This window comes from Canis lupus, chromosome 17 (assembly GCF_048164855.1).
Source record: "Canis lupus baileyi chromosome 17, mCanLup2.hap1, whole genome shotgun sequence".
Classification (NCBI taxonomy): Eukaryota; Metazoa; Chordata; class Mammalia; order Carnivora; family Canidae; genus Canis; species Canis lupus.
In genome coordinates this window covers 6,011,516-6,083,604 of record NC_132854.1, presented here as the reverse complement: position 1 = coordinate 6,083,604, position 72,089 = coordinate 6,011,516, and the positions used below count along the sequence as shown (strand labels likewise).

At 41.3% G+C, this 72,089-nt stretch overlaps 1 long non-coding RNA gene across 1 annotated transcript; it reads right to left on the bottom strand.

The window, feature by feature from the left end:
* Positions 1-32,955: 32,955 nt before the first annotated feature.
* On the bottom strand, positions 32,956-48,512 carry LOC140608283 (uncharacterized). Its single transcript, XR_012010306.1, has 3 exons — positions 48,292-48,512; positions 46,682-46,889; positions 32,956-33,610 (listed from the first exon to the last, which is right to left on the bottom strand). It is a non-coding gene; the product is annotated as an uncharacterized lncRNA (long non-coding RNA).
* Between the last annotated feature and the right edge of the window lie 23,577 nt (positions 48,513-72,089).

The following is a 72,089-nucleotide window of genomic DNA, read 5'->3' as shown; positions in this document are numbered from 1 at the left end:
AATAAGAATTTAAGAGTTTCCTAACCAGTTGTACAGACCTCCATAAAGAACTGCTTTTAGGATGACAACACGTCATTTCTATATAGATATAAACCATGAGAATAGGGTTCAGGTCACTTTCCCCACCTGCGGCCATGGCTAGAAAGTCAGCTAATGAAAAGACTCCTAACAAGAGAGGGCACAGATTCTAAAAAACACAGAAACGTAGATGAACACTGCGATGGGATATTGAATTTCCAAGTTTAATGTTAATCCTCAATTGCTCAGAAACATTGTTTGTCTTTAATTATTATAATATTCTCATTCAATTAAAAAATAGGTGCTGTAATTCAGACTTTTAATTAAGCGAATTAGCTTTTGACATTTTCTTGGAAAAAGATGTTCCCAATGTGGCTTTTTCCCTTTACTTGCAATTAAACATTCCTTAACACTCTTTGAATACTTTGGTAAGAAAGATGCAATTTATAGCAATGTGCCAACTTTTTCAGACACTGACGAGGCAGCTGTGAACCTCAGGCATCATGCCTTTTAGCGAGAGGTGGAGACTCGCGTTGAATTTGAATGACCTTTTTACAGTGATGGATTCAAATACCACGATGGTACCGATGGTACCGTAGCCAAATCATTTTTCGATCCTCCAGACAAACCCTGCTGGTACTTCTAGGATTGGGGTTTCGTTTACTGAAGCAGAGCAGATCTTTGCTGTCCTGACGATGTCTTAACTTTGCTTTCATGTCTCAACTATAAATTCTCTGCTGTCACATTCCTGTTGCTTCTGCTACTTGAAGTTGTCAGAGGGAAAAGTTAACTCTGTTGGGGAACAAAGCCCCCTTTATATTTGTGTGAAATGTAGCTGAAGAAGCCCTGTGAATGGATCATTGACTGCAGAAGTAGCACCTTTGCAGTAAGTATTCTAAGTCTCACCATATCACACTGTTCCTAATAATTGGTCTGGGACAAATGAAGCCTATCAACGGTGGAGGGATCATTAGCAACAGCTTCTCACTGCCTCTGTCATTCGAGTGTTTGTTTTCTGATGAGGCTAATGAGTCTCATCCTTGGAGCTCATCAAAGGTAAGTCTTGATGCTGTACCAAAAGAAATAACAATAACGATGACTTACTTCTCATGTAGTAAGCACCGACTCCGACATGCCTCTAATTAAGAAGTTACACTTTTTGAACATGTTCTGTCTGTTGCCCGGGTACAAACCCTTCCCCAGAACGAAGTTGGTCGGTGAGGGGAGGTCTCGAACAACACCTCTGCCTCCTTGCCTGAGCCTTTCATTGAAATACCCTTTCATGTGGACAACTTGGTGCAGTTTAGGAGCATGGAGAATTGATCGTTTATGACTCATAAAATGCTTGCTTCTTCAAAAAGAATGAAGGAAACAAAATGCAGGTGATTTTGTGTGTGTGTGTGTGTGTGTATTTGCGGCTATTTGAAATCAAGTTCTTTGATATGCAATACTGATCCTATCAACAGGGAAAAGAGAAAAACATTTTAAAGGACTCTTCTTAAAAACAAACAAAAAAAAGGTTCCACTTCATTGCATCAAACCTGAAAAACTCTAGAATTCTATCTGGTTATTCATCTTTGAAGTCACCTGCTCAGTCAAACAGTCTTAGCTGTGTATCTGTGGTTTCAAATGTTTGCTTTTGTAATAAAACAATTCCAACCTTACAAGACTGTCAACTCTACAGAAAAAGATCAGCTAACTAAAAGCTTTCGCTTTAGTTTTTTCAACAATGCAATAGAAAAAAAAAAAAATGAGAAGGAAGACAAGGACCAGAATGCCACAGTATTCAGACAACTTGAATGAATATGGGAGGAGAAAATTATACCACTGCAGCTCTTGAATAATGTCTGTGATCTTATCGATGTTCATAAGTTGAGCGGGTTGAAACTGGTCAGTGTTGAGCTGGCAAATTTGAGTGACTAAAAAGAAATTGATGAAAAGCAAATACAGTCAACCCAGTTTTCTCCCGGGGTAGATTTACCCACTCGTGGGCCCACAGTGCTATCCATGATCTCTTACCCACCAACAGATCTTTGTGTTGTTCCAGAACACAGGCCACCTGGACCAGCCAGGAAACAAAACCTCTCGGCAGCCCCACTGGGCCACCTTGATGACTTACAGCAACTGAAATGGCATCCCATGGCCAGTCTATTCAGTGAAGAAAATGAAGAGGGATCATTTCTCCCCACTCATCATCAAGGACGTGACTCCCCAGATTTGATGTATGACCCTTCCCTTTTTAAACATGTTATTATTTGCATGCTTTATGTCAGGTACTCTCCCAGAAACATATGTACGTATTATCTTATTTCATCCTTGCAACATTGTGAGGAAGGAACCATTATAATTTTCATTTGAGAGGTGAAGACAGGAATTTCAGATGATGAATTTCATATCAATAGCAAATAGGAGAGGTAGGATGGGACCCATATTTGTCTTACTCAAAGCACTTTTGACAAGGACATCTGTAACTTTGGTATCTCCAGAACATCTTTGTCTTTCCTTCTGGTGTCCCCCCTTTCCCTAGGGAAATTATCTCTTCTGCCTTCCATGTGGGAGAGCCAAGGGTCCCAGAGGTGGCTCATGACCCAAACTAGACTATTCAGATTCTTCTAGGCATTTGAATATTGATCAAAAACCCCAGGGCCAGAAGGGAGCTGGAGCCTAGTCATCAGGTGGCTAAAAACCAGAGTCAAAGAGCCTTTGCAAGGAAATCAACAAGTTGTTCTGTTTGCTGTCTTCCCATGGCTGGTTGTTCAGCTCTTCCTTCAATTCCAGGAGCTGCTCAAGATCTTACCATCAAGCCTTCTGTCCCATGTTAGCTAGAGTTGGTTTCTCGTGCTTGCAAGTAAAGGATATCTCCCAGAGGCTCCATCATAATGATGTTTCCTCTAGGTACTTAATACCAGAAATAAGGAAGACGTGCTCCAGCTCCTCAAGGAATTTGGAATTTACACCAAGAAATACATACCTGCTCTCTCAAGAGTATAAAAATATATTATATGAGCACATATGAATGACCAACTCATTTTGTTCAACTTCGGAGAAAGTTTGCAGAGAAACTCCAGTGGTTAACAGAGAGCAATAATTTTGTTCTTAATACCTGAGGATCCCCTGACTAAAATGACACAGCTCTTTGGAGCAGCAACCAAACTTGCTCATTGACTTATTTATATTTTCATTCTTTCAATACTCTCATATTGAGCAAGTCGTGTGTTCTCTTTTACTAAAGTACTATATGAACAGTGCATTTTAAAAATAAATAAATAATAAACAAATAAACCTGTTTGTTGGTTGAAAAAAAAAAACAAACCGCATATCAGATGCTTCCGGCAATATTTTTATGTAACTGGTAGACTAAGAAGCCATTGTAGCAGAGAAAAGGGGACAGATTTTACAAGTTAGACAGACCTGAGTTCAACTACGGCTCTGACTACCAGCCCTGGGTATCTAGAAAAGCAACTTAAATTTTCTGCATCTTGTGTTCTTCATTTGTAAAAGAAAAGAAAGATCGGTCCTTGCTTGATATACTTGCTGAAAGATTCAGTGAGGAAACCTCTAGGTTAGATGTCTGTCACAGGGCTCATGGGCTAATGTCAAGGCATCATTTAGCAGGACTGACCAAGTTCCTTTCTAGAAGGTCTGGGGAGAATTTATGATCTTGCCTTTCCAGTGTGCACAAGTGCCCACGTACCCTGGTTCAAGACCTTCTTCCATCTTCAAGCTAGCATGGCCAGTCAGATCTTCACATTGCATCATGCTGACTCTCTCTCACTCTCTCTCTCTCTTTTTCTCTCTCAATCTCTCCATCTCTCGATCTCCTATTCCACTTAGAGGAATCTGTGTGATAACATTGGACCCACCTGGATAACCCAGGATAATCTAAAATATCTTTCGGTCTCAAGGTCAGCTGATAGCAACCATATTTCCATCTGCAATCTTAATTCCCCTTTGCTATATAACCCAACAGATTCACATGTTCCAGGGACTGTAACGTAAACATCTTTAGGAGCTATTACTCTGCCTACCACAATACTGAAAAGCAAAAACCATGAGCAAGCCAGTATATCACAAGAATATCACAAGATATCACATATCACAAGAACTGTGTTCACCATTTGCCAGAGTTAAACTCTAAGAGTTCCAGTATCTGGAAAGTCTTCTCATTCCACACACGTGGGTGTGCTCGTTCATACAGGGTTTGGATGCTATACACTAAATAAATTTTAGATTGTGGAAAGATTCTAGCGCCTATTGTCTGACATTTTTCAGCTGGCATTATATTTCTGTTTTGAAAGTCTATTCTTTCCATGTGCACGTATTAAAATCAGTATTTTATGACTTGTCTTTTTTGTTTTTTCATTATTTTTCCTTTGTCATGTTGGCCTAATCCACTCCCCTGCCTTTAAGAAATTTAGCAGAACTAGAATTATCATACTCCACCATTCCCTGAAAGACACATGGAAATCAATGAAGTGTCTAATAAATACCAATAGCTGCACTAAAATATTTCCTTAAAATGAGCTTGACAGTTTGCCTGTGTACTGATAAGAAGCGCTTGGGAAATTAATTAACAGAGTATTTTCCTAATTAACTCCCAAATTGTAGGTTGTAATATGAAACACAGTCAGCCGCATGTGGCCTTCAGAACACTTTGTTGAGCGGGAGATGACGGATGAAGGGTGTAGACGGAAAGAGAATTCTTCTTTCATCTTGTTAAATTACACTTAAAAATCATAATGTTACCATGTATAATTAGTAACAGGCCTTACCAGAAAAATAAAGTCTGCTCCCCCCAAATTATATTAGGCCCATGATTAATTTGTCCTTGAAATGAAAATGACTGCTCCACATTCACAGGAGGGGTATGGCCCTAAACTTTGGTAAAATCCGCCAGCAGGTGCTCAGCCCCTCAGCAACGCTGTGCAAGGTATGAACGTGTTCATAGATGAACGGAAACCAAAGCCGTAGAAATAGGATCACCTCAATTCTGTTGCAAGGGTTTTCTCCAGCACTTTTTCAGTATGGCCTTCTTTACCTAGAGAGACTTTTTAGATCCCTTTTTTTTCTAACTGCCACTCACTATGAAATGGTCCTGCTACAGGTGCACTGTCCATGTGTTTGGGTGCCGTACCTATATCTAGGCTTTATATATGAAAAGTGTAAGGTATTTTTGCTTCACCCTCTGGAGCCAATACTGCCTTGTGGAGGAGAATGCATGCTTAGGGAACGCCTGCCTCCGTTCACTTGTGAATTCCCCCCACGAATGTTTAGGGGGTGCAGACTACATGCCAGGCACACAACATAAACAGCCCCCATTCGCGTTTTAGTGAGACAGCGCAAGAAGGCCAACCAACAGCCAGCGCATCCCGGTACCGACTTTAAGATGTCCCGAGCAAGTAAATGTTTCTGTGGGTGATTTCTTTCAGAATTAAGACAAAGCAGAGCAAAGCAAGCGTATTGCCTGCAGCGCTGCCTTGCTGGAAGGTCTGAGCAACCCGTGCATCCTTGGCAGCGGCAGGTGCGCAGCAGCGCTCCCGGGTGTCCCTGCGCTAGGGCTGTGCCCGCACCACCGGCCGCCTGGGCTGTCAGCTGCTCGGCCAGCCTGCCTCCGGGAGGCACGGCAACCTGGGGGACAAAACAATGAACTCCTGAGACAGGAGAGATGAGTAAGGTTTGACCGGGTGAAGCTGGCCAGATTCCTCTTTTTTTAGTTATAAGTGCATAAAAACAAAATCTATGATCCACTTTTTTAAGGATTTTATTTATTTATTCATGAGAGACACACAGAGAGGCAGAGACACAGGCAGAGGGAGAAGCAGGCTCCGTGCAGGCAGCCCGATGTGGGATTCGATCCCAGAACCACCAGATCAGGTCCTGAGCTGAAGGCAGACGCTCACCCGCTGAGCCACTCAGGTGCCCTATAATTCGTTTTCGAAGTATTTGAGGACTGTCATGTAGAGAGGGCCTGATGTTAAAAAAAAGAAAAACAAAAACAAAACGAGAGACCGTATATTACAATGAACAATCTCTAGCATGTTCCAATAGTTTAAGTATAACGCTTTATAATATATGCTTCCCTGATAAAATATAGACTATTGAAAGAAGTAGAAACAAACGAATGACTCAGAGTCCCATTCCACTAATAGAAGCAAATTTAGCATTTAGTTGGAAGCCTGGGGGAGTGGGAATTCATGAAAGCAGGAGGCAGAGAGAATGGAAGGCACCCAGGAGGCAGAGCAGGGCTGGCTGGTGACGCGGGGGCAGAGGCTGTGGTGGGAGGCTCGCTTTGGAGCCCAGCAGGACATCAGGGGCCACAAGAGCACTGCAGCCACAGCCAGTGGTCAGAGCAACGGCTGTGAATCATGTTTTGGTTTTCCACATGCTGCCCACAAGGCTACTGATACATCTTTTCTGTCTTTATTACAATAAACGCCTATTAACCGAGCTACCCAGGTGGTGCCTCTCTCCCTGGAACCTGCGAGTGACTCACCTCACCTCACTTATCAAGTGGCGGCACTTCGAAACGGATCCCATTTTATTCAAGGATTTGACTCAAGATACAAAAAGTGAATTCTGTTTGTTTCTCCCTCTCTTTCTTAAAAATAACTTTTTTTTTTTGACATCCTGAGTACTTTCAGGTGGCTGTCCTCCCTGTCTAGGACTGTGGTCAGCTAGTTACAGTGACCAGTGAGCCAGTAAGAGAAGCAAGATGAGGTCTAAATGGAAAACCTAAACGTGACATGACTTGGCTTGAGGATCCTGAGGCACTGAGCAGTCATGAAGTCCAGTTGGGGAAAGCCTGGAAGCACAATGTAATGCAACCAGGCCCAACAGGAGGCATAGAGCAAGATGGAGCGAAGAACCTGCAGCTTGGAGAGCCACTCAGACTTGATCCTGGGTCGTTGCCAAAGCATGAATCCTGCTCTTCCAGCTTATTGTTGCAGGTACCTGGACAAGCTACCTGACTTGTGTGTGCCTCAGTTTCCTCTTTTACAACATGTGGATAAGAGTAGTGCTTATCTTATGGTGTTACTATCATTTAATTATTAGTAAAGTAGTTGGAACAATGCCTTGTAAATAATAAATTCTATGTATAAGTGTTTATTAAACAAAGTGACTAAATCAGATTAAAAAGAATCTGAAAACATAATATCTAGGGTGTGGTGCCCCAGAAAACACACCTCTCTGGGGAAGCCCGTGGCTAAATCCTTGAATGGAAAATAGTGGTTAAGGGTATCTGAGTGAAAAGAGAAAATTGTTTATAAATTGAGAACATGTTTTTAGAGGCCACATGATCATTGTAATTCCCATCATGAAATAGAAGGCTAATTCAACATCCGTGTCGGTCCCTTTTATACCAGTCCCCGCGGGTAAACAGTTTGCGGAATACTGCCACTGTTGGCACCATCTCCTAACAGTGCTCCTGAGAATAGCAGACCTACAAAACCCATGTTCCTACTACAGTATCAGATTAATATTAATAACTTTCCGTAATAACAATGACTGGACAACAAAACCACCAGGGATTGGTGTGTGTAGTGCGAATTCCCAATTTAAGGGCCTGTTCCTCTCATTTATGATAGTTTGAGACATGGGAAGATTTTCACTCATGCTCTTTCACTGCTATGTTCCTGGCACTTATACTATATCCCTGAAAATGGCATTGTTGGCACTCTTATTCCACCAGGAACCCGTAGACCATTCAGAGACTTTCATTTGCCTCAGCAGAGAACTGTCTTGAGTTGCCCTGAGATGTTACTGCATCATTTTTTTTCTCTCCCATATGTTATCTTTCTATTGCATGTCTATGTGAGATAATATTCCCATTCTTTATTTTTATTACAAATATACTTACTATGTTCCCGGCACCATGCTAGCCTCTCATGCAATAATGATGAGCAAGATAAACATGCTTCCTACCTCCTATAGGAATATATGGAGAGGTGTATTAGTCAGTGTTCTCCAGAAAGGCAGAACCAATAGGATGTAGATGGACAAATGGATGGATGGAGATAGACATATTAAATACATTAACACATACATGCATACACACAGATTTTTAAAGCATTGGCTCATGTGGTTGCGGAGGCTGGCAAGTCCAAAATCTCAGGGTAGACAAGCAGCCTGGAGACCCAGAGAAGAGTTGTTTCATTTTGAGTCTGATGACAATCTGGAGAATTCCTTCTTCCTCAGGGGACCTCTGTCTTTTCTCATGAAGCCTTCAACTGGTTGAATGAGGCCCACCCACATTATGGAGGATAATGTGCTGTACTTAAAGTCTGTTGGTTTAAGTGTTAATCTCATCTAAATTATACCTTCACAGCATCATCTAGACTAGTGTTTGACCAAATATCTGAGTATGGTGGACTAGCCAAGTTGACACATAAACTTTAGCCATCACAGGGGCACCTGGTGGCTCAGTTGATTGAGCATCAGATTCTTGACTTTGGCTCAGATCATGATCTTAGAGTCATGGGAACGAGCCCTGCTTTGGGATAAGTAAGCTGAAGCCTGCTTGGGATTCTCTCTGCCCCTCCCCTCTTCTCTCTCACTCTCTTTCTCTCTCTCTCTCTAAAAAAAATTAAAATTAAAATTAACCATCACAAGTAGCAAGCAGACATCAGCCATTTTCCATTCAGAAACAAGGAGCCTACAGTAGAAACACACAGCACAAAGACACAAATGAGAAGCCCTATCTCAGATTTCAGTGGTAATGGGAGGTTTCCCTGAATTATAATATCTGATCCAGAGGCTACATTCAGACATAAGGAATAACATGTGGGTATTCCAGAGTAAGAAGTCACATGGCACACATGAAGACCTGAAAGCAGCCTGATGTATCTGGAGCAGTGAGAGTCACAACACAAGTTCTAAGGAGAGACACTAGGCTAGCTCATGGAAGAGTCCATTGATCATGTCAAGAAGTTGGATTTTTTTTTCTCCAAAGGCAAGGGAGGAGCCATTGAAGGGCTAACGAAAAGTGACATAATGAGAATAATATTCTATATAATGACTTCCATTGTATTATAGAGAACTGGATTTGGGGTAGCAAGCAGGGAGTCTCTCTAGGAGTAAGTTGAGATAATTAGGATGAGTTGCTATGGTGACCTGTGTGTGAGTATTCTCCATGACAGGGTTCAGCAAACATTTCTATAAAGGGCCACATAGGAAATATTTTAAGCTCTGTGGACCATATGCCCTCTGCCACCAAAACTCAGCTTGGCAGCAGTAGCATAAAAACAGCCATAGACAATATGTAACAAATGGACATGGCTGTGTTCCAATAAAACTTTATTCACAAAAACAGGCAGTGGGCCAGATTTGATCTGCAGGTCTTTGTTTACTGACAGCTGGTCTAGGGGAATGGAAAGCCATGGACTGATGCAAGAATTGTTTAAGAGAGAGAACCAACATGACATGGTGGCCAATGAAGAGTAAGGGTGGGGAAGGAAGGAAGTATCCAGAATGCTACATTTAAGAATGTATCCAACATTCGGTGAAGATGTTCAGTTAACACTTAAACATGAAAGCCTCGAACTCAGAAAAGATGCCTGGACTGAAGGGTTAGAGTTCAAAGTTGTTTGCATTAGCATGCTCATTGAAGGCAAAAAAAAAAAAAAAAAGTGTCACATGAGGTGGAAGGGGGTGCAGAGAAAAACAATGTTAATATCTAAGAAACAGAAGGGGAGAGAGGAAAACAGAGAGGATCAACACTGTCCAATGCTGCTGTGAATATAAGCCAGTTCAGACCCCAGAATATAAGGGGATTGAGTAAGAAAGGTGTGTGGGGAGCATGGGTTGATGGGGTTCCCAGTGGAACCAGGAGGAGTCAGCTCCAATCCCTCTGCATGAAATCTCCCTGAGATGTCTTCAGCAGACTACCACCATCCAGCTGGTTTGCTACTGGTCATCACATTCCATAAGTTATTGCATTTCGGTTTTTTGCTTCCAGTCCATGCAAATTCTTAACTGCAGGCAAATTCGAAGAGACAGTGTGGAGAAACCTTAACCAGACACAATTTTACTCCCCAGCATTATTTTTAGAATCTTCCATTGAGGCTCTATTCATATAATGCCAAACTGCCAAATGAAAAATGGAAGGAAAAAAAAAAAACATCTCACTGAGTTTTTCAGTCATTTTAATACTTGGCAGCAAATGTATTCACTATATATGGTTCGTGATAGCCCTTAGAAAAGACAAGTTTAATTGCAAAACAATATCTCATCGTTATTATGACTATTAAAATCAATTATTATATCTTTGGGTTCTTATGTGTTTTAGACACAGCATACATGTGTGCATGTGTGTGCACACTACACTTTGTTAGCATTAAATCAACACAAAGAAAAGCTCTTCTGTTTTAATTAATAGGTGTGGCATAAAAATCTGATGAGGAAATTTTATCTTTAAATATCTTTCATTAAGGGAAATCTGTCACAATTTTTTCCAGATACTATTTTCAGCTTCCTCTCCTTGCTCTGAAGTATCTGGTATAAACAATATCCTCTCTCTTCAAACCTTTCTTGACGCTTGTGGGGGTGGAGGTACAAACACAATCACGCGGAGAGAGCAAAGATGTGCAAACCTCTTTTCTTCCACTGCCCCAACTTAGGAAATTCATTTCACATGGGCTGCTCGAAGACAAGAGCCCATGTTGCAAACTAGTGACATTAATTGGCTCCTCGCTGAGTTTAAGAAGAAACGGAAAGAAAACACGAGGGTAATTTTAACTCTGGTGGATAAGTTATGTTTTTCATAAGTTCAAAACAACTTTTGAGGTTTTCAAACTTTGAAGTAATTTGAAAAGCATTCACTCTGTTTTCTCATCAGTTACCCTCGGAAAGAAATACATATTTCCCATTAAGCTAAAAGCAGTCCATGGATTATCATTTTAAGCAGCCGATCAAAATTCATATTTATGCAATGGAAAAGTCCAGAAAATATATTCCTATTGATTAAATAATATTTGCACTCAGACTTCTATGAATAAACATTAGATCCTTACGTCTAACTTCTCTAGAAAATAGAGTGGAGTTTGGTACCACGTTTCACATAATGACTTTTAAGGATGCCTCCTTTTAAAGTAGCTTGGCTATTGATTAACTCTAAAATAAATTACAATCCCAAAGTTTCGTCAACACTATCTGTAAGCTAGAAATTTTTTCTACTGGTCTCAAAATAAGAGTTTACAACCATTTTAATTTTAAAAATTTGGTAAGAAATGAAATGATGAGCTTGAATTCCATTATGCATGAATCAATTTCTTTCTTTATTAGAATTCCTTCACAAAAGGTATTAGGTAATTACCCTATTATATTGTAATTCATGCACATAAAATATCTCAGCAACGAAGGTTAATTGAAGCTCCCTCCTCATTGTAAATGTCTCTAAACTGCTTTGTCTTGAGCAAATTAAAACAAAAGATATTCTTTAATAAATGCTCAGAGAAAATTGATAACAGAGTAATGCTAACCTCATAAATGATGTTACCTGATATATTTAAGGTTTCCTTTTAAATATTCCTCATTTATTTTCCAGATTTGTTTTATATCAAGCATAATGCATACAGAGAGAGCAAATAAATTTATTAGCCATATCTTATTTTCTTAACATAAAAATCCAAGAGAGAAATAAAACTTACCGAGTACATTTCCAACAGTTTAATTTTGCCATGTATTACTTATTTATTTTTTACTTGCCTTATAATTTTATTCTAAAGTTGTGCAAATAACAATATAAAAATGGCTTTTCCTGGAATGCCTGGGTGGCTCAGCGGTTGAGCGTCTGCCTTTGGCCCAGGGTGTGATCCGGGGGTCCCGGGATCAAGTCTCACATCAGGCTCCCTGCATGGAGCCTACTTCCCCCTCTGCCTGTGTCTCTGCCTTTCTCTCTGTGTCTCTCATGAATAAGTAAATAAAATATTTTTTTAAATGGCTTTTCCTAACATATCAACAGTTTTATCATATTTTCCTAGCTTTTTTTTATTTAGCAGTAGAAACTTCTACTTAACTTGTGAGTTATTTCTTTAAATTCTTTTAATTTTTTTAAAGTAGCTCAAGTTAAAATGTGTAGTGATTTGTCATTTTATTTAGAAAAAACAAAATAGGGTTGTACGTATGCTGTATGTTAATGTTTCATAAGGGGATGTATATATTTTAGGGAACACGTCTAGGATCATATGTCTCTTGGGAGCAGGAAGGGGAGTTTGGCTAATATTATACCTTTGGAATTTTTTTCAAATAATATATCTCTCCTTTGCTTAGTACACAGACCACTAGATATGATTCTGGGAGCAAAAAGCAATCGTGGAAAGAAAATCACAAAGAAATAATCATAAGTTTTCACCTATAAGATTAATTTAAAACTGAACATCAGTGGAAATAGAAAAACAAAAAAGATCTTTAAAGGCTCCAACCCAAACATCAAGGGACTCACAGAAATAACCAGAAAACTAAGTGTAGAAGTTTGGGGAGCGCGGTGAGGACAGGCAGGAAACTTTGCCTAGATTGTCCCATGAATGGTTAAAATAAAATGAGACATTCTTACACATAGTTATAGACTAATATGTTCATATTACTAATAAAGTTACTATCCCCCTTCTTTCATTTGAAACCTAGTCTTATTTCAAATCCTAATGGGGTAAGAAACACCTGACATTAGCAGGACAATAAAATTAAGTTTTTATCAAGAACAAGAGAGCCAGCAGTCAATGGGACACCGCGATTCACACAGACACTTTACTCTTGATTTACGTCGCCTACATTTGAAGAGCATATGAAGATGTGACATGGTCCTCAATGGAACTTGGAGCAAATTTTTTTTTTTTAACTTTAATCCACCAGGGCCAGGAAGTGGAGTCTTGATTGCAAGGCCCTGTCAAAGCGGGCTTGAGTGATGGTTGCACTTTTCACCAGCATCATCCATAACCCCCCCCCCCCCCCCCTTTGGCTGCTGTAATTCAGGGCCGCAGCCGCACCACCGCCTGCCTTCTCCTGGGCGCGGGGAAGCAGCCCGTGTCGCAGAGAGAAGATGCGCCTGCATCCAATCCTGGAGCCGTTTGCGAGCTCTTGCGATTGATGGTACAGGCTGATGTTCACAAATTATCTGGTCAGAGCCTTCCTTAGCGGCACCTGTATCCTGTAATTCGCTGCCCAATTTACAGCTTGTCAGGAAAGCCATGCCCTGACTGCGCCCTGTCAATCACGGCCCGAAACCTTTTACTCAAAACCGTCTGGCTGTTCCTCACACCGCTCGAGGCAGTTTGACATCCCATAAAATTCAAAAATGCATTTGTGTCACCCAGAGAGGAGGAAAGCCCGGCAGGGTTCCTGATTCCACGAAGGTTAGAGCTGCCTGCAATCAGGTGCATTGCTTATTTGGATTGCTAACGTTGGATCCGAGCTCCTTTTCCTATGTTGCTGCTTTTATTTTAGTTTTACCCTATGAGAGCGGAAGGGGAGCTGTTATGAACTAGTGGGGTCACAAGTTGGAAGCCTCGTGGACTGCAGGAGCTCAAATTACCTCTAATGAGCAGGAAGCGGCTGTGCGCTTGCGCGCGTGCCTGAGCGCGGGTAGGGGACCGGCTGCTCTGCATCCGTGCTCTCTCCAAAGTGCGGCCCGGAAAGGGTTTTGTGTCTCTACGCAAAGCAGCGGCGCTGATGGGAGAGTGGCTGGCCTTACCCCCTTGGGCTCTTCTGCAGGGAACCCTGCGGGCAGGGCTGGAGGGTCACGAGGGCCCGCCTCCCCTGCAGCTCCTGGGGTGGCAGGTGAACCTTCCTCCCAGGGGCCTGACTCTCACCCTCTTGGTCTGGGCTTGAGCTCTGGATTTCAAGAACTGTCCACTGCCAAGAAAAAAAAGGACACTTTAAGCCTTAAAAAAGATAGAAACGTAAAATTAAAAGACTGTGTGCTAAAGCGAGTGCTGTAGTCACTGCCGAAAGGATGCTCCGCACGGGGCCCGGCCATCAGCAGATTCTGTTCCTTCCTCCTCTTTCACATCCTAATGAAAAACTTTCATTCCGTGCGCACTAAGGAATTCTGAAAGGTCGTATGGCCTAGCTTTCTGGTTTTCTTCCTGCGTTTGTGTGAATCTGTTTATAAATACATTCAAAAAGTAGTTTCACCACAAAGCAAATGGTTGAACACATGTTCTCTCTAAATATATTAATACAAAGAATATGGTTAGCTGTTGAAAAAGAGAGCAGTTTAGTAATTGTAGTTAGAAAATCTGAGCATTATTTAATAGCTACCTGTGAACACATCTTTCTCATTTCTTTAAAAAGAGGGGTCATTCTACATAATATTTGAGAAGGAGAATGTCTCATCATAATTGAAGGTAGTTAAATATTAGGTAGTGGAGGATTAGGGAGAGACAGATGAGGCCAGTTTAGTAGCTGAAGCTACAAAATCTAGAGCCAGACAGGCTCGGTCCTATCCCAGCTGCACCAATTACTGACAGTGCAACCTTGGGCCAGTGTGACTCTATGCCTCAGATTCCTCATCTACAAAATCATCAGAGCAGAAGACTCCTAGGTGCGTTTGAGGCTTCAATAATTTAATATGTTCCAACACAGAGAACAGTTCCTTACATCAATATTAAAATCGATCCATTCCGTGGACATCTTTCAGGGGATCTTTTCAGAGGACCCAGGTCAAAACTGTTTTCATAATGATAGCAAGATATCATTTGCCTTTTCCACTGTGTCGACATTTGCACTGATGGACAAAGGCAATGGTCGATAAACTCCTGTGCCCTTCACTTGATTCATGCCCATGGCACCCAGCTGTACCCACAGGTATGGCACTCTTCACCATTGCACACTGACAATTAAAGGAAATTACTAATCTTGTGTCCAATGTCCTTGACAGTTAACTTTAACTCAACCTTTGATTGCATGTCTTTTTTAACGTTCCCTGCAGCAAAGTGGGACATACACAGCACTTCTATTGTATACCCATGCACAATGGTTGTCTCAAGAAGAGCACTCACCTGATCAATATTTTTTCATGGAAGATGATTTTTACCATAAAAACAAGTAAAAGATCTACTCAAAATGCAAGATAGATCAACAGTTTTGGTATGACTTCTCAGGAATTATTTATACAATCTTGTATTCAACATTGTAACTAATCTCTAAGTAATGACCACTGGTTGAGTGTTGGGATAGTATCAGTAAACAAACCATAATACCTGTCCCCCCATCTATATGAGGCTGGATTCTCTTTATATATTCCAACCAAAACAACAGGTTGCAAGCAATGAGGGAGAAGCAGATAGGAGAATTCAGTAGCCTTTCATTAAATCTTGACATGAAAGCAATATACAGCAGTGTAAAAAAATGTCATTTTCCTACCAGTTTTTGTTTTAGAAAAGTTATTTTTCTTTTAAAATTGTATCATTATACCTTAAAAATCTCAATTTACTTGAATGATAGAGTAAAAACAATGGTGTGCACATGGATAATGTTGAAGGAATTTTTATATAAGTAATGCCAACAGAATACAAGTTTTCACTGATTATGAAAGTTTATTATTGTCACCCTAACAAAGGATAATCAATCTGCTGGCTTCATTTATTAACAATTTTTCTTTTCATGCTTTCTGATCTCCAAAGAGCAAAAGTCCTTCAAGAATGCATTGAATTGACCTGATTTGCTGGTTCCCAAATCTCAATGCAAGAAGATTTGAGAAGAGCAGGGACATGCCCTGATATTCCTAGTGCCTTGTGCTTCTTCTTGGAGCCTTGGGCTTTCATTTCAGAAGGCTCTTCTCTGCAGGTAAAATGTTGTAAGCCTATTCCCCCCACCCCCCGATATGGACTGAATCCTGTCCACCCACCCCCTTACCCCTGCCAAATTCCTGTGTTGAAGTCCTAAACCCCAGTATCTCAGAATGTGACTATATTTAAAGACAAGGCATAAACAGAGATAACTAAGGTAAAATGAAATTCTACGGTTGGACCATAATCCAATATGACTGGTGTCCATATAAGAAGAATTAGGACATACACATATAAGGAAGACCACATGAAGACATAAGGAAAAGGTGGCCATCTACAAGCCAAGGACAGCAGTCTTTAAAGAAACCAACCTAGCTGACAATTAGATTTCAGACTTCTTACCTATGGAACTGTGAAAATTGAATTTCTGCTGTTAAGGCCACTCAGTCTGTGGCATTATGTAGCGCTAGCAAACTAATCCTCTTGCTTTCTCTCCATAGCTGAGCTCCTTTGTTCCATCCAGCACCATGTCCTGAGTAGCTTTTGAAAAGTGGAATTTTTGCAATTAGAGATATATCTAATTGTATGCTATAGGTATTTTCCCCCTGATTTTGGAGTAGAATGTAACCATACAAAAATAGTAGTAAGTATATATAAAACCCCATGATCTCTGCTATTTACTTTATATATTAGACACAATGTTTCCAGTTCGATATAACCTACTTTTTCCAAAGCATGAGAAGTGGCCAGAAACCAAGATGCATAGAGTCTTCCAGATAGTATGGTGGAAGATTAGAAGTCATGGAGTAGGAGGAGAAGGAGGACAACAGAAGACAAGAAGAAAAAGGACAGGTATAAAAGCTGGGCAAAAAATCTGGACTCTGAGTTGTTGGAAACAGACATTTGTGTAGGCTTCAAAAAAAATCTACCAGCTATTATAGAACTCAGAAGATGTCTATGACCTCACAGGAATCATAAATTAATAGTGTTGAAATACTGAAACATAAATCTTCAGTTTCTGAATTATTAGGACCAAACAAATAACTTTCAATTCAATATGTTTTAGTACTTTCTTGGGATAAATAAATCCGAGAAGCATAAACATTCCTTCAACCTACCACACAGACCTCACTGTCACTCTTGTGTTTCAATCAGAGAACACCACATTAAAAAGATCCTGTACCACAATGACACATCAAAAGAGAGCCTATTATGGTAGACTATCCTAAATAAAGATGCATTTGCTTGTCCAAACAGGACAAGATTTTCCTTAATTTTAGTTCTCATGAGATGGTTTCCAAATGATTTCTCATATGTATGATTAAAAACAAAAACTAATTTGATATTGATATTGGCCTGCTAACCTGCTCCCTGCCTCTCCCTTCTCAGTTCATGGCAACTCCATCCCTCTGGCTACCTTGGAATCATCCTTGACTACACAATTCCTCTCATACCTTGTACCAAATCCAAAATGAAAATCTGTTGTCTTCACCTTCAAATCTACCCAAATGTGACCACTTCTCTTTACCTTCATTGCTACAATCCATAGGTACCAGAATCTTTCATTGGGATTATTGCAATGCTTAGCCCCTCCCCACCCCCCCGCCCCGCAACATGTCTTCTTGCTTCCAACCATTGCCTCCTCACAATCTCTTCCCAGTGCAGCAGCCAGAAGATCCCATTAAACCATGAATCAGGTCATGTGACTCCTGTGCTTAAAACCACCCAGTGGTTTCCCAATGGGTTCCTCCAATGAACTCTGAATCCTCTCTCATGACCTCGAAGCACTTCCTAATCAAGCTCCCTGTTACATTTCTGTCACATTTCTACAAGTCTTCCCTTATTCCCCCATTCTACCTCATCAGCCAACCTGTTATTCCTAAATGATCAGCCTTGCTTCTACCTCAAAACCTTCCTTTTGCCTGTTTGCTTTGCCTAGAATCATCTTCCCCCCCACAAAAAAAAATCTGCATAACCAGTTCCTCTACCTCCTACAAATCTTAGCTTAAATGACATTCCCTAGTGAGCCCCACCATCTCTCCTGTTTGATAATACAATCTCTACACATGTCCTTGTGACCTTTGCTCTTTCTCTCATAGCACTTGACAATTCCTAACACACTAGATAATGCCTAACATACTATTTAGAAACAGCATATTGTATAAAAATAACAATCTCTAATACACTATGTGCTTTACTTATTTATCATATTCATAGTCTGTCTTCACCCAGCATGGTGTGATTTCCACAAAGATAAGGATTCTGGTGTGTTTTATTTGCCAGCATATGCCCAGAATCTAAAACAGTGCCTATACACGAAAGAAGCTAAACCAAAAATTGTTGAGTTCATTAAATCTTCCTGCAAACCTCTTAAATTCAGCCTTTCAGCCTAACAGAAGCTCCTGCAGAGTAGAAATCAAATATATTGTTTATTTGCTCTCTTTCCATAGTACCTTTTCCACTGTGGTTTCTGAACAATAGGCAACTCCAAACAGTCAAACACATCAGTGGAAACTCCAACACTCATTCAATTATTTAGATGTTTGGTCTGTCTCAAACAAAAGTGACATAAAACGTGATTTTTCAGAAAGAGTAGGCTCCTGGGCAAAAATTTATCCTATCCTATTATGTAAGGTCTTTGCTTCTTTTCCAAATATTCAGAATCTTTGTATTTCTATCTGGCTACCAAAGGCCAACATATTGTAGTTCATAGATCTGTCTCTCTCCTAAGAGCCTCCAGGTAACTCAATTCTTGGCAAGACCCTCCGCTCAACCAATTGCATTTGTGCTCAGGGCAGTTGCTCTAAGTAAGGTATTTTGGAAGAAAGCAGTCTTTAAGAGCTATTTTAAGATGTAAATGATTAATAGGGTTAATCCTTTCTAGAGCTATTACATTTTAAAAGGAGAATTCATAAACGTTGCTGAAAGTCTACTTTGTAAGGCACAGGGAACAAACTTCTAATGTTCCTTTCCTAATCAGGGCCCTAGCTGGTATGCAGAAGAGCATGTCTCTTGCACAAAGCACCCATTCCCACAAGACCACAAACCTCTGAAAAACATGGTCAAACTGCTAGATACTTGGAAGTTTCCCTTCTCTTTGATACCATTGCTGAACATGATCACAACAAGGAGAAAAACATTTCATGTTGGTAGTTGAGTTTACTTTGAGGATGTTTACATTCATTGTCAAAATACCTTGAAGTCAATGAATAAGTTCTTTCAGCCTGATGTTTGGTTTACATATAAGTATCAGAGGGGAAAGACAATGGGAGCGAAAAATAGATCTGAAAAAAAATACAGTGTTTAGTGTTACATTAGCTACATGAGTTAGGGTGAATCGTTAATTTCTTCACCCTATTGCAATGACATAGCATCTAAACCAAACCAAAGCACATTTTGTGCCTCTTTTAAAAGTTGTATAAGCATTTCTCATTGGCCTGATTTTGCTGCAATCTAAATAGTTCTTTAACTTATATGTGCTTTTAAGGTCAAATGAAATGTTTTATGATACTAAATAATATTTTAGCCACATTATGTGTATATTAATTAAATAACTAGAATACAGAAAATGCAAATAAATCATTCATTTCCCTAACAACTTTTATGATTCCTTGTCTAGCTAATTAGTTGCTGTCTTTGGGATTCTTAAACATATTTTTCCATTGCTATTGTTAGGATATTGGTGATTTGATGTATTACAATTATTTATTTCTGTAATTAACAATTACGTATTTTCCCTTTTTTGTGACAAAAGCAAACAATAAATCCAAAGTTAAATTTTTAATCATTGGAATTTTTTTCAGGCTGGTAGTTTCTTTAAAATAAAGCACTATATAAAGTAGAGTTTTTTTTTACTACCAAGAAAGACTTCTGCAATATTTTGGTAAAATAGCATATAGTGTGGCCACAAAGACAGACACTGGAGATAAATTAACCCTAAGCTCACAAGATAGGGTTAGCAACAGGCTGGAGATGACAGAAGAAAAGGCTTGTAAACTTGAAGATAGATAAATAAAAATGATCTAATTGGAAAAAGGGAGAAAATAGGCTGAGAAAAAAGTAAACTGTCAAGGAGTTAACACACACATAATTGAATCCCGAACAATGAGGGAAGAGAGAATGGAGAAGAAAAAGTATCTGGAGAATTCATGGAAAAATTTCCTAAAGTTCGTGGAAAGCATCAACATTTATAGATGCAAGAATGTCAGGCAACTCTAAGCAGAAGAAACACAAAGAAATCCACACTGTATTAGTTTTCTAAGGCTTACATAACAAGATGCCACTACTGGGGAATTTAAGCAACATTTATTTTCTCATTGTTCTGGAGGCTAGAAGTCCACGATCAAGACGTCAGTTGGTTTGGTTGCTTCTGAGGCATGCCCCTTGGCTTGCAGAGGGCCACCTTCTCACTGTGTCTTCAGATGGTTTTCCCTCTGTGCATGTGCATGTCTGATGTCTCTCTGGTTCAAATTTCCTCTTCTTATATGGATACCAGTCAAACTGGGTTAGGCCCACCCTGATGGCCTCTTTTTAACTTAATAACCCTAGGTCCAAATATCATCATCTTCTGAGGTACCGGAGGTTAAATCTTTAATTGGGGAATCTGGGGAGAACACAACACAGCCCATAACACACTACGATCATATTATACTTAAACTGCTGCATACCAAAGACAAAAAGAAAATATTGAAAACACTCAGAGGAAAAAGACACAGACCTCATACAAGCACAATGATAGAAATAGCAGCTGACTTCTTAAAAGGAAAAAAAAAAAAAAGGAAGCTATGAATAATGAAATAACATCTTCAAAGAATTGGAGAGGAAATTATCAACTCAGAATTCTATATCCTCCAAAAATATTTTTTAAAATGAAGATAAAACCAATATATTTTCAGATAAACATCTGAAAAAATTTCTCACCAGTGCCTGGAATTGCTAAAGGAAGTTCTTTGGCAGGAGGAAGACACAGATGTACACAAAAGACTGAAGAGCACCAAAAATGGTAAGTATTGGGTCAATAGAAAAGACCACTTTTTTTCTCTTTAACACTTCCAAAGGCAACTGAGTGTTAAGAGCAAAAATATTAACATCGCATTGAGGGATTTTTAAAATGTATTTGAATGTAGATATATACCAATAAAAAGTCAAAGGACTAAGAAGTAAATGAAATTCTATAGTTGTAAGAATTTTCCTTTTTTTTTGTAAAATGTGACATTTTTAAAAGATTTTATTTATTTATTCCTGAGAGCCATGCTCACACACAGAGACAGAGACATAGGCAGAGGGAGAAGCAGGGTCCCTGTGGGGAGCCTGATGTGGGACTCGATCTCAGGATCCCAGAACCATGACCTGAGCCAAAGGCAGATGCTCAGCCACCCAGATGCCCTGTAAAATGTGACAATATTAACTCTAAATTAAGGGTGAATATTATAACTCCCAGAACAACCATTTAAAATTACATAAAGAGAGTCTAAAAGCCAAGAAAGGAATTAGCAATGCAGCTAAAAATGTTCCATTAACCCGTAAATTAACCCACAAATTTTTTTCTTCCTAAAAAGAAAGAAGAAAAAAAGAAGGCAAAAAATAGTTGGGAAAATTGGAAAATAAATCACAACATAGACATTAATTGAACTATAGCAATAATTACACTAAATGTAAATGGACTGAACAGTCCAACTGAATCAAAAATTCTGAGACTGGAGGGGGGCAGGATGAGCAAGAACCCATTATCTGCTTAGTGTGGATCTGCAAGAGACAGACCTTGATATAAAGACATAGCTAAAAAGTAAAATGATGGTAGAAGTACCCCATGCAAACACTAAGCCTAGAAAGTTTGTGTGAAGTACAAACTGAGGTCCTTTTTTTTCCCTATATATCTATGAAGTTTTTTTCATCACCTTATTTTTTGGGAGGAAGAACCTTTCCTTTCCTACTGTCTTCGTGGCTACCTATGAAGGACAGAGACTGATAAGGAAGTTTCAGGGGATAGGGGGAAAGGAATTTCTATATAATGATTGAGTATTGGTTAGGGTGGAATAGATTTGTCAAAACTTGGCAAATCATGCGCTGAAGATTTGTGCATTTTGCTGCATATAAGGTGATTCCTCAGTTAAGAATGAGAGTCTGAAAGACATATCCACTAATCACAATAGACAGACTTGATTTGGATCCTGATTTAAATTTTACAAACCTAAACATTAGCGTATATAAGAAAGATGGAAGAAAATCTTAGATATTGGAGGACAGTAGGAAATCTTTGCATTAGCTGAGTAACAGTGTTTTGGTTTGGGTTTTGGGTTTTGGAGTCCTTTTCTTTTTGAGAAGCCCTTTGAATATTAAATAGTGGCATGATGTCTGAGATTAGGTTCTAATAATACAAGACTTTGTTGTTCAATAGCTTATTGAAGAGACAATGATTGTAGGGTTAGAAGGTGGATGCACTCAGGTTAATACACTATTCTATTTTTTTTAAGAATTCTCTATAATAAAAACATTTAAAAAGAACAAACAAATAAAAACCCTTCTGCCTTTGTACAGCATTTTTTTCTGGCTAAAAGATCTTTTCATCTGTTCTCCCATTTAAACTTTGGCAAGCTGCTTCTCTTGCTTTAAACTCAATCTCAGATGTCACCTTTTTGTGAATCATTTCTTCTTTCGGATCCCCATTCTTTCTCAAGCATAAAAAAATGACTACTTCTTGGGGGTCTTCATTACTCTGCATTAATGGGACCATGTCTCCCTTTGAAGTGAGGGAGTGAAACATCCAAAAAGATTCTTAAGTCTAGAAAAAAAAAAAAAAAGCTGAGTGAATTTCAACACTAACAAGTCCTCATATGGATCATCAGGCAAAATCTTTTAATATCAAGTATCATTTATATGTTTGATTGCAACAGTGTTTAAGAACTAATACACAAGACTCAAAGTTATATTTACCTAGGATTCAAAAATTTCAACAATTTTCCATATATTATGGGACACACTGAAGCTCAACACGCATGCACACAGAGGCTAATCAATGCTAACTGTGGATGATGGTATTACATAGGACTTTTAATGTCTTCTTAATATCTTTTCTCTTTCTGAATGTTTGCAGGTATTACTAGCTACTTTATAATCTGAAGAATGAATAAAACTATTTTTTAATCATTTGGATGATTATCTTTTAAACAGATGATGAATGGAATAAGGGACCATTCATTAGACTTGAGATAGAGAAGAGATTGAAATAAAGTTAAGACAGTTAATTCCAAAGTAGTGATCAATCTTGGCATCACTAATGTTGGGACAACCATCATTATCTATCTTCTATATGACAGCATCACCTATGAACATGTCTTGCAGGAATGTTTAATCTGAATGCAATCAAACTTTTAAAACTAAATTCCAATCAAAATAGAATATATAATATAGAAAAGCAAGTTAAACATCACCTTGAAGAATCAGTCACACAAATCCAGAAGGCCAGGTATTCTACAGGAAAACAATCCAGGTCTCTTCAATATGTTAAAGTCAGGGAGAAAGACAAGAGTGGAGAGATTCACAGCAAATTGGGTGTGGAAATCTCAACTTTAAAACTGTAAAAAACATTTTGAGGACAAATTCAGGAAAAGTGTTTATGAAGTAGATGTTGGATGCTATTCAGAAATTAATCATTAATTTTGTTAGGTATCATTATGGAATTGTGGCTATATATGTTCTTGTTTCTCTGCAATGAAACCTGAAATATTTGGGGGCAAATGTCACACAGTCAATAACTTTCTGTTAAGTAGCCACTATGAATAAGGGAAGGGCAGAGAGAGAGAATCTCAGGCTGACTCTCAGCTAAATACAGAGCCTAACATGAGGCTCATCCCATGACCCTAGATCATGACCTGAGCTGAAACCAAGAGCTGGACACTCAACTGACTGGGCCACCCAGGTGCTACTTGTCAATAACTTAATCCATCCAGCAAAAACAGCAAGGCAAAAAATAAAGGTAGGCAATATATTGTGGTAGGCTGGAAAATGACTAGTCACCCAAAATATATATCCACATTTGAACCTCTGGAACCTGCAATTGTGACCTTATTTGCCCCCAAAAGGCAGGGTCATTGAAGATGTTACTATACTAAAGATTTTAGCCTGGGAAGATTATCCTGAATTATCTAAGTCAGCCTTAAATGGAACCACATGTACCCCTATGAGATGGGAGCAGCAGGAAGTTCAAATCTTACAGGGCCAAGACCAATGTAGAGATGGAGCACAGAGATATTGGAGTACAGAGAGATTTGAAGATGCTGACCTCGAAGACTGGCTGTGGCCACAAGCCAAGGAATACCAGCAGCCACCAAAAACCAAAAGAAGCTCTCCAGAGTCCCCTAGAAATGCTCAGCTGTCAAACAAGGGCTACTGATTTTAGATTTCTGACCTCCAGAACTGCAAGAGGATATGTTTCCATTGTTTTTAAGCTACCATGTTTGTGACTTTGTTCCCGCAGCCTTAGGAGACTAATACATACATCTTATGGGTGTTCACTACAATTTTGTCTCTCTCTGAATGCTTGAAATTCTTCACGATAAAAAATTTTAGGACTGTATATGTTTTGGCTTTAAGATCCAATTATAGTTATTTTAAGGAAAAATGATATTATTTAAAACTCATTCAAAGAGATAATGCATAGCCAAAACATACAAAAATTTAAAAGCCATTCTTTTTCTCCTTCCTTATTTTTAAAACATCTTTCTTATTTGACAATTACTAAATTGATTCATGTGCAAGCTGGTGAGCCATGTACTCTATCATGGGAATAAAATATGTAGGAGCTAATCTTTCAAGAACCAATTATACACAAGTGATATGAAAAATGGCATTTGTAGGCTTTCTGATCTTTTTTTAATATTGTGGATTCCAAGTCATTCTTAATTTGTAAACTGTATTTTTTGTGAATTTCCTCTCCTCCAAAAAATTATAACATAAGCTATCCAAATTTACTGCCATAATCAGAGTGTATTTTGGCAAAGAAAGATGTTGGCATGAAATAAAAATTGTGGTTCAGGAAAGTATGGAAACCCCTTCGAGTGATCTATCATATTTTGTATGAGCTTTCCCAACCCCCTCCATCACAAGATAGTTTGGCTTAGAATTTAATAACCTAACATAAGCAGATGAACTGTTATATCATCACACACTAAAGGAAGACAGAACAGAATATGTCTAATTTATAATGAATTTTCAAATTAATTTCTTTTTTTAATGGCACTGGATTTTGCAATGTCGATATGCTAGTAAATGGTTGGCACAGATGTACAAAAGTGATCCAATAGAAATTTAGCAGCAGCTTGAAAAGAAAAATTATCCACTCACCCTTTTTTAAGCCAACATTTTTTTCTAAGAAAGAGCACATATTTTAATCTGTTTGTATATGAAATAGAATTATAGGTAGGGAATTGGGAATGAAGGGAGCTGGAAGTGGAGTGAAGTTGTGGAAATATTTAAAGACAGTGGATAATCCAAAATGTAATTGAATTTGGAATGCAAATTCACTCTTGCATTTTAATGTACATGTGTCTGATGTTCTTGCAATTCACAACACTCAAACAGAATTATACATCAACATTTCAAGGACAACGAAGTCTTGAGGTACTTGGAACATGCCTATCTTTTTCCACTTCCCTGTATATTCACCTTTCCTTCACTTTGCAGTTTATGTAGAAAGGACTAGCACATCTGTCAGATGGACGAGACACATGAGCTGCCAAGGGAGCCATCTCTCCCTCAAAGATTACCATCTCAAATCCTCCCTCTCTAAGGGGGTAGCAAGGGTAAAGAGAAACTCCTGCTTCTGCGTATATATGGCTAACAGTTTGACTGAATCTATGCCAGAAGTTCTGCTTGATTTGGCATGCAGTATACTTAGGGACCAGTCATATGCAAATCAAAATATAAATATATGTCAAACCGTGGAATGGACCTGTGTGTGAGGATAGTCAACATTTCTATCTCATCTTGGAACTGTCTTGTACAAGAAGAGTATTACAAATTGGCAGAAGCAAAATCTTCAAGTTCAATTCGATTCTGCTGCCATGTCTGAACATTTTGTGGAGAGTCCCAGTCTGATATAATATGAAAGTTAAAGGAATTACACAATAAAATTCTACTAAGTAACACAAAAAGGTTAACGTGTTGATGAATGGGAGTACTCAATGTTGTAAAGACAACAATTCTCCATTAATTAGCATTTGGATTAAGTGTGGTTATAATCAAATTTTTAAAACAATCTCTTAAGAAGTTCGTGAAACCGGTCCAAAGTTTATTTGGAAGTAACTGTTTTCATATAATCAGAAAACTTCAGATTATGAGGATGAAAGAGAATAGCATAATGCTAAATAATAATTACAATGGAAGAGTAATGATGCAGAGCAATAGCAGTGGGAGCAGAATCTGGATGAGAGCACAGGATGTGTGGATGCAGCACACAGTGAAGATGCTCGTGAATGTGAGGACATGCAGTTTTCACCCACAAGGTTGGCAGAGCTCACCAGCCATTTGATAAATAAGTGAATACATCTGCATTAGTACTTCCCTGTCCAAGACTAAAGTAAAATCCAAATGGAACAAATACTTATAGGCGAAATACTAAAATAATGGAAGGAAAAAAAGTCTAAAGTATATAAATTTATTTAGATTTATATATATTTTAGACTACACATATATATTTTTAGAAAGGGGGCATGGACAGAGGGAGAGGGAGAAATAGAATCCCAAACAGGCTCCACACCCAGCACAGAGCTCAATGCAAGGCTTAATTTCATGCCCCTGAGATCATGACCTGAGCCAAAATCAAGAGGCTAATGTTTAACCAACTGAGCCACCCAGGTGCCCCAAAAGTCTGAATATTTTTATAATTTGGAGTAGTAAATGTTCTCTAAGCCCAATGCAAAGGCTATTAAGTAAAATCTATCTACCTAGATATAATTTCTATTAAAATGTATAGCTTTTATATAATCTATATAAATATACATCTAAAAACGAAAATTAATTCAGTATCAAAAAATAAGTAAATTTTAAAAAGTGAATGGGAAAACTGAGAAAAATATTTATAACACATCTGACAATAGCTAATTTTCTTGACATTATGAAACCTTACGAGTCAGTAGGGAAAGGGTACCTCATCTATTTTTAATTGGGCAAGGGATATAGAGTCATTTCACAGAGGACAAAACAGAAGTGGCCATTAATCATTTGAGAACTTAATCAAACTCACACATAATTAAGTTCAAATAACAATAAGATACCATTTTTCAACTCTCTAATTGGCAGTGGTTAAAAGATTAGTAATTCCCGGTGTTGGCACGAATATGGGAAAACAAGTTCTGTCACATGCTGCTAGTGGGAGTACAAAAATTCACTAATTTTTTGGAAGGAAAAATTGCAATACCTATTAAAATGTTTAATGTTCATATTCTTTAACAATTTAATTTCTAAGAACTTATCCAACTGAAAAATTCACACAAATACATGAACACATATGGACGTTCCTTGCGACATGGTTTATAGTAGTGAAAACATTAGGAGCGATTTGAATTTTGATCAGTAAAGGATAATTAAATATGCTCACACCAAATGCCATTCAAAACATATTGCTAAGGTTTAAAAAGGTAATTGCCAAACTAGATACAGTCTATGAAATCATCTAAGTTAAGAAATTATGTACCTCTTTGTGTATTTGTACACAACATACATATATACAAATCTGAAGTAATATGCCTCAAACTCTTAATGGTCCTTTCTGAATATTTAAAGTATGGAAGACATTTCAGGACAAACTTGGAGTGAGAAAGAAACAGGAGGAATAGAAGACCCAGCCTGGGGTGGTAAAGCAAACAGAGCAGGACAAAGGCACCACCCTAGTAAAGCTAAGTAAAACCAAGAAGACTCAAGCCCCCAGTGTTCCCCGCACTTTTTGTGCATTCCCAGCACCACCACCACCACCTTTCTCTGTGCCCTGTGTCTTGATGTTCTGAAAGGCTGAGCCTGTGGACTTCCTGTAAGCTTCGGGAAATGGGAGGCACTTGTGGGAAATTGGAGATCAAGACAAGAGAGGTCAGGGTGTCTCTTCCCTACTTCCTTCCTGTTTGATGCTGTGTCTCATCAAATAACAACAACAACAACAAAAAATTGGACTTGGTAAGGAGAGATTTTATTTGGAAGAATTACTGTGGAGGGCTGGGGGGCCAGGGACCATGGGAATGAGGAGAATGTCATGACCATAACATCTACAAGTATCTCCAGAGTGAGGCAAATAGGGGTATTCTTTGATAAAGAGAGACAAACAAGGCTAGAAAGAGCCTGGTGTGGGGAAGTGGGTGGAAGGGGAGCACAATCAGATTGTACATCAAAGAATATTTTACTCTGAGGCCAGCCTGTTCTCAGGAGGTATTGTCAACTGGCTCAGGCTGAGCATGGGCCAAAGTTCAGGCACCTGGAGGCAGAAAAGAAGCTTTACCAAAGTCTGAGTAGCAAGCATTTTGTTCCCACTGGTCAGTGGGGAGAAGCGGCTCAACTAATCATTTATGAAGCCAAGAATGGTGCTCGTGAGGACCGGCACCTGGTCTTGTCCTAGGCTGACAAAGTAGGCCTTCCTGAGTCCTATCTCTTCACATGAGAAAGGGCAGTTCCTTGCAGGAAACCATTTCCCGGAACACAAACACTGGGAAATTACCTTCTCTGTGGCCCAGGATCACAGGGCCTGGGTGAAGTTCAAGATGGCAGATGTCTGGCAGCGTCACTTAGTACCACCACATCTCTGCAACCAGAGCTGGGTCAGGGGGCCTCCACCACAGCTCTAGATCACCAAGGCTCAGCCAACATAATTCTTCACCTTGCCTCCGTGGACCTAGAGATTGGGAGGCCTTCCACGGGGGCTGGTTACTGGGTCCCTAACACCTCTGTCAGCTCCCTTAATTCACTCTGTAACTGTCTTTCATGAAGACCTCCTCATTTGCCGTGTGTTTCTTCCCGGGGCCTGCTGCAGCCCTGGTGCTTGGTAATAACCACTGACGTAATTGACTTCACTTTCCATCTCTTGACATAAAGTTTCTTTTGGGGAGGACAATAGGTTACTGGAGAAATGAGGTAGAAGTTGAGGTGTCAATATAGAGAAGGGGTCACACCTGAACTAACATTGTTTCATTTATTCTCAAAAACTCCCTAAAATCTCATAACCAGATCATGGTTCATCCATTGTGAAAGGGCCCTAATTAGCTTTCTGCATAAATACAATACTTAATCCTGAGTTAGTCGCATCAACAAGTGTGTATGAGGCGCCTGGAGGAGGCACTCATAGTTAAAAGCATAAAAATCAATGAACAAATCAGGTAAAGGCCTTAGGAGTCCCTCAGTCCAGGAATGGAAAGGTTTATGGTTGCTGTTCAGTGAAACACCCCACTCCTGGCCAATGCCAAGAAGGGAGAAATTGGAAGCTACACCTTTAGCTTCCCTGCCTCTTCCTTCCTCTCTGTCAAATAAGGTCTCCAAATTAGTTGTTAATAGGGAAAGTATGGAAATAAAGGAATTTGAAAATCCATCCTGACCTACAAGGTTATAGATTTCTGAAACACTTCAGTTTTGTTGGGGTTTTTTTTATTCTTTCTTTCTTTCTTTCTTTCTTTCTTTCTTTCTTTCTTTCTTTCTTTTTCTTTCTTTCTTTCTTTCTTTCTTTCTTTCTTTCTTTCTTTCTTTTTCTTTCTCTTTCTTTCTTTCTTTCTTTCTTTCTTTCTTTCTTTCTTTCAGAGAGAGAACAGAGACGGAGAAGGAGAAGCAGACTCCCCACTGAACAGGGAGCCTGATGCAGAGCTTGGTTCCAGGAACCCGGGATCATGACCTAAGCCAGAGGTGGATGCTTAACAGACTAAACCACCCAGGTGGGCCTGAAACACTTCAGTCTTGAACACCAAGAGCTGAATCTTTTCTTAGCTGTTTCCTCTGCACCCCCTTGAGAACAAACCTCCATCTAAGCAGAGGGTGACTTGGGTGATATAGATTTGGGTCTTCTTCCTCTATGGCAGAAGACAAGAGCTCATTGGAGGGTTTTTAAATATCACCATCCTTATATATCCATGCAAAGCACAGCATCTGAATGGGAAACATGAAGCACAGTATTCAGACATGCCTCAACCATAGAATAGAGGGCAGCGATGGGCAGGATGCAGGAAGCTCATCTTCACGTGTGATGCCGGGAACGTTTTGTTGCGATTAATTAAGACACAAGAAGGTGCAGCCCTAACACATAACAGAATTACAATCCCAGTTACCAGCCAGCAATTACATGTACAAAGCTATCTCAGCAAAGGCTTGTGTGGTGGTGGCCATAAACCAACAAGAATTACCCATACTGAGTAGATGCAAAACAGTTAGACAGCAAAGCACCATAAACCTAATGTCACATGGCAAGATGCTTCAAGAAGCTTGAAAATGAGACAGCTTCGTGGCCTTTGAACACACAGCCCCCTGCAATGAGATTCCCAATCAGTACTGGAAAGTGTTTGCATTCAAAGAGAGCATGAGATTCATGTCTCTCCACCTGGCGAGGTGGTCATCTGCCACAGGGAAAAAAGGAATAGAAGAACAGCAATAGAAACTCTGTTTATTAAGTCTCAGAGTTATGACAAAGAGTTTCTGTGTCTTAAGATTGGACTTAAATCCTTGAAAACAAGGCAGAAAATAACGTTTGCTGTGACACAGAGAAGAAACCAGTGTGAAGTCAGAAAAAAAAAAGAGAAACACAGAACTTTTTGTCCAAACTCTGAAAGGTCTGATAATCGTGAAACATGTATTTCAAGAAATGTGCTCCTGCCCAACGTGCCATCCATATGTGATCTTCCCCCATCCCCCTGACTTGCTAGAAACCAAGGACCTATTTTATCAGGTTGAACTGTCAATGGATTTTTGGCAGGTTCACTGTGAGACAGACTTCTGGTTCACAAATATACGAAAGCAGTCTGGAAGAATGGCTCATGCAGATCATCAGGGTCGGGGCGGTGTGCCTGTGAGGGACCTCCACATAGACACATCAGCTTCCAAGAGATCCTTCTTGGTGGAGGTAGGATGCAGAAAGGACACACAAGCCCCATCACCTCACCTGGGACACAGGCTGCTCCAGCCGTCTACGCGGATACCTCCAAAGTAGACAACGCAAGATCAACACAGAAGCACAAGGATGAAAATGGGGAAGTGAACATGGGACACAACCCCACTAGGGCCATCTAAGAGCTGCTTCCATACCCATGCAACAAGAGCGGGTTTTAGTTAACACAAGATTCACAAGGCAATTATGCCATAAATTATGTATAATTTTCTTCAAGTATTTGTACATGATTTAGCTCTTGAAAACCGCTCTGGAGCTCTCTGTGGCTCATGCCAGAACATAAATTCAGTTCTGCTCAACTAATCCTTTTGTTTTCCTTATAAACCTCAAGTTAGAAGAACCCGGTTGAATATTACAAAAAAAGAGTTGCCTCAACTTCTGGCACTGTCCTGGGGTCCAGATTAAAAAGACAAAGCAGAGAGAATGGGCTTTCTTTGGGACTGTCCCTGTTTATGACCAGCACCTCTTTCACCAGCACATAGACTTTCAGGAAAGGAGAAACAGAATCAAATTTACGTATACATTCTTTAAAAGGATATAATGAATATTCGAGCTACTAACTCTGCCACCAGTCATTAATTTCCTTTAGCTATTTAATTTCAGGTAGGACCTCCTAAAAAGTTCAGATCCATAAATAACCCCAAAGTGAAGAACACTAAATCAGAATGCATAGCTATAGTATCATCTGTGTATGATTAGAAATTGGGCAAAACAACTGCTCTTAGCAAATTTCTGAATAATACAATCTGAAGGATCTGATCACTGTATGCTCATTTCACGAGAGAATAGGATCGCGAATCAGAAGAACTGGTGCTGAAATGTAAAGGCCGAGGGAGTGTTGTTTTCCATTACAGAATTGTTTTCCTTGTATTTTAAACAATGAACATGTCCAATATTCCCATCACCCATGACTGTTTTATTTTATAAACTGCAGAAGGAAATTATTCATATGACCTGACGTCAACCTGGCCAGAGAATGTCACTCTTTTAAGGGTTATTGAAGTATTTTTGATTCGTGGTTGTGCATCAGGCCGTACCTTAATACAAATGCATGAGGGGTGTATCATTTGAAAACAGTTCTGAGGCATTGACTTAATGATCTAATCACACTTTCTGTCATTATTATGAAGAACTAACACTTGTCAAGTAATGGAATTAAGTTCACATAGAAATGCTCATATATTTAATGGCTAATTTGGAAGAATATGGTTTTAAAATGCAAAATTCATTTCACAAAGGACTGTGGAGTAATTATGTTCATGAATATAGCACTTTAATCAGAGAGACACATAGGAGAGTTTTAAACATTAAAAATTTTAGGAGCACACACTCAAAAAAAAGCCATCTGTTTTAATGCACCTGCCCACCGTTTGGCTGGTTTCGATCCCACATTTCCTGCTGTTTCAGGGTTTCTTCCCATCCACTTTTTTCCAAGAAGCAAATCCAAGCAGCTCCTGAATTCATCGAAGAACCTCAGTACCACCTACCTGGTGGCAGTTTCTCATGTGTTATGTCATCCACAGGTAAACTGATCCCCAGCCCAAGTCCTGCTTCCTCCTTCACATCCTTTCTCACCCAATATGTGAGGCTCACTCAGATGCTGAGTCTCTCTGTTTCATGTAAGGGGATGGGAGTAACATGTAAAGGGATACTCTTTTATGCTTCAAGGTCACAAAGGTCGGAGGTAAGGGACAAAGGGGAACCCTGGGAACAATGGTGTGCTGTAGCTGACTCACATCTGTGACTCACAGGAGCCAACTGGTGAATGCTCAGGAATTTTTGCAATCAGTCTGTTCAACCACTGTACCTTGAAGTTGGCCATGACGGGACTATTTAGAATATTTTCCCCATGGAAATCCGCAGGCACCACAATCAGCTACAATTGGAGGGGAGGGGGAACAGTTGTTAAACATTGACCAGCATACCACTACACCGAAGAAACAGCAATTATCGAATGTCTACTCTCTAGTATGTGCCACTTTCATTTAAAAAAAAAAAAAAAATTGTGCTGAATTCTCACATCGACACTGGCAGGCACTGTTACAGCCTTTTTTTTTTTTTTTTTTTTTTTTTTTTTTCCAGAGAAGCAAATTGAAGCTCAGAGACAGAACGTGCCAGAATTTAAACTACTGCCTAAAGGGTAACCTCCATTTCCTTCAAACTTTACTCCCAAAGGATTTTAGGATGGGGAGAAATCTTAAATGTTCTCTGGTCCTATCAGCCAGGCACATGGATCTGCATTATTATCAACCCAAGGATGGCTATGCTGCCTAAGCCTGAGCACGTCCAGCGATAGAAAATGCATGACCTCAGACCACTTGTGCTTTGAATGCTCCTATTCTTCGAAAGTACTTCCTTATTTTGAATAGAAAATTCACTTTTGCCTCCAACTGTCAGTTCTGGTTGTAGAGAACTTGAGAATGGTAGAAGCTCTCTTGGCTTTTATAAGCCTAGCTTCCTAGGAGACCCTGGGAACAGAACAAAACCAAAATACATTTGTCTCAGCTTTGCATTTCGCTTTTTACATGCATCTGCCATCCACCCTGCAAACACTTGCGGGTCGGCTGTCAGCGATATTCACCAGACTATGCCCTGGATATACAAAGAGGAATAAGATAGCTCCTGGTCTTATGATGCTCATGGCCCTAGATCCCTAGCACTTAGAGTGTGGGATGGAGGCCAGTAGTTGCTGCACCAGCAGGCTGGTAGAAATGCAGAGTCCTAGGTCCCTTGCAGATCTCCACACCTGCAAAAACAAAATTGACATTTTAATAGGATCTCCAAGTTGGGGGCACCTGGGTGGCCCAGTCGGTTAAGCATTGCTTTCAGCTCATGTCATGATCTCAGGGTCCTGAGATTGAGCCCCACAGCAGGCTCCCTGCTCAGCAGGAAGTCTGCTTATCCTTCTCCCTCTGCTTCTACCTCTCCCCTTTGTTCATGTTCTCTCTCTCTCTCTCAAGTAAATAAAATCTTTAAAAAAAAAGATCTCCAAGTGATTCTTTTGCCTCTTAAATGTTGAGAAGTCTCAGCTGGGCAGAACTGATGACTTACCTCTCTAAAACAATGTGGTTCATTATTTATATTTTAATGAGGTCTTTTTCTTAGGACCTAGGAAGCACCTACATCCTTCTGGAGCTGGTGGTCTTTATCTACATCATTCTCTTCCTGTTTTGAAGATGGTTTTTAAAAGGTAGCAAAGTTGTCCCACAAATGTTTCGTCTCAAGCTCACATCATTTGTCCGAGTTCATGGACACTTTTTAATGACTATCATAAAAAGCACCTAAAGTGCTATGATTCCAATATATTATGTGTGGATCGTGTTGTATTTTTATAGCTGGATTTGATTGCATGTGTATGTTTCTCTGCAGCCTGCACTCAGAGATCACACTTCACTTTTCCTTAGAGGATGTCCTGCAGGGAAGGACACTGCAAATGGGGAAATTCTATTCTTCATCACAGACACTGTCAGCATTTGCTTACGGGAACCACAGCAAGACCGCTTCCAGAGTCAAGAGAGAAACCGATTTTTTTTTTCTCCCCATGAGTTACTAGACATATTTATCTCGTTTTTGAAGAAACGGCCTTTGACCTAGGAGTCCACCCCCTAAGGGGTCAGAAGTCTTTTCCGTCTGTGATGGTTTACTTAATACAGAAACAAGGAAATAGCAAAATAACATCCACAATAAATACATACTGAAAGCAGGATGGGGTTAGAGGTGATATTTTAATGTGTGGCCTTTCAGGACATATTAAGTGTACAGATTTGCTTGCAAACTTAAGAGATCACAAAGGAACCACCCTTCGGGATACACACATTGCTGTACAAAACATATCTGCTTTCAAACTTCTTCAATGCACACACACACACAGGATAAAAACCAATATTCTCAATGCCAATCATACGCACATGCACTTTCCTCGGGGAAGCATTTTTGTTGCTAGGGTAACTTGATACATACTAATTAAATTATTCCCAAAAAGGAAGTACAACATGACAACATTTTTCATAAGAAATGTTCAGAAAATAAGTCATTCTAAATGACTAAATTTTCAGCCACCTATATATCCCACACTACTTCTTTTTGGATTGTTTTTATCCTAGGCACTTTCTTTCCTCCTCTGAATGCTTCAAGTAGACAAAACACAATTTACTAATAGTAACATCAAGTCTTTGCATTCGCTATGTGCGTTAGTCTGCAAGGGCTGCCATGAATACAATACAGCACAGATTGGTGGCTTCAAACAGCACAAGTGTATCTTCTCACAGTTCTGGAAGCTGGAAGTTCAAGATTGTGGTGCCGGCAGGGTGGATTTATCCTGTCTTCTCAGTTTGGCTTGTGGATGCTCACTCTCTTGCTGCCCCTTCACATGGCTGCCCCTCTGTGCATGTCATCCTCTTCCCATAAGGACACCAGGTCCACCCTAATGGCTTCATTTTAACTCTAATAACCTCTTCAAAGTCCCTGCTCCTAAAAATGGTGACATTTTGAGGTACTGGGGGTTAGGACTTCAGCATATGGATCTTGGGGGACACAGTTCAGTCTATCATGCTCTGTTGGGCACTTCTTCCATGCTCCACACGTGGTAACTCATTTCACTCTCAGCTATCACATGAGGCCAATGAAGCCAGCCTGCATCTTACAGAAAGGAAATGGGGGCCCTACAGTTATAAAACTGACCCCTCATGGATAGGCCAGAAGTCTGTCCTGGAGGTGACCCTCTCTGTCCGGAGGCTGAGCTGACTTTGCTCTTTATTCAGAGCATCAGCATGTTTGTAAATGATTGTGCTCTGTACTGAAGAGAACAGCTTACTTGCTCCCATACGAAAGAATTCCAGAAAACTGAGCTTTTGTGGCCTCTTGCCAAAATGTTTATTGTTTTTCTGTCTCCTCCCTCAATGTGATCTGTTCATGCTATTGTCTGCATAGGGCCCCCTCTAGGCTGTGTGGGAGCTGCCTCGTTGTCCCCTGAAGCCCACCGTAGCCTTGTCCTCCATCCTCCTTCCCCAGTGACATCACATGGGCAACCTGAACCCGCCACGGTGGGAATCTTTACACAATGAAAATTGGCAAATACTACAAATCGAGATTGTTTTTTGCTAGAATACAATTACATTTTTGGTGGGAGAGCCAGCATTTGAGCACACAATTGCCTATACTGTACCCTATACCATTTCTCCTTATAATTTGTTCATAAGAAATATGATGAATCTCTATCTTGAAAGTGTTATTTATTTTGTTAATTTATTTAGTCATTTAATGCATGAGCTTTGTGACTTTTAATGTTTCTTTTTAGAGATCGTTTTTCTTACCTCACTTGTTAGTAAAAATATACAAATATCCATGGTGCCGCTACTAAAATGTTATAATGTGTTTATTAAATGCTATTTAACTACATTTTATTAAATAAATGATCACCTGGATGTCATTGGTGTACAAAGTTTTTGTATAAAACTTTACATGGTGTATCCACATACAAGTACATATGTACAAAAACATGGGACATCTCAAATTCAATTGCTAATTTTTAGTTAGTGTAAAGCTGCATTGCTGAATATATATCTAAATCAATGATATCAGAATTACTGATGTAAATTTTTTATTGCACATAAGTGTCATGAATTTCTTCCTTTAGTCTTTGGTGATATACATTGATTGCTCTGTTAGTAAAGCAAGCACGTGCTGATCACTGACATTCTTTGGGGTAAATGTGCATTGCTAGAGGAAGAACACAAGGCCTCCTGTGGATGTGTTCCAGAAGGGCACTGGAGCCCTTCCCTTTGGCATCAGTAGGTTAAAGTTTTTAAATATATTTTTAGATGGAGAGTCCCTCCCATTCTCATTCTCATGCTAAGTCTCGGCTCCTTCCCCACCCTATGTTCTGTGGGACTTGGCAGCTCTCACCTTCCTCCAGGGATGAGACAGCTCAGAGTGACCTGGCTCAGTATGGTTCGCCACTACAGCCACTGATTCCATGCACATGGCCTTATGAGTTGCCAGTCACTGCTCTCAGCCCCACACAGAGGAGCCCAACTGCCCACCAGTCTGCCTGCCTGCATTTCATCAACACTCACTGGATTCAAAGTGCTCATATTTAATAAAGCCAGCCCTCAAATAAAAATGAAAAACTGAACTCAAACATCTAAGTCTGTAATAAGAAGGACAGAATGTCCAACTCTTTAGTTTGTATTACAAACCTACCAAATGTCCAGGTAGGCAGGAAAGAGGCCAGTTTCTCTCTCTGCCACCTTTCAGGATTCCACCGGCAGGCACGTTTGCCGAGGAACTGCTCTGTGCCAGGCTCTACGTCACTTCACTTGGTCCCCAGTACAAGTGCATGAGGCAGAGATTAAATTTTCAACTCAAGGATGTAGAAACTGAAGCACACACGAATTAAAGTACTAGTTCAGGTTCACCACCCTAATGAGCGGCAGGGCCAGGATCCAAGCCGAGGATTACCTCATTCCAGAACCTGACCTCCCTCCACCAGTCATGCAACCTGGGATTCTGGACTCAGCAGTAGAATTTGGGAACTGGAAGGTCATCAAGTCCAAGATCTTGGGTGTCCAGAGAAATAAGAAGTTTGGAAGGAAAAGTCCATGGGGACACGATGAAATGAATCTCTCTCCTTGCACCTTTGAAGAGACAACGGTTTCCTGCTCTGTCATTGCCCCACTGTGAACCTCAGTGGAGTCCTGCTCTATATTCTTTTTACTCATTTGTAAACAAGATTCATTCTTACCCCCAACCTGCTTCACGGGTGGTACAGATGAAGTATATAATGTCTGTAACAGTCTTTGAGAACATCAAAGACAGCTCTGTATAAATACTATATTATTATACACGTTCCCATAGGAAGCATCTCCAGGACCCTTTGATCCATAAATATTTCATTGACTCAGCGCAGCCAAAGCCATCTTAGACTCTGAGGCATCATAAGGTAATTGACCACAGAGAGAGTTCAAAAAGGAATGCATTCTGCATCTGCATCAGAGCTCTCTCTCTTAACTCTTTAATCTCAACTTGCTTGTTTTAAAAAATAATTTAATATCAGTTTTTATAGTTTCCGTTTTCGAGTAAGCATGTACTAGCACATGGTTCCAAGTCCCAGGAGAGCACAAGGAGGATGGGTGCTGACACATTCAAAAGAAAAAAAACAAACAAACTATTCCTACTTTTTAAGAGGGAATAAACTAAAGTATTCAGGTCTCTCCCCTCAGAGATAACATTGGATGCTTCTAGATCTATTTTTCCTGCATTTATAGCTTTTTGGATTTCATTTCATTCCTGAAAGAAAGGCAACAAATGGACTTTTCACTTTTAAATTTATTTCACTTTTAAATTTATTTCATGAAGAAATAAATTTAAATTATATCAAATTTGTTGTTCTTTTCTTTATGTCATCTCTTGGATGCCTTAATTTAAAAAAAATAATGAAATATGGTGTAAAATATGTTCTCTTTAATCAAATTCACCTTTATTTATTATGAACCTAGAAACACCCTTCATCCTCTAACTCAGAAGGAACCCCAAGACAAAGCAGTTGGTGATTTTTTTAAAGATGAATATTCTTCAGCAAAATCTATACATTTTAGTGAACATATTTAAATGCAAAGCATAGGCAAAATCACCAAATATTAAAGAAAATTTTCAGAATTTTAGAGTAATACTGTAATGAAAGGTCAGAAATACTCTGAACAAACATAAATGTCTGCAATCCCAGGAAAAAGAGCATAACTAAAAGCTATAATTAGTTGGCTTCATCATTTAAGTTCAACCATTTCTTTAGCTGCTACTCTTCTGACTCAAAAGGGAAAAAATCAACAACAAAAAAAATAAGGCACAAGACCTTAGAAGGGTGAGTTCATTCGCCTAAAGGTCACATCAGTGGGTGTTAGAGCTCTGCTTTGTAGCAAATATGGACTGATGCTTGTAAAGTAGTGTTAATCATCATGATCATCAAAAAGAAGAAAAAGGAGAAGAAAAAAAGAACAAAAAGAAAAAGAAGAAAAGGTTCATTTGACACACATCTTTCATACGGTATTCTATTAGACCAACACAGCCACTGGAGATACAGATTTGTTTTGATCTTCATTCTTCGGTAAGCGCCCCAACCCTTGTTGGGCTCCTGTTTTACTCCAGGAACAACTGCTCTTTGTTTCCCAAGCCAGGATGCCCGACTTACAACTGTTTGCTTCCATGTCTGCTCACAGATATACCACCAGTTTGTTACTACTGAAAGGATCATGCTCAAGTCCATGATAACACTTGATGACATGGGTGAAATTTCACATGTAATTCACAAGTCACTCAGATAGATTCGAATGCGTGTATTTAGTAACATCCAACAGTTTTGTGAAATAATGCCTCCTCCGGGATACAGAAATTCTTCTTCGTGTTCTCATAGCTCTCATCTTGGACCATCGCCAGTATAAAGAATAGTCATATGTTCATCAAAACTTACATATACCAGACACATCAAATCTTGTCATTTTTATTAGTCCCTAAAACACATTCATTCATTCATTCATTGCACAAATAACTAGTGAGCATCTGTGAAGAATCCGACAATGTTCTTGGTGATGGAGAAATAATGCAGAACATATACCTACCTTCCTGGAGAGGGCATGGATCATTAGCAAGTAAACAAGTACTCAGTAATACAAATTCAGAGAGTTGCATTGTTTATGAAAGAGTATGTTGACTATGCTATTTTTTATGTAAAAAAGGAGAAAATTAAGAATAAATATTTACATTTTCTTGTATAATTATGTAAAATTCTAGAAGTTTACCCAAATGAATGCATGGTTAGGTAAGGAGATGGCACAGGGGTGCCTAAAAGATAGGTACAAGGGAGGTCGTCAACTATTCACCTACACATATCCACTATTCACCACACAAAATTTTATATTTATATAGCTATAAAGAAAAGAGAGAGAGAGAAAGGACTCAGGGAGGAAAGCTGAGACTAACCATGGGTGAATGATGGTGATATGGTTAATGGAGATACAGTTTCCCAGGAAAAAGCAATTTGAAGTACAGGGTGGGGCAGAGAGAAAACGCAAGGATACTTTCTTGCATTTGCCCAGAGGGATGGTTAATTTTGTATGTCAATTTGACTGGGCTAAGGGACACCCAGATAGCTGGTAAAACATTTTTCTGGTTATGTCTGTGAGGATGTTTCCAAAAGAGATTAGAATTTGATTTAGTAGCCTAAATAAAGAAGATTGTTCTTACCAAAGTAGTTGGGCATCACCCAACCCCACTGAAGGCTTGATTCAAACAAAAAAAGCAGAAAAGGGCAAGTCTGGTCTTTGAGCTGGAACCTCCATGTCCTCTGCTCTTTAGGCAGGTGCCCTAGTTCTCAGATGTGCCCCGAGTCACACCACCTGTGTCCCCGGTCTGTGGCTTGCAGACAGTAGACAATGAGACTTCTCAGCCTCCATAATCGTGTGAGCCATTTCCTATGGTAAACCTCCTGTTAGAGTTCTCTCTCCATATCCTATTGGTTCTGTTTTTCTGGAGAACCCTAACAGTTTGAGATGCCTAGTGTACTTCCAGACAGCTGATGAACAGGCGGGGGGCTATACTAATCTCATGTTCAGGGCTGGGCTCCAGACTGGGGCTAAATGTCAGCAGTGCACAGTTGGGACTATGTAGAGAAGGAAGAGGGGTCTTGAAGCAATCTGTAGGAAGCAAGCATGAAAAGGAAAGGCAACCCCAAAGGGGACCTGGATATAGCTGGTGTCAGAGGACAGTGCGAGAAGAAAGGTGTCCCCAGGGTAAAGGGAAACACCATGTCTTAAGAAGGAAAGTCTGGTCTACCATGTCAGACATGTCTAAGATGTCAAACCAGAGGAGGAGCAAGAATTGATGGCTGGACTTCTCGTGATGCTCACTGGTGATTCTGGCAAGAGTTGCCTTAGAGAAGGTGGCGGGGAAAGCCCCCCGGCAGAATGAATTTATTAAGGGAAAGATGGGAAGTAAGGATCCGTGACAGTGAGCAGACACCACCGAACAAGCTCTCTAAAGGGATTTCAGGTTAAGAAAGAGTTGTTTTTTCATCTGATGGGTGTCACCACATGTCTGTGTACTGACAGGAATAACACGGAGGGGGAGGGATAAGAGTGTGCAAACAGCCTGAAATCCTCAATTTGAACAAAATCATTTTTAAGATGTTGCTTCATAAATTTCCAACTGAAAGTTATGTGTACCCAATATATTGCACTAGAGAAATACTCTGCTATGGGTTTAATTATCTATTTGTCATGGCCTAAAACAGCACAACCTCAAGCTCTTTCAAAATTAACGATTCTGTGCAGAAGCAGCTATTCATTTTCGAATTCTCAATTTAATTAAGGTCATTACAGCTATTTCAATAATATAATTTTCATTTGCTTTTAATACATCCCAACATTTTTCTTTCTTTGAAATTGGATGACCTTTCAAAGTATATCCTCTAACATACACCGTGGGCATGATGGATCAGCTATGGCTGTCAAAATCCTTTACCTAAAACCAAAGGTATTCATCTTAGTTTGGCTTTTATAATAGTCATTTAAAAAAATCATTCTTTCAGAGAAGGAACACAAGAAATGCAAAAACAAGAAAAACACAATATCTTTTCATAGGAAAATCATAACCTAAAAACGGGGGTTAAACTATATGCATAAATCACTCAAATATGTTATGTGTTGAGCCCTTTTTTTAAGATTTTATTTATTTCTCCATGAGAGGCACAGAGAAGGAGGAAGGACAGAGGGAGAAGCAGGCTCCCCATAGGGAGCCCAATGCAGGACTCGATTCCAGGACCCCGGACCTGGGATCATGACCTAAGCCAAAGGCAGACGCTCAACCATGAGCCACCCAGGTGCCCCATGTGCTAAGTTCTGTAAAGGAGGTGAAAAACACTCCTGGGACCTGGGGGTGCAGGAGCATCACTTTCCACCCAGTGTGCTAAAGAATAATGGGGCAGTGTGTGCCCCGGAAGGAAACAGAGGGTGCTTGCAAGGAAGGGAACTGGAGAAGACTGCTTACAGAGGGAGCTCTGTAAATAGAGGTGTCAGGTGGGAAACCACAACCAGCCAGAGCTAGTAGCAATAGGAGCCGTTACCATCCCAGCCCCAAGGGACAAGTGCTCACTCAAAGTGATGGAGCAGATGGACTCCTACAGAGAAACAGCATTAGTTAAAGGACACAACCAGGTAGAAATGACCTGACAGCAGGACCAAGGACAGAATTCCCTGGCTTCTTCCTCCTTCTCCCTCCAACATCCCACCAGCGTTCCCCACAGGCCTCCCCAACTAAAAGCAGCAGCCTAGGACCTGTGCATGCAGCACAGACAGCATCCTGAGACACAGAGAAAGAAAAGTGGAAGAGAGATGGAACACAAGAGGCTGTGCAGGAGGTGACCCGAGATCTGAGATCTGAAAGTGAACAGAGATGAGGTGTGCTCCTCCATGCCCGAGTCATGGGCAGACCAAATGTGGAAAAGTGTCGACAAGAAGCATGGTGCGCTGTCCGTGGTGACTACATGCCTGGATCGAGGAGGAAACGAGAATAGGAAATAGGATTCCGAGGATTTGGGCAGGGCAGTATACCGCGCTCAGGGCTTCAGTTTGATTTAGTAGAAAGTGAAAAATAGCTGAAAGTCACTAATGACCAGGGAAGCAAAGAGAAAAGGAGAAAAGCCAGGTAGAGAAAACAGGGAGAAGTATTTCTCTCTGTAGAATGTTCTCATTAAAATAATTTTTATCTGGGCAACACTTTAAGTGAATTTCCCAGAATAGCAGAGATTGAGCTACTGCCAGAATATTTCCATTACCATCAGCATGATAAGTAAGAAATATTTTGAGGAAATAAAATGACTGTATCCTTGGAAATGGCAAAATGTACTCTAGAACTTGACCAGACACAGAACCCACGTCATCACTTCACAGAAAAGGTGCGGCTGCTGTGGACAACAGGTTGGCAGTGACTCAAAAGGTTAAACAGAGAATGACCACAGGACCCAGGAGTTTTACTCCCAAGTATGTACCCCCAAAAACTGAAAGCAAAGACTCCAATAGGCTGGTGAGCTTGCGTGTTCGTGGCAGCATCATTCACAACAGCCAAAAGGTAGAAAGAGTCCAAGTGTCCATCATCAGAGGAATAAATAAAATGTGATAGGTCCATGCAATGGAATATTACTCAGCCATAAGGAGCATGAAATTTTGATATAAGCTACAACATGAATGCATCTTAAGAACACTATGCTTAGTGACTTAAATCAGACACAGAGGGACAAATATTTGATGATGTCACTTACATGCAGTACCCAAACAGGCAAATCCAGAAAGAAAGTAGAACAGAGGTTATGAGAAGCATGGGAGAAAATTTTAATTGTTTAATGGGTACAGAGTTTCTATTTGGGGCTATGATAAAGTTTGGGATATAAATGGTGGTGATGGTTATACAACATTATGCATGTATTTTATTCCATTGAATTGTACAAACAGTTAAAGTGATAAATATTATGCTATTTATACTTTTCCACAATTAAAAAAAATACTGATCCCCACACAACAGCAAATATTTGCAATATTTATTTTTGCAATATATATGAGCAACAAATACCTGGACGCTCTATTTGCATAATATTACACGAGTATTCCAAATTTTTCCTCTTGATGGGAGTCGCATCAAAGAGAATGAATCCCTCTGTCTGACGGTTTGTCCTCACTTTTATAGCACCCCTTAAGTTACCATCCCTGCTAATGAAGGATATGGCAGGTCCAGTCATCCAGAGTGAGGTCTGGAACTCCACTAATAATGCTACTGTGGAGCAGATGCACTGCTCTTATGCCACCATTAACAAAACACAAACACACACACACACACACACACACACACACACACACACGGAGCAGGGACAGGGGTGGGGGCGGGGGAACTCCTTTCTTATTCTGAGAAGCCATTCTGAGAGACCAATTCACATGGAAGTGAAGACCTAGTTGTACAAACTGTGGTAATTTTGCAAACCATACACTGCCTGGGCTTCCGTTAAGGAAATACCATGATTTTTAACGTTATAGAAGAAAACCACAGAAGAATCATTCAGATGCAAATGACTCATTCTGAGCCATTCACCAATGGAAGGCTTCTTGAAAAGTGCACAAGTTGAGTTGTTTGTTTAGTTGTTTTGAGTTGGTTTTGTGTGTGTGTTTTGTTTTTTGTTTTTTGTTTTTTTTTCTTTTTGGTCTATTTTACTTTAATCAGAGTAAAAGAAATAACAGAGAAAGAAAAAGGGAGTGTGTGGGGGGGAATTAGCGGTGCAGTTCCAAACTTTTACAAGTGTCTCTTTGGCATTACAAGCCCCCTGGAAGGCACAGTTCCGAGGAGGGAGCTGGGGGGGGGTGGGGAGGGCATGGGGGGGCACAGCAGCGCTCCTGAGTCAGGACAATGGGAAATCACTCACCAAAAAGCAGAAACCTAATTTAATAGAACCGCTATTACTTCTCTTGCACGTTTAAAATCTTTCCTTAATCTTTCAGCAAGATTCATTTCTCATCTACACGAATAATAAATGTACAACTTGCACATTCAAGACAAAACTTAAAAGACTGACGGTATGTTTATGTCCCAAAAAGTGCATTTTTTCTATTCATTAAGTTTCCTTGCAAAAAGTACCTCAAAAGCATCTGCTATTTTCTGTTGAGATAAATGAGAAGCAAAGGTAACTTTGCTTCAAACCTGCCTACACAATGACAAAGGTCGCTTCATCAAACAATGAGAGACAATTTCACAAAGGTATAAACTGATACATTTTTAGTTTTCTTTTGTAAATACTGAGGTTTTTAAGAGGTAAAAACTCCCCCAATATCTATAAACAGGAAACAGTCTTCCAAATACTACCTTGTCTCACTTTTAGTCATCATAAAGCAAATCTCAGCGTATTAACACTGATGCTGTAGAGGAGTATTTACAGCAATAAAATGTTGTCTCGTTGTAAAAATGACTAAAAGGAAGCCCTTGAGATTAAATGCTGGTGTTGTCTTCTTACCCAAACCCACACTGGATCCTGTAACATCACTGAACTTTGCCTGGGTTTGAAATAGTCACTGACAAGCAAGATTCTCAGGGTCCTGGTGAATTTCTTGCCCCAATGCTTTGGCTCCCCCATTGACTCCGCTACAGGCAGCCTCCTGCCGTGATCAAAAACCGTGAGCTCTTTGGAGACCGGGGCCCACATCAGCATGCTGGGGGCCTCAGGATAAAGAACCCCCAAGTCCCCAGAGGCCAGGCTGGGTGTGATTTAAACTCCACCTTCTGAGGCAGATCTGCAAGTCTGCAGAAATATCGGGCGAGTGCCCTTCTCACCCCCTTGTGCCAATACCCGGGTCCTGTGTGTTGGGACAGAAGTCGGAAGACAGGCCATCCTGTGTGCGGTTCAGATGTGTTCATCTAAGCAATAATTTTTTAGTGTCCAACTTTAAGATTCTACCCTGCGTTCCCTTCTTCTTTTTCCTTTTCGATTCCTAACTGATGAAATAGATCTCCTGAATGACTTATCATCGGTACAGAAAGGACTATCTTTGCCATCAAATGGGCAACAGAAGCAGGAAAGCTGACTCTGCGGGAAGTCCTGGGGGGACCCGAAATGCCATGGTCTTTCAGGTAGCAATACTCTGGCCTTTTGGATACAATGGATCTAAGAATATGCAGGAAAAGACTTTTTAAAGAAAAAAAAATAGGCTTCTTTTTTACATGGGCACTTTGTTTTTTGGGTGTCTTCTAATTTCTCAAACAAGATTAAATTTCAAAGACAGTTATTAAATGCATAAGCGACGGGCAGCCCGGGTGGCTCAGTGGTTTAGCGCTGCCTTCAGCCCAGGGCCTGATCCTAGAGACCTGAGATCGAGTCCTGCATCCGGCTCCCTGCAGGGAGCCTGCTTCTCCCTCTGCCTGTGTCTCTGCCTCTCTCTGTGTCTCTCATGAATAAACAAATATTTTTAAAAATAAATAAATAAATAAAATGCATAAGTGAGATTATGCCCCCACCTAACCTATCATTTATTAGTTCACATTCCTCTGACATCTCTTCCCACCACATCAGCACCTGTGATGACGCAACCACCACCTTCCAAAACGGAAATGATTATTGTACTGGAAACCATCATGCTCATAATTTCTGATTAGATTGCTCAAATCATTCTTTAATGATTACTCTGGCATTAAAATCTAGCATATTTTCCTTTTCAGTTCACTATTTTATAGGTATTGATTGCAATTATCTGAGCTCTGGCGAAATGTGGTAAGCCAGCTCCATATTCCTGTTTTATATTTACTTATTATTCTTTTTTAAAAAAGATTTATTTATTTATTCATGAGAGACTCAGAGAGAGAGAGAGGCAGAGACACAGGCAGAGGGAGAAGCAGGCTCCCGGCAGGGGACTCCATCCCAGGTGTCCAGGATCACACCCTGGGCGGAAGGCGGCGCTAGACCGCTGAGCCACCCGGGCTGCCCTACTTATTATTCTTATTAGAAGTCCGTGCCTTTTTAAATGGGCAAAATGAGAGATATTACACATTCCAATCAAGTCTGTTCTTTTCCTGACCTCCTAAATATATATGAATATATAAATATTCATTGCATCCTTGTTTATTTTCTAAAGCTTTCCATCAATGTTAGTGATAATTATATAATTAAATTTGGGAGCTAGAGACATCTTTTATAATGGAGTTTACCACTCATATTTTAACATAAGAGAGATGTGACCCCAAATCTGCGATTGCGTTTCCTTTACATAATTGGAAAATGTTATTTTAACTTACCTACCTTTTTTTACTCAAAATGTTGTCAGATTATTTTCTGGAGTGCCTAGGTGGTTCAGTTGGTTAAACATCTGACTCTTGATTTCCAACCTGGTCATGGTCTCAAGGTCCTGGGATGGAGCCCCGCTGGCTCAGCACAGTCTTCTTGGGAGTCTGTCTCTCTTTATGCTCCTCCCTCTGCTCTCTCTTCCTCTCTCTCTCAAATAAATATCCTAAAAAGATATATTAAAATTATTTTCTAGCTCAAATAATCTATATACTTATACACTTGTTATTTATAGGAAACAAAATGTAATGATGTCATTTTCATGCTTTGCCTAAAGCTAGGATATTCTGAATATCCCTCAAAAAATACCATCAAATGTTCATTTCCATTTTCCCTCTATCCTAATAGCACCAATAAATACCACCTTAAAAAGTCGTAAAGCAATTTATATCCATTTTTCTATTACTCTATTTATTGCATATAGCTACTTTTAGCAGAAATATCCATGTCAAAATGAGTGCAAAGACACACCAACAAAAATTCCTTTCACTTCCTAATGCTATGAAGAATCACCTCATTTTTATACATCCCTCCAGTTAAAATAATGTCTCGTACTTACCTTTCACTTAAACTGACTGCCCCCAACAGGCATTTACTGATCTGAAACATAAATTGATCTAAATGTTGGTGCAAAAAAATCCACATCCATTACCAGAATGTCAACACACTAACTGTCTCTGATGTAATTTAAAAGGAGAAATCTGCAAAAGAAAGAACTGGATTTTTCCCCCTTCATATTTAGCATTACTATAATCTCTCATCTCATTCTTTTGTTATTCCCCCCTGAAACATCCAAGTCGCTGTTGAGACTTTCAGGCATAGTCTTCAGCTTGGATCTGTATCCTCAGCTCATTTTGAGGATTAATTCTGTAAATCTGCACCAGAGCCCCATGTACACGGTGGATTGAGTCTCATCTCAGTGGGAATATTCTTTCATTGGGGCGAGTACATTTTGAGCTTTGGCATAAGACCTTGAAGGACCGTTGGAGAGAAATGTTCATCTAAACTGATATTTGAGTTGGACGTTCCAAAATTACCATCCTTTTCATAATAACTTTATAAAAGAAGGAATTCCTTGAAGAAACATAATTACGTAACTCTAAGTAGAACCACACAAAACTTCTCAGGATCTTTACTCTTTCCTGTCAGTGTGTATTTTTAACAAGCTTTAACCAAAAATACATGGAGAACTGGAAAATCTTATTAGTGAAAGAACCATTTACCTTTAGATGACATTTGAAACTTGAACACCCACAGTGTTGACAGAGGGTTCTTTAAAATGCAGAGGGTGAGGCGAGTAAATAGAACATGGCAGAACCAAGGGGAATTGAGCAGCATGTGCTCCTCTTTATTTATTAAAATGTTTTTGGGCCTGTGAAGTCGTATCTTTTGAATCCATTTAATGTTGTCTGATATCATATGACCTGACAGTCAAAGAAAAACATGAAAGCTGCACAGAGCTCATATTCTCAAAGAACCAGAGAGGCAAGTTTTAAATCATATTTTTATCCTAATAAATTTGGTAGAAGTAAAAGTAGAAAATTAACAATAAAAAAAAAGAAGTATACCTGTAATTGACCACGGTCCTCTCATGCACGTTCAAGGGTTTGACCATTGAAGCTGAGGTAGACTTGAAGACCATGTGCCTCATCCAGGTCTATGCCATTGCTATTCGAGTTTTGAAAATTCGAGAAGCCTAAACAGGAGAGGCTTCACTTAAAGTTTACACCGACCACCAATCCTGCCTGTAAGTGTAGTCCTCTGTGGATTTCCTTCTCTCTTACCTATACTGTCTGGTCTCTCCTTCAGCTACAGCTCCTGCCCTGTGATTATATATAAACTCGAGCCTCCCCATTTATTAAAGACAAGAAAAACAAAAGGCAAACATGTTTTTAAAATGCCCTGAAGGTTACACAGGAACCCGATACAACAGAATGCTCTGGAATAGAGGGACTGAGCCACCCAACAGCACATGTGGAAAGGAGATTTTTCACCCTATTCCTTTTGGATCTGCCGGATCATGTGAATGTATTACCTGTTATAAATGTAAATAAATATTTTTATGGGAAGATTCCTGGAGCCCACCCTAGGCTGACTGGAACAGAATCTGTCAAGTGGGGCCCCGGAATATTCACAAGAACTAGCTCACCAGGTAAACTTGATGTATAAGCACATAAACAAGGAAGGGTTGAGAGTATAAACACAGATGGCCCGGCACTGAGAGGCCCTGTGTGTCAGGTAATACAAAGAATGCTGAAAAACCACCACTGCCAGAAAGAACCTCCCTTGCCAGCCTGCTCTGATATCTGAAATTCTTCTGTGAGACACTCCGTCTCCAATTTGTCCTTGTAGAACTGTGACGCCGGGTGGCGTGCAGAGAGAATTCCTGCCTTCAGCAGTCTCACCTTACAATCTATTCACTGCTGGTTCCCAACTGGCAAGAACTCTTCCTCGAAGAGACGGGATCTAGATACGCTCCACACATCACCACCCTCATATGCCCATTGTGACCCCCTTTGATGCCCATTTGTCACCAAAATGATTTTCATGAAGGTCACCATGGACTCTTCCACAGCCATGTGCAAGGACTTTTCTCATTCCTAAGTCCATAGACTCCATCCTTCTTGAAACTCTCTCTTCCTGGGAATGAAGTGATATGATATTCTGCTGTCCTGAGTCTCCTCTTACTATAATGTGTATTTCTCTGAACCCAGATCTCTTCTTTGTCATCCCTACCCATCATTCCTGGGTCCCCTCTGCATCTTCACGCAGTCACCTCATACCTAAGTATTTCCTATGCTGTGCTCTCCCACCTAGATGTATACTTTCTTCTCCTGGCTCTCCCACGCCCCACACTGAGCATCTCATCTCCCTGCCTGAAGTCTTACCGAAACCACCGTGTCCATAGCTGTATCTACTAGCTGTAGGCCAGGCACTTGCCTAAATATTTTGCAAACATGAACTCATTTAGGGATGAAGGAACTGAGGTACCTACCAGCTCAGTTACTTTATTCAGATCACATTGCTATTTTATGGTGAATGAGATTCAGACCTCGGGCAGCCAGTTCAGAGCCACATTCTCAACAATCATGACATGTTGCTTCTCAGCATCAGTTTGATATTCATCAGCAAAGCTTCGATCTGATCACTTCCTGGTCAAAAACTTTTGATGTGCCCTTGTTGAATATTGAAATGTTTAAAAACGCATAATTGGGAACTTAAGACTAGAAATTGATCTTATCTCAACTTCATTTTACAGCCATGTCTCCAGCTATTATTCCCTTCCACACTTTGGAAGAGAGTATTCCAACGAGTAAATAAATTATTCCTGATGTCAAATTACAGTTTAAACTTTTTCCCTCTGGTTTCAACTTTTCTTTGTACCTATCAAAATTTTACCAGAAGTCTGTCTATAGTCCAAAACTTTGGTATGTATAGGAAAAAAGAAAAATTCAAACCAGAAGTAACAGAGACCACATTTAGCCTCTTACCTGAAACAACCAGCAAACCAGAAATATATGTATGAAAAAAAAATTTCAAGCATTGAACATTAGACAACAAAGACAGTGATGCCAAAGACACAAAAGGGATGAGTCCTATCATCACCCCAGTGCACTTCCAGCCGAAAGTTTCCAAGCTGAGCCACCAGAAGGGAAATCCCAGGCTGAATCTGGCAGTTGCTAGGAGTTGAGGAGACAGAGTTGGGAAAGGTCTGGAGGTGTGGGGGTGCTCTAGTTTGCAGGGTGGAGTATCACTGAGCTATAGGACAACTTCAAGAGTTCTAATACAAGTGTAATTGGAGTCCCCAGTAGGAGAAGAGGGAAGAAGGAGAAAGAAAGAAATAACCAAGGATTTACAAACCAGAACTTTTCAAAATTTGGTGAAAACTATGCACCCACACATCCAAGAAGTTCAACAAGCTCCAAGAAAACGAAACATGAAGAAAACTATACAAAAACGCACCAAAATCAAATCACCCCAAACCAATGAAAAAACACAAAACTGATCCAAAATAAAGCAGGAAATGAGCAAAAGAAAAACAAAGAGCAGGTGAGACAGAGAGAAAACAAAAGCAACATGGAAGATAGAAACCCAATCATATAATACATATATATATATGTAATGGTGTAAATGCACCATGTAAATGCAATCATTGTCAAATTAGATTTTTAAAAAACCCAAGATCCAACTATAACTGCCTTCAACAAACCCACTTGAAATATAAAACACACATAGGTTAAAAGTAAATAGGTAGAGGAAGATATATCATGCTAACAGTATCAAAAGAAAGCGGGAATGCCTACATTAACAATCAGACAAAGCAAAGCAAATTATTAGAGATTTTAAGTCATTCTTATATTTGATGAAAACTTTAAACTGACTCATCTAAGAAGTTCAACAAATCCCTAGAGGAAAGAAAGATGAAGGAAAGTACACAAAGGCACATCAAAATCAAATTGCAATTCTTCATTCCACATCAAAATCAGCAAACATACTCATCATCTGAAAACACAATCCTAAGCAGGAATGTGAGAGTCCAGAGTCTTCCCTATGCCACAAGGGGCCACCACAGGTTCCGTAATGAAACAAATGGTGGCAAAAAGACCTGAGACAGGAGAGATAGGCATGTGCCGTGCGTCAAAGCTGTGGATTTCTTTTTAAGTTTTTATTTTAATTATCTGGCACTCATCACAAAAAGTGCATTTCTTAATCCAAATCCCCAGTTTCCCCCATGCCCCACCACCCTCCCCTCCAGTGATCATCAGTGAGTTCTCTACGGTTAAGAGTCTATTGCTTGGTTTGCCTCTCTCTTTTTCCCTTTACTCATTTATTTTGTTTCTTGATTCCATATATGAATGGAATTATATGGTATTTGTCTTTCTCTGATTGACGTATTTCACTTAGCATTATAGTCTCTAGCTCCATCCATGTTGCTGCAAATGGCAAGATTTCATTCTTTTTATGGCTGAGTAATATTCCACTGTGTGTGTGTGTGTGTGTGTGTGTGTGTAGCACATCTTCTTTATCCATTCATCTATCAATGGACCCTTAGGCTGCTTCTACATCTTGGTTATTGCAAATAATACTGCTTAAAATTCAGGGTTCATGTATCCTTTTAATTGGTGTTTTTATTGAGCTACAACTTTTGTCCCGGATCCCATGAGGAACTGTGGAAGGATTCTGTGCAAGGCAGTGGCATGAACAAGTGTTAGAGGAAAAAATACCTTTCTGACAGCAGGTTCAAACAGATTTGTGGAGCAGAGCAGGGGGAAATAGGAGAATAGGCAAGAGGAAGCAGCAGCTGGATGTGGGCAAGAAGAGCTAGGCTGGGCAGGCATGTGAGTGTAGAAAAATCAGGGAAAACACTGTCACAATCATCCAGAAATGGTGAGCCTTCTAACTACTCCATTATTATCTACCTTCCAAACAGCACTGCGAGCATCCGGAGGACAGCAAATGTCTTTCTCTCTCTCCATCACCAGCATGGAGCATAAAACTTGCCATAAAAATTTTTTAGAACAAATGAAAGTATGGATCTGATGGAGACTTCTATTTTTATTTACTTTTTAAAGTCAGAGACACTGATATTTATAATTCTAGAAATTTCTCACATGTAAGTTTCTTTTTTTTTTTTAATTTTAATTATTTATTCATAGACACAGAGAGAGAGAGGCAGAGACACAGGCTCCACGCAGGGAACCCGACATGGGACTCGATCCCAGGTCTCCAGGATCACACCCCAGGCTGCAGGCCACGCCAAACCGCTGCGCCACCGGGGCTGCCCCACATGTAAGTTTCTAAGGGAAAAAATATACCCAATCAAATGGAAGTCACATCCCCTCTTAAACATTGCTCCAACCACATATGTAATTCTAGATACACTGAACATCTAATTTCAATGAAATCATAGATGACGTTGGCGTGGCTCAAGAATAAAACAACTAGGTTTGCTTCTGGTCTTTTGGAAACCATATCACAATTGTATTGTTTCCTTGGGAAATAGTCACACCCCCAAGTACACAGGAAAACACACACACTTTGTTGAGAGCAAAGAGAGGAGGAGGAGAGCAAGAAGGAAGACTTTTCTAGTAATTATAATTTCAGACTAAAGATATAGCACTGGCATCATTCCCATTTTTCATTGAATTTCCTTTCATCTCTATTAACATTGAATACCACTCCAGAAAACAAAACCGCAACAGAAATTAAAATGTGTTAACTAAAATTTGGAGATGTTCATGTTGTGCTACAGCTTTTGCATTTTGAATTACTTCCTGATATAAAAATTTCCCCATTTAATCTCAATTTTTTTAAATCATTTTACTACAGTTTCTCCCAACCATCTATGTGCTAAAAATTACACTTTTAAGCAGAAATAAATACATTCTTATGCATAGCGAAGGAGAGTCTCCCACAATTAGAGATGTATGGCAAAATGAGAAGAAAACAAAAAAGCCAAGCTTTGGAATCCCAAGACCCGGTTCTGTGAGTCGCTGACTAGGTGGCCTCGGTTACTCTCTTACAGACACTCGGTTTCCATACCTGTAAAATGGGAATGTATCAGACACTCACACACGATTCCCAATATTTTTGGCCCCACCTCTTACTCCAGCCTCTGCTGAAGAGAACAACTGGACTCAACTCCCACTGGCTTTGAGAAGGTAAGAGGGGAGGCTTCTCCTTTCAGATCTGCACCAGGATGTGTCCTAACACCTGCGTGTGGTCCCCATGGAACATGCCGCAGCAGGTACAGACAGAGGGTGGGGGCAGTGAGCTTCTGCTCACCAACCTTGGTGGATGGGATGATGGGAGCAGATGAGTAAGCTCCTGTGCATCCTCCAGGACGCATTTCTCAAGCCTTTTCAAACGCCCGGGTGGAATCATGTCCAGCCTGTTGGTGGGCATCTTCAAAGTACGTACCTGCACTGGCTTTCCCTCTGTCCCTGTTTCACTCCTCAATCTTTCTCTCCTGCTCTCCAGGGTTATTTACTGGATGCAGGCTTCACTTTCAAAGTAACCAGGGCTAAGGCGGACCATAAGGAAAACTATTTCTGACCTCCCAGGGCAGGTGAGGGATGTGAGCGCTGTACCTCCCCAGGGCCAGATATTGTCCTAAGTGGTTTGCATTCCTTATCATACGTAAGCCTCCCGACAACCCGAGGAGGTAGGGAGTACCACGATCTCTTCTCCACAGAGAAGAATGGCACAGAAGTTAAGCGCCTTATCCAAGAGCACACAGCTGTTAGGTTCTCCAGAGTCCAACACGCATCCCATACTCTCGGCCACTGAAGCACAGAGTACGTGCCAGATAAGCGCTGGCTGAACAATCCAGGGTGTTCTTTCAGACTGAACACAGGATTTGAAGGTTGGCAAATTAGGAAGGGCACAGAGGAACTGAGAGCCATCGGGATGATAAATCTGCCTGCATGAGGAGTCGGTATCCGCGGCGCTTTGATCTCCAGGAGACTGGAAGCCCAGGCCAGCTCTGCACCCTACTCACGGGGAGGCAGCCCCTCGCCATCCCCACTGGCCTATAAAAATAGTAGGACGACTAAATTGATTTAGATGTGGAGCTTCCTGCTTAAATCCCACTTATCCTATCGGACTTAAACACAGCCTTTTGCTTTCAATGCAGATTTCCCCATTATCTATCCCTCAAGGTAACTCCCACTAACAGATGTCTATCTAGCCCAGATGTAGTCAAGCCTGAAGTCCAAAATCCCCTTATCAAAGGAGATTGCAGTCTGTTTTCCCAATTTAAAGGCCAAAGAGATCTAGGTACAAGAAATAAAGATAGGGCCAGAGAGTAAAGCCCTGGGGGCCCCAGGTCCCAGCTGTGTGCACCAGATCCTGCTGTCCTGACATGAGGGGAAGATAAGGAAAGCTTCTAAGGGAGCAGCAATCAGGCATGGCTTGGCTCCCATCGGAGCCCTCGCCTGGCAGTCCCAGGTCCCTACAAATTGGCTGTTACAAACTCAGGAAGTGGGTAAGAGGCGCTGCCACTGAAGCAGCTTTAGCGTAGGGCTCCCTTCAGTCTCAAAATCAAAGTATCAAACTGCCCGTTTAGAACTCGCAGGCCTAGGGAACGGAGCCCAGAAGGTTTCCTAACCTGAGGGCCCAGGGATGCAAGCCCGGGCTTACTTCGGAGACCTAACGCAGGCTCTCACTTTTTGTGTTTTGTTTCTTTTTTCATCGACATAAAAAGGAAACACACTGCATTTCTCTCAAGAGAAGCAAATCCCAAAGACAAAACCTCGACTTCATGATAAGTCTTTAAAGTTATCACCCAAGACCATAAAAATTTAACACTGGATAAAGAAAAACAGACTCATAGAGGATATGCAGTCAGCTGTGAGTTTATAGGATTTCTCAAGTTAAAATGCTGTTTTTGATTTGTAAACAGAGAAGTCCTATAAAATATTTGGCATTCAGAAACGAGGAAATAGCAAGGGTTTTCCTAACTGTAAATAAGGTTTCTTTTATTTTTCAAAAGGCTAGATGCTGTAAATGTATCCTGGGGTTGTGACAGACGGCCCTGGCCTGGACGGGCCACCAGCCCAGCCCAGACTTCAGGACATAGATGACAAAGACTCTGGGAGGTTTTTGAGAAACAGGCGACCATACAAGTTCAACGGCCATGTCTTAAAGACTGCTTCCCTCCCCCTACCCCCCTTCCCTTTAAAACCGTGTCTATTTTATTAGGAGGGAAAAAATCACCTCAATATTACAAAGGAGGAGCCAAGAGTGCAGATTAATCCACCTGAACGAAGGACTCTGCTCTGTTAGCAGGAAAAGCAATTTTCCAAACACAGCCCAGTGAATCTGGTCATGACCTCAACATTATTTTTTAAGTTCATTTTCATAGAAAGGTGATCAAAATTTCAACTCAAATGTTTTTTGCAGCTGCTATTGCTTGCTGTTTCCTGAAATCTGGAATTCTACTTTTTGGAAAAAGATAATTTCTGCATGATCTTTTTTCAAAGGTTTGTAGTATATTCCCCATGGAAATTTCTTTTTTGAGCTTATAAAGTATTACCAGATCACTCAGAAATGACCCTACTGAGTGTATACTTACCCCTGAAAGAAATGTACACATTAGAAATTAAGGATAAAGAATATCAAACGTTAAAAATAAATGTGATTGTAAATACATTTCACTTTACCTTGACTTGAGAAAAATCTATAGAATCTATATTTCCACCAAATATGGTAGTGGCACGACTACCACCAAAACTCTGAGAAAAACTTTGCTTTTATATTTACAAACTCCATTTTAGAAAAATAAATAAATAAATAATAAACCAGTCCGAACAAAAATTCCTGCACAATTTTCCTAATACCTTCCTGATAGCTAAAAGAATGCATTTTCAATAAAAAACTCTTAGTGGACCAATCTAAGAATTTCACTACATTGCTGCTATTTTAATTTAATGCATGGGGAAAATAAACTCAGAGTGCAAAAAGGTTAGTCACTTACAAGGCCTGAACTGTTCCCACATCATTAACATATCATTACTGTCAGATAAGAAAATTACTTTTAAACATGCTCTAAACCTTATTTACACTATGTTAGGGCAATGAAATTAGAATTGAGCTGACTTTCAGGTATTGCCATGAACAGGTAAAATGCAATACGATGCAGTGCTCACTCACACTGTGTAAAATAACCCTAACTGACAACCAGAGACTTTGTCATAGCTCCAGTTTAAGAAGTTACTTTGTAAAATCAGTAAATATATGATAAATGCATTTGAAAATAATGAATTGCATTTTACACAAAATATATTTGAGAATGTAATACCTTCAAAAGTCGTGTTACTTTTGCAAAGAAAAAAATAGGTGATCATGAGCATTCTTTAGAAATGTGCATGATATCTGCTCCAAAGAAAGTCACTTAAATCCAGAAACTTTGCTGTCCAGTATGTAACCCAAGTTGGTGCTGTGTACCAGAAATGGTGACCAAGAAGCAGGCCAACACAAGTATTATGTTGTAGGAGAATCCTAAATCCCACTCCTTTACCAACATCTTGAATTTGATTAAAAAGATTTCCAGAAGATTTCCAACATTCTATTTCTCTGTTTCACCTGCACTCTAGCTTTAACAAATAATAAAAGTAAGAGTAATTTAAAAACTAGTAATAAGAAATGTTCAGATCCAAAAAAAAAAAAAAAAAAAGAAATGTTCAGATCCAAATTCTGCATCCAGGGAAAGCATAATCTCATTATTGGCTTAGGAAAGCCCATACCTAGATTTCAGAAGTTAGCATTTTGTGCCTTTTGTCGAAAGGTAATAAAAGCTCACACGCAAGGTTATATGCAATTAAACCTCGCGCACATCCTCTAAAAGGAAACTACGCTGAAGCAGTCAATGTTTGACTTTGTTTTGTCAAACGGCACAGCATCCCATGCCAGCTCTTCAAGTAGACATAACATGCATTTTATGTATTTATCAGATGCAAAAGTATTAATGCTCTTAATGGCAATCGTAAGAGTAAGCTACACTTAATTATACAGTGGGTGTTACTTTGTTCACACATACCATGTATTCTAAGGTTACTCCACTGTTATTCACTTACATATTATTATCTGAGTGCTATCAACATATGCTTATTCAACAGACATGCAGAACACATGATGTTAAAAGAATGAAGTAAAGGCGGTTTGACTTCACCGTGTTAAGGCAACTTTTGGTCTAGATTGCAGAATAGTAAGCGGGTGAGCTGAGGAGAAATCAGAATTGCAAAAACTAATGCAGAGTTTAATCAAAGTGAGACACTAGGTCGGTTTCAGTGAAACAATTCTAATAGTAGCATTTAACTCAAATTGGATCTAAAGTGGATCTTTTTGACTCACATTTATATTTAAATTTTATCTTCATTTTAGCAAATCTGACATCAAATATCTTTCTATAAAGTGCAGTGATATTAAAATATTATCTGTAGTCCTTTCAAAATTTCCAAAGAAATATAAAATGGAGAAAATCAACTTCATATTTTAAATGCTTATCCTTAAAACTTGGCCAATAAATAAAGTTATGTAAAATGAGGAATTAAAAAATCGTATCTTATTGTCATTTCAAAGTCTTTGCAGTTTCCTAGGACATAAGATTTTAGTCTTAATCTCAGGTATTCTTCAAAAATTGATTATTCTGGGGACACCTGGGTGGCTCAGCGGTGGAGCATCTGCCTTCCACTCAAGGCGTGATCCCATCCAGGGATCAAGTTCTCCATCAGGCTCCCAGTGAGGAGCCTGCTTCTCCCTCTGCCTATGTCTCTGCCTCTCTTTGTGTGTCTCATGAATAAATAAATAAAATCTTTAAAAAATTGATTTTTCTGAAATTATAATATTTTTAAAAACCATCTATGGTTAGAAAAGGATCAAAAAGTGTAATATAGTTTTTAGACCATAATAATGCTTAGCCACTCTAGAAAACAACAACAGCAACAACAAAAAACAACGCGATCCCACTTTCCACAATGCCCATATTTCAGTAGTAATGGAGCTTGCCAGGTAAAATTAATAGTGTAATCCTATTATTTTCTAATTAAATTGGGCACAAACCAGTAAAACAAAAGCCAAAAGAGAAAGACAGAAAGAGAGAGAGAGAGAGAGAGAGAGAGAGAATTCTGGCACTACTAATTGTCTCTGGCCTCCAGTAATTTTAAATGTCTCAGGTCAAGCAACAAACACATTTTTAGTTTCTGAGAAGAATATATTTTCTATTCTTCTCTCTATTATTCACCGAATTAAAACACCTGGCATGTGTAAAGAGTTCAGCCAATCACATTTTTGGAAGTAGACAGGAAATATTTACATTTATTTATTTATTTATTTATTTATTTATTTATTTATTTATTTATTTATTTTAGGATTTTATTTATTTATTCATGAGAGACAGAGAGAAAGGCAGAGACACAGGCAGAGGGAGAAGCAGGCTCCCCAAGGGAGCTGGATGCGAGAGACTCGATCCCCAGACCCGGGATCATGCCCTGAGCCAAAGGCAGCCACTCAACCACTGAGCAACCCAAGCCTCCCAGAAATATTTACTTTTAAAAGCTGTTTCTCAATCTAAAATTTTAACAACTGATGATGCTTCTTTTGATAAGAATGGATTGTCTATTTTAAAATCATGCAAAGAAGGATTTCGATGCAATAGTGCTAATGCCAATTAATTAAATAATTTCAAGTAAGTTGTTCTTATTTTTAAGTTTTGTAAAAGGGTAGTGCTTTCCCCCAGTCATTGGGCCATGTTTGAATAAACACTTGCTATGTGAATTTGAGTGTTCTTTCTTTTACTGTTGTACCAGTATTTCAGTGTAATTAGTCCATATGACTAATTACAAACACACACACACAAACAGACACTTGTTTTTAAACTTGTTCAGATAGATTAAAATAAGAGTGGATCTCTTGGCATCGTGCAGTGCACGACCTACCCAAGTGTGTATGGCAGACATGTTAATTGATATATTTAATCATTTTACAATTATTGTTTCAAGCAAAATCATGTTGTTATGACTAAGTCCCTTTTGGTTGGGGTATAACTTGAGATACATTGCTATATTGTTACATGCCACAAAAGGGAACATAGGGCCCATAGCAACAGAGGCAGAATAAATGCCTCAGTGAGATTCCAAGAGCATTAGTCATTTGACAGCGGCTGCTTGTTCACAACAAAGCAAGGGCAAGCTCAATCCTTTCTGATACACTGAAGCACAAGCAAAATACTGATACTAAAATCTGATATTTAAGAACAAATGACAACTCTTAAAACGTGCTGTAGCTCTGAAATGCTCAAGAAAATATGAAAGTAATTTTCTAAGCCTATTCCTTGATGTTTCTTTTTTAAAAGAAACATGATCTCTGAAGCCTTTGATTAAAGAAGGGTGTAATCACTCTTTTTAATTCACTCTGATTTCACCTCAAAAGGGATGCCCAAATTCTCTTAAACCAGGTTGGCTCTCACTTCAAACCAGAGGAAGGCAAAAAAAAAAAGTCAAGTCAATTTGAAGAGTTCTCCCCAAATGCTTGGAACTTCAGGGGTATTGACAGATACTAAACTATACTGTAGAAGAAAGAATCGGATGGTCCTTATCTGGCACGGGACAAGTCAGAAGAATTTTGGTTTAAATATGTAACACAGAACATGTGCAGCACTCCTGGCATGTGTAATAACCCCTGAGTCTGGCACGACAGATGTATACCTCAAAGATGATTCCTGTTGTTTATCTGCAGACTCTAATACCTCTAGAGTGAACACGGATTGCTTTTAAAAAGAGTAATAATGAAAGCTGCTCTTATTTTTAAAAATAAATAAATTCTATATTGTGTTTAAGGATTAAAAAAAAACTCAACATCTGTTAATTTCAGGGCTGAAGCTGGGAGATCCTGCTTAGTAGAGCACAGTCAAGGAGGAGGAGGAGGAGGAGAGAAGGAGAGGGAGGAGGAGAGGAGGAGGAGGGGGAGGCGAAGGTGAAGGGGAGGAGGAGGGGAAGAAGATGGGGAAGAGAGGAGGAGGAGGGAGGAGAAAGAAGGGGAGGAGGGGGAGAACACGAAGAGGAGAAAGGGGAGGAGGAGGTGGAGGAGGAGAGAAGGAGGAGGACGAGAAGAGGAGGGGGAGGAGGAGATGGAGGAGAAGGGAGGAGGAGAGGAGGAGCAAAGGAGGAGGAGAGGAGGAGTAGGGGGAGGAGGAAGGAGGAGGAGAGAGGAGGAGGGGGAGGAGGAGAGAAGGAGGAGGGAGGAGGAGGAAAGGAAGAGGAGGAGGAGGAGGAGAGGAGGAGGAGGAGAGGGAGGAGGAAGAGAGGAGGGGGAGGAGAATAGGAGGAGGAGGGGAGGAGGAGAGGAGGAGGAGGAGGAGGAGAGAAGGAGGAGGAAGGAGGAGGAAAGGAAGAGGAAGGGGAGGAGGGGGAGTAGAAGGTGAAGAGGAAAAAGGGGAGGAGGAGGGGGAGGAGGAGAGGAGGAGGAGGGGGTGGAGAGGAGGAGAGGGAGGAAGAAGAGAGGAGGGGGAGGAGAATAGGAGGAGGAGGAGAGGAGGAGGGGGAGGAGGAGGAGAGGAGGAGGGGGAGGAGGAGAGAAGGAGGAGGAAGGAGGAGGAAAGGAAGAGGAAGGGGAGGAGAGGGAGTAGAAGGTGAAGAGGAGAAAGGGGAGGAGGAGGGTGGAGGAGGGTGAGGAGGAGAGGGAGGAGAAGGGAGGAGAAGAGGAGGAGGAGGTGAAGAGGAGGAGGAGGGGGAGGAGGAAGGAGGAGGAAAGGAAGAGGAAGGGGAGGAGGGAGAGTAGAAGGTGAAGAGGAGAAAGAGGAGGAGGAGGGGGAGGAGGGGGAGGAGGAGAGGGAAGAGAGGAGGAGCAGCAGGAGGAGGAGGTGAAGAGGAGGAGGGTGAGGAGGAGGGGGAGGAGGAGGAGGGGGAGGAGAGGAGGAGGGGGCGGAGGGAAAAGAAGAGCTGGCCACCAGGGTGCTGATCGCTGCGTGCTGGCTGGATAAAGGGCGGGGGCGGGGCGCCGGGGCGGCTAATCGGCCCGTCTGTTTTCTCAGCTTTGCCGGGAGCCCTCGCAGGCCCGGCCCGGCGCTCCCCGCAGAGCCCGAGAGGCGCGGCCGCCAGGATACGAGCCGCGCATTGTTTCACCTGCGCCGCCAGACGCTCGGGGAAAACACGCGGCACTTTGTCAAAACAGCCGGGACCTGCGCTCGCCCCCGCCCCCCCCCCCCCCCCCCGGCCGGCCCGGGCTGCCAGGGCGCGCCCGCGGAGGTGCCCTCGGGGATCCCGGCGGGGCGGGGGGGGGGGCGCGCGCCAGACCGAGGCAGCCGAGCGCCCGCGGGGAGCCGGGCTCCACCTGGGAGGGCCGCGCGGGGCCGGGAACCGGCTTGGCCGCGACCGGACTCCCGCGGGCGCCGGGCTCGGGGTCCAGAGCGCAGCAGCCCCTGCCCGGGCCCGGCGCGGCCGGCTCTGCGGGGTGGTCCGTTCACCGCCACGGAAGCGCCTGTGATGGGCACGGATCAGCCGGCGGAACGGCGGAGGCCGCGCACCGGTCCCGGGCCCCTGGCACAAGCACGTGTCCGCGGCCGAGCGGCGGCTCCCGAGGGCCCGGCCCACGGCCTCACGCGCGCACACCCGGTGCAGAACAGCCGACGCACAAAAGCAGTGGGTTCAGACTGTGTTTGGGGTCGCGGGGCGGGGGTGGGGGTGGGGATGGGGGTGGGGGGGCCTCAAGTGTTGCTTGGCAATTAAAACAAGCGGAATGGGGTGTCTTTTAATTAACATTCTTCAAGCGGCGGAGGATGTTCAAAGGTCGCCGCTGTGAGATTCCTGCCCCATCTTCTGTCTCCCTTAGATCCTAGATTTCTAAAAATACATCAGGTGACAGCGTAACAGGCGGCAGGACGAATATCCCCGTTGCTCCGTACATATGGAAATAAGCGCTCCCGATAGGGCGATCCGTGAACAATGGTGGCAAAATCCACATCAGAGGAGATGGAACCTGCGAGGCTTCCCCTTTGTGCGAACGTGCGCGCGCGAGCCGGGACCTGCGGAGCTCGGGCCGCAGGTGCCACTTTGAACCAACAATGCTCGGCCACCTCCGCTGTCCGCCCCACGGGCTGCCTGAAAAGTACAGAAGAGGGGGCTGCCCGGGACAGGCATTGACCCCGCACACTTGACACTTGATCAAAGCGCCAGCGTTCGCCTCCCCGCATCGCAAGCGAAGGACCCCCAATAGCTGCAGCCCTCCCGGCGATTCCAGGGGGCTGCCCTCCAAGCCCTCTGGGGAAACAATTATGCGGTTCCGACCCCGGACCTGCTTTAGGACACACTTTCTAGAAAACAGTCGTGGATTCCAACCCAGAATTCAGGGTGTCAGTGAAACCGCTTTGCTCACACTACCTGGTGCCAGACCCCGCCAGGCTGGCTCAGCTGTGGCACACAGGTGTAAAGGGCGCTCGCTCGCTCGCTCTGTCTCTCCCTCCTCTCTCCACCGGCCCATGCTTTCACAGAGGACACCTGGCCTACGAACCTCCTCCCAGCGCTCCTCTGCTTATAGTCCAAGAACTGTGAACTGCAAGTAATATCTGAATCTTTGAAACAAAAGATTCGAAAACAGAGCAATTAATCCAGCTCCACCTTCTAGATGTCGCAGGCGCTTCGTGACTACTTGTTCTAGCTCGTCATGTATCTCAGGGTTGTATCTCCTTCTCTTTGGGACTCAGACACTTGAAAAGTCTCCATCCTATGGCTCTATTGGATATTGTCTAGCCTTTCACTAAATTAGCTCATGGGACCTGATGATACAAAATTGATTTTTAATTTTATTTTTCCTGGATTGAGCAAATAGCTGGATTTAAATATATATATATATGTGTGTGTGTGTGTGTGTGTGTATATATATTAGCACCAACAGATCTGAACTTCCTTCCCTTGAAAAAAATTAGATATTTTTTCCCCCTGGATATGTTAACTGTTTCTAGTAAAGAGCAATCTTTAAATCCCTGGAACCCTCCAGAAGTTAATACATCACCAGGCAGCGAAAAGGTTTTCCCTTTTCCTTGGTAGGATCACAGTTCATTAATTGCAGAGTCTTGGCGTCTGCTGGTCCACTCACTGCTGGCAGGCACCTCCTGGCAGCAGAGCAGAAATCACTTTTACTGATCAAGGAAAGGTGATTCCCGATCATTAAAACAGTTTTCAAAGACAGCTAATCAGTAGAAATGGCCTCAGATGTGCAGCTAATCTCATCATTCAAATTTCCTGGTTGTTCTGCTTTTCTCTGCCTGATAACACTTTATCAGGCTGTAATGGAACTTCACTCTGATCTGGAGTAGCGCACTGCAACAAAATATATACATACCTTTGATATCTCCCTTTTTGGAAAGCCAGCGAACTTAGTTGATACAGTATGAAAATACAAACCTGGAGTCTCGAGGTCTAGACTCCGTTTCAGCCACCAAACTGTAACTCAGTGGGCTTAGTTTTGACAATCGTATTTAACACAAATCCCTGGAAAAATATTGTGATCTTTCCTGAACTAAGTATGTAGAGAAAAAAGGAAAAAATACAAATAGGAAGTGCTTACAAGCAACCTGGAAAGCACTTTTGAAATGCTGTGTTTAACATTAAATTTGAAAATTAAATTTAAAATTATTTAACACATATTGGGGGGAAATTATTTAACACCTCTGAGAAACTAGTCTATGGAGAAAAGTTAATTCTTGTATTTGACTTTTTCTTTTTATAAAAAAATAAAAATAAAAAATATGTATACTTAAGATCTCTTTTTTAAAAAAGCAGAATATAGGCAAGAGAAGTAATAGAAGGGGATCCCTGGGTGGCTTGGCGGTTTGGCACCTGCCTTCGGCCAAGGGCGTAATCCTGGAGTCCAAGGATCGGGTCCCACCTCGGGCTCCCTGTATGGAGCCTGCTTCTCCCTCTGCCTGTGTCTCTGCCTCTCTCTGACTCTGTGTCTCATGAATAAATAAAGAAATAAAATCTTTAAAAAAAAGAGAAAAGTAATAGAAGACTCATAAATGTTACAAGCACCTGACTACCAAAAGCTGTATGAAAACAAAGAAAGTTTAAAAAAAAATAATAACCCCTTTGAAAAAACAGTTTGGCAGTTTCTTACAAAACTGAACACATCCTTACCATACAATCCATTATGTGTGTGCTTGTTGGTATTTTCCAAAATGATTTGAAAGCTTATGTCCATACAAAAACTTGAACACGAATGGCAGCTTTATTCGTAATTCCCAAAATGTGGAAGCAAGCAAATGTCCTTCAGGACATGAATGGATATACAAGCTGTCCAGATAATGAAATATTATTTAGCAATATAAAGAAATGAGCTATCAAGCCTCAAAAAGACATGAAGGAACATTCAATGCATATTGCTACAGGATACAAACCAATCTGGAAAGGCTATAAATGATTCCAAGTGTATCGCATTCTGGGAAAGGCAAAAACATGGAGACGGGAAAAAGAATTGTTTCCCAAAGCTCAGGGGGTGGGGTGAAGGAGGAATAGGTGAAATACAGGGGAGTTTGAGGGCAAGGGACCTATTTATTCTGTACAAGGCAAAATGGTAGATACATGCAGTTACACATTTGTCTGAACCCAAAGAATATACAACATAAAGTGGGAACTTTAGGTAAACTGCAGACTTGGGTTGTAATAATGAGTTGATATTAGCTCATCAATTGTAACAAATATACCACATTAATGCAAGATGTTAAAAACAGGGGAAACTGGTTAAGTGGTGGGAGAGCGAAAGAGGAGATATATGGGAACTCTGTACTTCTTGCTTCATTTTCCTGGAAAACCAAAACTGCTCTAAAAATAAATATTAATTAAAAAAACAACAGTTCTAAAAATATGCACTAATAATACAAATGTCATTGAAAGTGTCTATGAATGAAATACACCTTTTAACAATGTAGCATCTTTAAATATGTACTGTGCAGATTGGAGATAAAATCCCTACTAATACTTTTCCCTCACCAATAAATTATTTATTTATTAACATGGGGGAATTAATTATTTGGCCCTCAAAATTTCTTTGTGTTTATAACCTATAAAAAAGAAAGATTGTCTCAATACCCCCCTTGACTTTACCAGTATGACCCCAGCACAGTGAAACGCCTTCCACTTGCCCCTACTAAATCTGTTCCACTTTGACAGCTTATTACTTTGTAGACACAACCTTACCAAGAATGCTCTTAACCCCATCATCCTATTCAGTGATGGATTATTATCCATCTCTCCAAGACTGACCTCTCGTTACCCTTAATAAAAATGTCCAATACCTGGCCAATCTGCGGCAAGAGCGTTAATAACCACCTTGGAGCAGGGACTTCCAGTGCCTTCCACATGGAAGCCTGGTTTCAGCAGAGGGGCCTCAAAGCCTGACTCTTCGTGTGTCACTCCTCCCACCCCGTCGCAGCCCCTAAGCTGGAAAGGAAATAGGAAGGATGTTCAGGACAGCTCCTATTTTCTGTTTGCTACAGTGAGGTTCCAAGTAAAATTTCTTTTTGGAAAAAAAAAAAAAATGCTGCCAAAAATGCTTTTTCGAAGAACCTTTTATACAGACCATATTATCTGCCTTAGCATAATGAGCTCAATTGAATTTCCTCTTAATTTGCTGTTGAAACTGCTCACTTGACTAGTAAGGGAAATTGCCTCTTTAAACTAAAATACACTGATAACAGAAATTATAGCTAGTAGCTACTACCTAGCAAGAAATGAAGGGTCAGAACTGGAGCAAGTCAAGGCAGTAGAGACTGACATAGAAAAAGTCTGGGAGATGGGCACCAGGAGAATAGCAAGAAGGAGGCTTCCACGTTATTGAAGATTAGCAAGTGGCAGGGAAAACTCTCTAGAGGAGGGAGAAGCTCATAACAGATATTTATCCATTTCAGCAAAAACTGTGGCTGGATGGAAGGACAACCTATCCCCTAGTAGAACCTATGTTAGTGGATTTTTATCAAAACGACCTTGGTTTTGATGCTGCCTACCCAGACCCCTAACCCCTCCAGTCTTCTGGTAGCAAATACAAGGGCTCGAGCCCACATCCCACATAACACCAAGAGCTAAACACACGTGTACACACTCAGAGAGAAAAGTCTCCGTGTGGACAGAGAGAAGGCAGACAGATGTCCACAAGGCAAGGAAAGAGGCTTCAGGAGAAACCAACCTTGCCAGCACCCCATTCTTTCACTTCCAGCTTCCATGCTATGGACTGAATGTTTGTGCTCCTCATAATTTACGGTTGACCCCTAATCCCCAGTGGGATGGTATCCAAAGGCCTTTGGGAGGTCATTATTAGAATAGAGTTCTCAGGCATGGGTTTAGTACCCTTGTAAGAAGAGATTAAAGAATGGTTTCTCCCCACCACATGAGGACAGAGCAAGAAGACGGCCCTCTGTAAGCCAAGAAGAAAGCCCTCACCAAGAACCCAGTCGTGGCACCCTGGTCTTCCAGCCTCCATAACTGTGAGGAAACAATGTTTGTTGTTTAAGCACCCCACCACCACCACCCTGTCCGTGGTACTCTGTTAAGACAATCCCAGCAAACTAACACAGTTTTCAGAAGGCTGATAGTTCTAGGTATCATTCCATATCTATCCCAGATGGACCAAACTCCAGAAAAGAAGAATTTGGAGGCCAAAATGAAAAGTACTCCTCACATCTACATGGTCGTGTGGCCAAGGGTTTGGCTAATAGTAAGGCAGAGAAGATATTTTTAAGAGCCTGAGGCTCTCCCCTGTTCTGGCCACTGGCACACACCCCTGCCCACAGTTTGGTTCAGTGTCCAACCTCCTTCCTGGGCAAGACCAGGGCTTCCCTGGGGGGAAGGTCTATAGAGACTGGTGAAAAGCAGCAACAGAAGAGCTATTTTAATTTGGAAGAAGACAAAAGAACTCTAACACTCTCTGGGTGTCCTGTCCCTTTAGCACCTCCATGCTCCCCACCCCCTTAGAAGCAGAGAAGGTCATTTCAGAAATGACGGGAGGGTAGCACCTGTAGCAGAATTGGGTGATAAACAGAGAGAACTTAGGATGAAGTCAGAGGAAACCTAAAATTCTCAAGGAATTTGACATTATGTTAAAATTCACAAAGACTTCGGGGATCCCTGGGTGGCTTGGTGGTTTGGCACCTTCCTTTGGCCCGGGGCGTGATCCTGGAGTCCCGGGATCGAGTCCCTTGTCAGGCTCCCTGCATGGAGCCTGCTTCTCCCTCTGCTTCTCCCTCTGCCTATGTCTCTGCCTCTCTCTCTCTGTCTCTTGCTCTCTCTCTCTCTCATTGATAAATAAATAAAATCTTTAAAAAATTTCACAAAGACTTTGAAAAATATTAGTATTCTAAATAGAGGGTTTTTTTTCTTTGAGATTTATTTGTTTATTTGAGAGAGAGGGGGGCAAGGGGGGAAAGGGCAGAGAGAGAGAGAGAGAGAGAGAGAGAGAATCCAAGCAGACCCCTGGCTGAGCACGGAGCCCGACCTGGGACTCGATCTCATGTCCCTGAAATCACAACCTGAGCCCAAATCAAGAGTCAGATGCTTCACCAACTGTGCCACCCAGGCGCCCCCTACTTAAGGTCTTTGAATGTGATTAAAGATCATTGAAACAAGTATCGAGCAGGGTTCCGGCAACAGATGATCAAGGTGTGGGTCAAGCACATTTAATGGAGGAATTGTTTGGATGGTATAGGCTGGGTTAGGAGTGACATCCAGGGATCCTGAGACACCCGACTACAAAATGCATGGCATAACCACTCCGGGCCAGAAGTAGGAGGGGCAGGGGTGGTGTCAGCAGAGCTTAGCCGGAGCTAGATGGAAGGGGCCTCTGGGGCAGGAGCTGGGGTCATGAACACAGGCAGCCTCACAGCTCCCCACGGCATCAGAGAGGACATGCCCTGCCTCCCCCTCCTCTTGCCTTCCAGAATCACACTGGTGTTCCCACACTCAGCCCCACTGGAGCCAGAGGGCCAGAGAACCTGGTGCTTTGTTTATAATAGAGAGTAGTGACCCACATGCCCCCAGCAGGACAGACAGGAGCCAAGGGAGAGGAGCAGGGGGGCAAGGGAAGGGCCAGTATGCCTGGTCTCCTCCTTTAGGACAGTTGGGGCAAAAAGGATCCAAAGGCCTTGACTTCATGTTGCTTACTTAACCAGGAAGGAGGACAGGCTCTCACAGACAAGGCTCAGAGATAGAAGTGATGTTCTCAGATGCCCAGCAGAATCCTGGGGAAACCGCGTTCCTTTCTCTCTCCCCTTGCTCACATGGCCTTGACCTCAGGCTAACTGCCGCAAACCGCAAGGAGGCCTCTGCAGCAGGGACATGCCTAGGGCGAGGTGGCTGGCTGGCTGTGTCTCCCAGCACACACAGCACACACCCCCACCCCCTGCAGGGAGGAGGAGGTGCATTATCTCTAGAGAATGTGAAAACAATAATAAAACCAACTCAAAGTCTGCTTTTGGTTATCACCGTGTACTGGCAAAGCTAAACAATGTCAGCCATGAGAATGTTCCTCCCAGAAAAATCTTTTGTTCCACAAGTTCGAAGCGATTACTGTAGTAACTGTTGCATTTCAGTAAAACACGCAGGCTTGAAGTTAGCACAGTTTATGACTTATCCTTTAACAAATGGGTTCTGGGGCAGCCTGGGTGGCTGAGCGGTTTAGCGCCGCCTTCAACCCAGGGCCTGATCCTGGAGACCCGGGATCGAGTCCCACGTCGGGCTCCCTGCATGGAGCCTGCTTCTCCCTCTGCCTGGGTCTCTGCCTCTCTCTCTGTCTCTCATGAATAAATAAATAAAATCTTAAAAAAGAAAAAAAAAAAAGACTTTGAGAACCAGAATCCCCAGTTTTATCTCTCTGGTGCACTTAGAACCACTACCACACAGAAGTTTCAAGTAACTTCCGTAAGAATTTGGGATTGTTTCTTTAGACACAGGCCCAGAGCGCCAGTCCTGAGTTTCTAAATATTCCAGCATTCAAACCAGAGCTTTGGCAGCAAGCATGAGAATGCAGATTGTGTAAATAACAGTTTGAGATACTTCAGTTCTGCCATTGGACGTGAACACTTGGAAAGGGATAAAGAGAGATCCTGACACCTATACCCTGGAAGCAGGGCAAACCCAGGGTGTACTGTTTGGATTTGATAAGTGCAGACCCTGCTTCATACGTGAACTATTTTCCTGAAATTGAACGCTCGGACGGAAGCTGCTTTTTTACATGTTATCTGCTTACTTCAAAACTAAAGAGCAAATCCAGGAGCTAACGATTATACGTTTGTATTATATGATCGTAGCAGAGGAAAATTCATCATGAGGGGAGAGGGTGTTAGAAACGCTCTGCTCCGGGTGTGAGATTCGTCTGGCTGCCTGGTCGTGTGCCATAAATCCAGGTGGCACAGCCACACCCCACGGGAGGCTAGAGAAGGCGCCACCTCTTCCCCCCTTTAGCAAAGAGTCTCCCTAAGGTCCCACCTGACTTCCCTGGGGCCTCTTTGCTCAAGTTCCTCTGGGCCTGCTGGTGCAAGAGCCAAGGTGCACCTGATGGATTTCGCCTGCTCAGGCCCCGCCCCCAGGTGGGAGAGGCCCCGCCTGCGCCTCCCACAGCTGCGGTGGGTGCTTGAGAGAAGAGAAAGAGGCGCAGGACAACCTATTAGTTGTGGTCATGCTATACCATTGCTTTAAGAGTCATTCTAAGTCTCCTGTGCTGTTTATTATTTGCATACATTTTTGTCTTTAAATGCCAAGTAGCTCCCAGCGAGGGTCGAGACTAGGCGTCGGAAGAGAGATGGCAAAGGATATCACCCCACGTGGGCTTGGAATTCAGCCTGGTTATGGCCCCCAGGCCCCAGTGAGGGCGGCACAGATGGGAAACCAGGGAGATGGGCCGGGATCGTCCCTGGATCTCAGAAGGCAGCCCTCCTTCCCCCCACCCCTGCACAGCATCAGGGGCCCGAGCATGCTGCAGGCAGAGCTCTACCACATCGCAGGCATTTACAGGATTACAACCAAGCGGAGGTGCAGTGTAAGGGGCCGAAAGGACTGCTCCAGATCCGCTGTGGAACACTCGCCCCAGGACCCCGAGAAACAGCGAGCTGGGACTCGGGCCAGGAGAGGTCTGTGGCACTCTGCACCTCCGGGGTGACTAGTCCATGATGCCGAGCCTTCCCTGTTGGTGGGATCTCATCCGTATCCCCAGGCTCACAAACCCGTGGCAAACTCGGTTTACCAAAGAGAGAGCATACAGGGTTTCATACACACAGGAATGAAAAATGTATGATTTCATCTGGGTGACCCTAGGACAGAAAGCCCCCATCTTTAATCTGCAGGAGCAGATGTGCTTTTTGGTTCCAACACTACATGAGACCCAATACCACCAACTGGTAGCAATGTAGTCAGGGGGCAGCTACTAAATGATTCAGTTGGCTTGAATCTAAAGCAGAAGAAAAAGAAGAGCTGAATTTTGGATAGCTTTTTTGGAGTTAAGAAAAGTACTTTAAATGCCTTTTGGAAATGTATGCAGTTTATCTGATATTTCTTCCTTCTTCTCTGGTGCATCACTTTATCATCAAAAAGATAGATGCTTCGTAAATGAATCTGTACATGTGTCAGTGAGAACAGAATATCTGACAAAGAGTAACCTACCGCAGCTCTACCTCCCTTGGCCTTTTCTGACGACCACTGCTTCAAAATCACAAGATTGCTGCTGCACCTCCAGCCATCGAATCCAAATCTTGAAGAAGGTAGTGCTTTCTTTTTTGGGCCTTCCACTGTTTCTCAGAGAAGGATGGTTCTCCCCCAGAAACATACTGCTGCATCCCATTGCCCAGAACTATATTCCAAAGCTACTCCTAACTACGATGGAGACTAGAAAATCACGTAAGTTGTATTCCAGAGGCTCAATGCCTTCTTTCCCGAATTGTAAAATGCAAAAGACAAAATAAAACAAAACCCAGATTTGCTCATTTATTTTCTTCCACTCTCATTTTTCCATACTTAGTAGATTCGCCAGCAGAAACTAGAAGAGTTCTGAACCATGAGGTGACCAGTAAGTTTTATGGCGAGACTCCTCAGGCTTTGAGATATGGTAGCTGAGTTGGGAGCCACAAAGCCTAGGCTCAAGATGGGAGCTGATCCCTGGGAGTCCATGGGATGTGCCAGAGATGATCCTGTCATCTGATGACAGATTGGTTTTTGGAGGCCTCTGTTAAGGCTCTGGATGTACTAACTGGATCACATTCTGACTTTCAGTTCTCAATCCCATAAAGGAGGAAAAACAGAATATTAGGCAGTTCAAATAAAATATTCCAAAAGGGTTGTAAAACCTGAAAACATTGTGGCAAAGACAGGAAAGATCATATCCCCGATGTTAAAATTAGTCCATACACAAAAGTAAAAAGAATAGAGTACACAAGGGCATATGTAGCTCACTGCCTCTCCTGCAGGCCTTCCTCAGTCCATTCCAGTTTTCTTTAAAAATCAGACCCCAAATCCTCACCTCGGTCTGCAGATATACTCACTTCTGAGATGCGGCCTGGGTAGCTCTGCCCCCATCCCATCCACTCCTTCACCCTCCTCCCTCTGCCTCAATGTCCCCTACCCCCAGGGCTGTTTCCTCTACAGACAGAGTATTGTTTTCAGCAACATAATCACCAAACAACTCTGAATGCCTAGAAACAGTCAATGCTTGGGTGTTGAGTTGAGCCATCTTTCATGTCTGAACAGGCTTGGTGGCAGGAATCAGTAATTTGGTGCTTCCAAAAATACATGCATGTATAGGAAGATCACCGTTCTTCCATCAGGATATCATGAATATTAGTTGAGATGAATATACTGTCAGATGTAATGACATCTTCCTCCCAGGTCCCTCATAA